The sequence below is a fragment of the Lemur catta genome, chromosome 7 (genome assembly GCF_020740605.2).
Source record: "Lemur catta isolate mLemCat1 chromosome 7, mLemCat1.pri, whole genome shotgun sequence".
In the NCBI taxonomy this organism is placed as follows: Eukaryota; Metazoa; Chordata; class Mammalia; order Primates; family Lemuridae; genus Lemur; species Lemur catta.
The window spans coordinates 25,214,033-25,286,121 of record NC_059134.1 but is presented as its reverse complement, the minus strand read 5'-3'; the positions used below and the strand labels follow the sequence as shown (position 1 = coordinate 25,286,121).

The 72,089-nt window shown below is 37.4% G+C and overlaps 1 protein-coding gene and 1 non-coding gene across 3 annotated transcripts; one reads left to right on the top strand and one right to left on the bottom strand.

Annotated features, from left to right (window-relative positions):
• Window positions 1-18,062: 18,062 nt before the first annotated feature.
• LOC123643129 lies at window positions 18,063-18,154 on the top strand. The gene has a single exon (XR_006736688.1). It is a non-coding gene; the product is annotated as a small nucleolar RNA SNORA28 (small nucleolar RNA).
• A 29,212-nt stretch (window positions 18,155-47,366) lies between these two features.
• On the bottom strand, window positions 47,367-65,129 carry NXPE1 (neurexophilin and PC-esterase domain family member 1). Of its 2 annotated transcripts, none has more exons than XM_045555398.1 (5): window positions 64,993-65,129; window positions 55,428-56,161; window positions 53,013-53,074; window positions 48,793-49,005; window positions 47,367-48,425 (listed from the first exon to the last, which is right to left on the bottom strand). In XM_045555398.1, the coding sequence occupies exons 1-5, from the start codon at window positions 65,011-65,013 to the stop codon at window positions 47,890-47,892; spliced, it is 1,566 nt and encodes a 521-aa protein (XP_045411354.1). In that variant the 5' UTR covers window positions 65,014-65,129; the 3' UTR covers window positions 47,367-47,889. The 2 variants fall into 2 exon arrangements, with proteins under 2 accessions (XP_045411354.1, XP_045411352.1); XM_045555396.1 differs by lacking the exon at window positions 64,993-65,129 and adding an exon at window positions 63,212-63,307.
• Between the last annotated feature and the right edge of the window lie 6,960 nt (window positions 65,130-72,089).

The following is a 72,089-nucleotide window of genomic DNA, read 5'->3' as shown; positions in this document are numbered from 1 at the left end:
ATGTGATAGCACATGTCCATATTTCTAGAGAATTAAATTAGGTATTATTTACTTGCCAGTGAGAAGTTAATTTATGATTAAGAATTCACTGTTTTACTTAAGTTGAATTTATTGAGCATTCTAATTTGTGTAGAGTATTGTTCTAAAAACTGGGGATCTAGCAAGGATTTAGACACATCCCTGCTCTCATAGAGTTTATGTTCTAGTGAGCAAGCTGGACACTACATAAGTAAAGAAGGAATTGTGATATTAAGTAAAAAGGTGCTCTGATAAAGACAAATGATTGTGGGGGCTGAGGAGGAGGAAGGGCTCCTTTTAAATAGACTGGTTAATGCAGGTTGCCTTGATTAGGTGACTTTTTAGTCCAGAAAGATAGGATGGAGGCTGTAGGAAGCACAGAGAACAGTGGCTTTGAGGTAGCAAAGAACTTAGTGTATGCTCGGAACTGTCAAAAAGTCAACTTGAATGGAGCATAGTGAACTTAAGGAGAAGGGGACACTGCCCTAGTAAATGTTTGCTTAATGAATGAAAGAATGAGTAAGTGTAAGGTTTTTACAGCTTTCATTCTGGCAAGTCCTTATTGCAGACTAAAAAAAAATAGTGACAAGTGAGGGTGGATATCACTGGGGATGATGGGCCACGTGGTCAACTCAGACCTCAGTTGGGTGCCCAAATTTTAGGTTCCATGTTTCCATGTCAAGAAATATTTCGTCAGTACATCAACAGTGGATTAATCCCTTGAGGAGGAACTTTTTCCAACCAAACACACAGGGGACTAATGTGTAATTCAGAATGCTGATCAATTTACATTGAGGTCTTTTTTTCTAATGACCAAACTACCATATTAATGGGTGCTGAATGGAACAGTCCTTTTTCCAGCATCCAGGCACTGGGAAACTGAGTTCGTAATCAGAAGCCCACTCAGTAAATTTAAAATAGGATCAAGAAGATCTTGAGGAATATTCTGAGTCAAGTTGAGGCTTGATGAAATATCCTTGCTCCACAATGAAGAATACTTTAATGTTACGAATTCTCTCATCATCATTTTAGGTTAGGACTGACTTTTATTATGTGTACTTTTAGGTTACTAGTTTGCTTTTTTTAGGCTTCTTTTCTAATTATCTTCTTTTGACAGTCTTTCATTTTTGTGTTGTATGTGCTTTTTGTTTTGTATGTCAGTTTTTTTCTGGTTATAAAATAACAGGTAAATATTGTAGAGAATAACTATGTTACACAGAAAACACTATTGTTAATATTTTGATGCCTGTTATTTTTTCTATGTATCTTTGTAATGTAGCAGGGTGCTCAGTGAGGAAGAACTTTAAAATGTAGTTCTCATGCCATAAATATTTAAAGTTGACAGCAGATTGTATCAGAGGTGATAGCAAATCATCTTGGAACAGGCCTTTAGTATGCTTTAGTAAGGTCATCAAAATGCCTCTTTAGTTATACATTTATAATACAAATGTCCTTGTATTTTTTACTAATGTAGATGATCAGAATGCAAATAAGTCAAATGGAGATTTTAAGTAATCTGTTTAATAATGTAAATGGTTCTTAGGGGAGGGTACATCTCAGTAGAGATTTATTTATTTAAAATTTTTTTATAAGAATTCAAGACATATCCAAATTGTTAAGAGACTAGTATGAACTTCATAGACCTTCACCCAGCATGCACCGTTCTCTCTCTATTTGTGTCACTTATATCTCCATCTATTCTATTGTACAGATTACTTTGTGACAATCCCCAAACATCATATCATTTTTTTCTGTAAATATTTCAGTATGTATCTTAAAAGATTAAGGATGCTAAAAAAGGAAATGAAAACATCCATGATAGGATTATTATGCTTGAAAAAATTAACAATGATTTCTTAGTATCATTGTATAGTAAATGTATACATATTCCTGTTCTATATTTCTCACATCTAATTTGTAGTTTTATCTGGTGAATCAGCCAGAATTAGGTTTGATTTTTACTGTGTTTTCCTGTCCATATTCAATTCTTTGAAGTGATTCACTAAGCATAACCCATATTCCAGCAAGGGGGAGAGTTGGGGAGACCCAGAGTTATTTTGATGTCAAATAGTTTTTTTTTTTTTTTCTGGTAATCTCCTTGGGGCTGGTGAAAAGTGGAAGATGGAAGAAAAGACTCATATCTGAGGAGATGCTTCAGAAGAATGTAAAGAAAAAGGTGGCCAAAGGAAGCTCCTTTGGCTGATGACCTGTAGGAGCTGAGCTGTGATGCCTAATGTAAATTTTAGGTTTTCTTTTTATGTGTTATTCGTGACTTTAATGAAATTTATTAAATGCCTCCTATCCAGCATCAGCATTACTTAGCAAAGCAAAGCTGAGAGATGTAGAGCACGTACAGCTGTAGTAATAAACTGGCCAGTGGTTTTCAGAAAGCAGCCATAGAACAGCAAGTCATCAATGTAAAGTGACAAGTGACAGCCAAGACATAAGCCCCTCATAGGAATCCTAAAACACTCAGGAGGGAATTGAATTTCCTATAGTAAAAGCAGAGCCTTAGTTTCTTTTAATTAGATATTAAGGAAGAAGGCGACCCCAGAAGGTTGGAGTTTAAGGGTTACTCATACAAATAAGTTTTCATAAAGCCAAAAGAATATAGCATTGTTAATTAATTATAGAATACAGTGTGAAACAGTTTTACTACATCTTATAAAGTGATAGCATTTGGGATATAATGTAGAACCCAATAGGAAAATAGCTGTTATGACTTAAGGAACACATAACCCTTCTATTTGAATGATTGACCACTTACTACTTTTTTATTGCTCTTAGGTTTACTCTTAGTGGTAGTACACTGCTACAAACAAAATTGCTAGGTCAAGGCCAACAGAGAATTAAGAAGCTCATGAGTACATACATTTAAGGGCTTATGAAGTTTGTTTTTTCCTCAGCTTTTATCAAATATTTTTTCTTTCCTAAAATTGGTCTTTGCATTTACTGAATTGATTGAATTATACTCCTTAGTTCATTCATGGAATATTATCATTGGTCAATGCAAAATCCTTCTTTTGTTTCATATTATATTATTACATTCCTCATCCTTACTTCTATTCCCAACTCCTCAATCCCTATCATATTTAATATATTTCTTCCATTCTACCTTTCTTATTCTTAATAAATGTGATATTGTATGTGTTTTAGCTTGATATAAATGGTATTGATATAAATATTTTATATCTTATTTTTTATACCATACTGTGTTTATGAGGCTATGCGTATCTCTAACTGGACATTTAACTTAGTAAATCTCACTTCTTTCAAGTATTTCTTTATATGAATATTCCCCATTTTACTTATTGGTGCCATAACCAATACCCACCATGAATATTTTTGTACACGTGTCCTTTGGGACCAGTGCAAGAGTTTCTCTGCAGGATATAGCTAGGAGTAGGATTTCCAGGTTGTTGGACATTCCTACACTTAATTTCTCTAAATACTAACAATATTTCTTCATAAAGGCTGTAACAGTTTGTGACCAGAAATACAATATTACCATTTCTCTAGATCTTTGTATTTAGAATTATGTGTATTAATAATTTTTCCCATTTTTATGTGTATAAAATAGTATTTTCTTGTTTAACTTGCACTTCTCTGAATACCAGCGAGTTTGAGGATGTCATCGTAAGTATTGCAATCTAGATTTCTTCTTCTGTAAATTGTTCATGTCCTTTGTCCATTTTTATGTGGACTGTCTGGCTTTTTCTTGATGATTCTCATTTCAGTTATCTACTCCCAATTTGTTGTCCATCTGTTGACTCTGTATGTGGTGAGTTTGTTTAAACATAGATCTTTAATGTTTGTCACTTTTCCCCAAGATTTGTTCTTTTTTTGGCTGCGTGGGGTGCAGGCAGCGGGGCTCGGAGCGCATCCTGGGCTCATCCCCATCCCACCTCGATGTCCCAGGATGCGCTCACAGGGCCCCACCACCGCCATCACCACCATCATGGATCCCTCCGCATTCAGCGCCTTCCGCCTCCTGACCGGGCCTGAGGTCTTCGTGGTGTCTGTGGCGAAGACACCACCCTCAGCTGCCAGGTCGTGGGCAACCCCGCGCCGCAGGTGAGCTGGAAGAAGGACCGGCCGCCGGTGGAGGCGGGCGCGCTTCTGCCTGTCCCAGGACTGCGACCCCTGCCGTCTCGCCGGGCGACGCTGGCAGAACGTGTGCCGTGCGCGACGCCATAGGCGGTGGAGCCGAGCCCGTGCGCGCAGAGCAGGCCCCACACGCCCCGCGGCTCCCGCGTCCCTCCGTGAGCCGGGGCTCCGGCCTCCTGCCTCGTCCCGCGGCCGCCCGGGCGGCCCCCAAGCCGGCCGTGAGCCCAGCGCCCCGCGGCGCCTGCGGGCGAGGCTCGTTCTCTTTGAGTGTTCCGGAAGAAGTAGTTCTCCACCTCAAGATCATGGATATTCTACATAAACTTTTATTAGCTTTTTATTTAAATGTTGCCTTTCATGTTTTGGTTTTTAATACATCTGGAGTCCACATCTGGAGATTATGTGAGGTAAGGATCCAGTTTGATTTTTTCCGTAGCGTGCGCCGGTTTCCCCTCGTCGTTTGCTCGGTGCTCGCTGGACGGTGATGTCGCCTCTGCCGTACCCAGGTTCTCATATACGGATGCGGCTCTTTCTGGGCTTTTACGTTCTATTCCCGTTAGTCTTTGGTCCTACGCCAGGGTTTTTCAAACAGTGGTTTTGTACTGTCTGTATTTTTTATAATGCCTTTTAGTTGGATGGTGATTGTCCTGGTTTTTCTATGTGCATTATCAATAATGAACACTTATCTCTTCTAATTGTTTTTGCCTGTTATTTCTGTTTCTTGCCTTATTATATTAGCCAGCGTGTCATATAGTATGTTGAACAGTAGCTGTAGTGGTGGCATTTTTATCTTATCAACCTTACAAAAAATACATCAAAAGTTTCTCCATTAATTATGATGTTTGCTATAGGGCATTAATAAATAGCCTTAAAGAAGTTAAGAAAGTTCTATTCTATTCCTAGTTTTTTTTTTTAAATCATAATCAAATGTTGAACTTTATCAAATACCTTTCTTCTATCTATTGAGGTGATCGTGTATTTTCTTCTTTAATCCATTCCTGTACTGAAATACGTTAATAGATTTTCTGATATTAAATTATCTTTGCATTTCTAGAGTAAACTCTAATAAGTATTATTAGGGTTATTTTTTCAAATACCCGGTTGGATTCTGTTAGCTGATATTTAGGGATTTTCGTTCTACATTTACTAGTTAGTGAAATTGCCGTATAATTTTCTTTTCTATACTGTGCTCATCTCATTGTTTTTAAGATTTGTACCAACCTGAGAAATGAATTGGGCAGTTTTCACAATTTTGCTAACTTTGGGTAAATTTATATAACATAGAAATGATCTGCTGTAGTTCAGTGGGACTCCCCCGTAAGACCACCTGGGCAAACACTTTCTTTAAAATAGGTTTTTATATTACTGTTTTAATTTTTTAAATCATCATTGGCCTATTTAAGTATTCTGTTTTATATTGTGGTAATTTTGTTGTTAATATATTTTCCCATTCTATTCATTGTTGGTTTTCAGAAATATTTGGATATAATTTTTTGTAGTAGTTCTTTACTTTTAAAATGTTTATTTTAGCTATAAATTGTTCCTTTTATTTATATTTTGTTTACTTGCATTTTATTATTCTTTCGTTGAACTGTTCTTTCCTGAGGTTGTATGTAATAGTCTTTTTAAAGAAGCCGCTTCTGGTAGTATTAACTTTTTTTTCAATACCATTTAATTATTTTTTATTGGGTTCTACCCTTTATTATTGTCTTCCTTTTTGTTTCTTTGGTTGTACTCTCTTGCTTATGTCTTCAGTTGTGCTTATTTTCAACTTTTCCTATATTTTAATAAATACACTGAGAGTCACAAATTTCCTTAACAAATTTGTCCTAAAGAGTATACACATAGAACACTGTTCCCAACAGCTCTAGGATAAACTTTTTTTTCAGTCACACAATAAAGAGTTAATTATTAGAGGACTGGAATCATTCAGAGAATGTTATGAAAACAATGCAATTAAGCTGTGAATTAGTAACTGGAAAAATTTTAAATAGTTTCAAATAATCTAGGTCACAGAAAAATTCAGATAAAAGTTAGAAAATAGGCTGGACGCAGTGGCTCGCGCCTGTAATCCTAGCATGCTGGGAGGCCGAGGCAGGAGGATTGCTTGAACTCAGGAGTTTGAGACCAGCCTGAGCAAGAGCAAGACCCTGTCTCTACTAAAAATGGAAAAAATTAGCTGAGTGTGGTGGTGCATGCCTGTAGTCCCAGCTACTTGGGAGGCTGAGGCAGGAGGATTGCTTGAGCCCAGGAGTTTGAGGTTGCTGTGAGCTAGGCTGATGCCATGGTACTCTGGCCAGGGCAACAGAGCAAGATTCTGTCTCCCAAAAAAAAAAAAAAAAAAATAGAAAACATTTGAAACTGAAGGATCATAGAAACACTGCAGATGAAAACTTTTATGGTGCAGTTAACCAATACTTGGAGGGAAAATTATAGCTGTACATCATCATATTAGGACAGACTAAAGGTGAGTAGAACAATAAAGTTATGAGAAAAAATGAAATAGAAAATGAATATTCAGTAGAGAATATTGAGTATAGATAGTATCAAGTTAAAAGGAATAATAAAACTCACAAACTTTTGGCAAGATGGTTCAAGAAAAAAAGACGTATAAACAGTATCAGGAGTGAAAAGACTCAAGATGCTACAAACAGGGAAAAGATAAGAAAATAATGTGAACAATGTATAACATGGGAATGTACATTGGTGCAGCCATTTTATGAAACAGTTGGCATTATCTTAATAGATAAACATTTATATACTCATCTGCTGAGCACTTCTACTTCTAGGTTCAGGAGAAAATTATATGCTAGGAGAAATGCACAAAAAGTTCGTAGAAGTATTACATCTTAAAGCAAAATCCTGAAAGCAATCCAGGTGCCCATGCCCATGGACAGGAGAATGGATAAATAAAGCATATTCTCAAGTTAATTTTACATGGCTATCAAAATGATTGAACTACATCCAAATGTAAAAATTCTGCTACATAAAATTGAGTGAAATCATTATTAGGTTGGTGCAAAAGTAATTGCAGTCTTAGCGTTAAAATTTGCTATTTGATATTGGAATACATTCTTAAATGTGGTTATGTTATACATCATTTTAATGTGCATTTCTTGCTTTATGTTTCTTTGCTAATGACTTATTACTTGCTGTTTATTTTAGACTATGGAAATGATGTTAAATAAAAAGCAAATTTGAGTGATTTCCTTATTCAAGTTCAAAATGGGCCATAAAACAGCAGAGACAACTTGGAGCATCAACAATGCATTTGGCACAGGAACTGCTAAGGAACGTACAGTGCAGTGGTGGTTCAAGAAGTTTTGCAAAGGAGATGAGAGCCTTGAAGATGAGGAGTGCAGTGGCCAGCCATCGGAAGTTGACAGTGACCAATTGAGAGCAATCATCGAAGCTGATCCTCTTATAACTACACGAGAAGTTGCAGAAGAGAGCTCAACATCAACCATTCATTTGGCATTTGGAGCAAATTGAAAAGGTGAGAAAGCTCTGTAAGTGGGTGCATCATGAGCTGACTGAAAATCAGAAAAATTGTCGATTTGAAGTGTTGTCTTCTCTTCTCATATGCAACAACAAACCATTTCTCGATCAGATTGTGACATGCGATGAAAAGTGGGCTTTATACGACAACCTGCGACAACCAGCTCAGTGGTTGGACTGAGAAGAAGCTCCAAAGCACTTCCCAAAGCCAAACGTGCAGCAAAAAAAGGTCATGGTTACAATTTGGTGGTCTGCTGCCAGTCTGATCCACTACAGCTTTCTGAATTCTGGCAAAACCATTACATCTGAGAAGTATGCTCAGCAAATCGATGAGATGCATTGAGAATTGCAACACCTGCAGCCGGCATTGGTGAATAGAAAGGGCCCAGTTCTTCTCCACGACAACGCCCAAACGCATATTGCACAACTGAGTGCACAACCAACACTTCCAAAGTTGAATGAATTGGGCAATGAAGTTTTGCCTCATCTGTCGTATTCACCTGACCTCTTGCCAACCGACTACTACTTCTTCAAGCATCTCAACAACTTTTTGCAGGGGAAACACGTCCACAACTAGCAGGATGCAGAAAATGCTTTCTAAGAGTTTGTCAAATCCTGAAGCATGGATTTTTATGTTATAGGAATAAACAAATTTGTTTCTTGTTGGCAAAAATGTGTTGATTGTAATGGTTCCTATTTTGATTAATAAAGATGTGTGGGAGCCTAGTTACAATGATTTAAAATTCATGGTATGAAACTGCAATTACTTTTGCACAGACCTAAATAAGTTCCAAAAGGTTAAATGTACTTAATTCTCAAAGTTAGAGAAACTTAAATTAAGCAATATACTCTTAAGGAGTACGTGTGTGTATATGTGTGTGTGTATGTGTGTGTGTGTGTGTGTGTAAAGATATGTACCAGAAATGATTACAAGATTCAGGAAATATTCCAGTGAGGGAGGTGGAGAGATGGCATGGAGGAACATCACATAGTTGTATAAAAATGTCAGTTTTCTAGTTTCTATGTTGGTTCACAGTATTTATCTTATTATTAAAAAATAAAAGATGGCTTGTATAAGCCAATGATCAGAGTGTTATGAAGCAAGGATTTTGAGCTCAAACATTAAAATATCAAATAATTTAGCATATTAACATACTAAGGGAGAAAAGTCGTATGATCGTCTTAATAGATGCAGAATATCACTTGTTAGAAGTCAACATCCATTCATAATTAAAGGAAAAAAAAACAATCAGACTAGGAATACAAGACAATTTACTTAAACCTGGCAAAGGGTATTTACAGACAACACTACTACCGACATCAAACATCATTCTAAATGGTGAAAGTTCAAAGCATTTCCGAGACTGGGAACTTGTCAAGGATGCTAACTACCAATTCTATTGATCATCGTGCTGGATCTTGCCAACATAGTAAGTCAATAAAAATAAATAAAAGATGTTAAGATTGTGAGGCAAGTAATAAAACTCATTACCCATAGATTATTTAATTATCTATATGGAAAACCCAAAAGAATGTATGAAATATTTTTTAGAAATAAGAATTTAGCAAGTTAATTGGATATAAAACCCACTATGGTATCCAACTTCTGATGGTTCAACTTACAATTTTTCAATTTTACAGTGGATTTATTGGAGTATTAAATGTATTTCTGACATAATATTTTAAAGTTACAATGGGTTTATCGGAACATAACCCCATCATAATTTGAGGAGCATCTGTATACAAAAGTCAGTTAAAAATGAAAATTTAAAAACATACCATTTACAATAGCATAGAAAAATAAGAAATACATAGGAATAAATTTAACAAAAGCTGCACACGTGGGCACACATGCACAGAGAATAATGGAAATGATTGATAAATTTAATTGCATTAAAATGAAGAATTTCTTTTCTCTGAATCTATGAAGAAGGCACAAGGCTGGGTGTGATGTGCACTTTTAGTCCCAGCTACTGGGGAAACTGAGACAGGAGGATTGCTTGTGCTGAGTTTGAGGTTGTAGTGAGCTATGATCCTGTGATTATGCCACTGCCCTACAGTCTGTCAGCCTGCGTGACAGAGCAAGACCCCCATCTCTTAAAAGAAAAGCCACAAACTACGTGAAGATAATTGTAAATCATATAGTTGACAAAAACTGATACCCAGCATACATAAAGAATGCCTACCAAAAAACAAACAAAAAAAAGAAACCTAGAAACCTAATAGACAAATGGAGACAATGTGAAAACAGGTATTTCATAAAAGAGGAAACTTGAATGTCCAACAAATATTAATAGGAAAAAAATGTTCACCTCACTATTAGGAAATTCATGTTTAATAGTAAGAAACTTAAATCCCCACCAAATTGGCAATTATAGAATCTGATAACACCTGGCGCTAAGTGTGTGACCATCTCAAGCACTTACTGGTGAGAATGTAAATTGGTTCAGCCATTAGGTCATTGAATATGAGATGTCTGATTTCAAATCAAAAGTTTAGTTCATTATATCTCAAACAAGAAGCAGTACAATTAATCAAAGTATGTCCCTAAACTATTGACACGGTTTTGCCATCTTAACAGTAGCTGGTTTATGCCATCAGCAAAGAAGCCTGAGGAGCGAATGGCCATGAAATCGCGAAAGGCATTTTCCACAGCTTGTTGAGAATGGAATATTTTTCCTTGCAAGATGTGGTCCACAGCCTGGAAGAAGTGGTAGTCAGTTGGTGCAAGGTCTGGTGAATACAGTGGATGACAGAGAGTTTCCAAGTCCAGCCTCTGTAGTTTGAGCAGCGTTGTTTGTGTGACATGTGGTCTTGCAAGAGGATTGGCCTGTCTCTACTGACCAATCTTGGCTGCTTAATTGCAAGTATTCTCATCATTTCGTTCGATTGGTATAGCTGCAGTAGACATCAGCTGTAAATGATTGACCAAGTTTCCCTTTTTTTTTTTTGAGACAGAGTCTCACTTTGTTGCCTGGGCTAGAGTGAGTGCTATGGCGTCAGCCTAGCTCACAGCAACCTCAAACTCCTGGGCTTAAGCGATCCTACTGCCTCAGCCTCCTGAGTAGCTGAGACTACAGGCATGCGCCACCATGTCCGGCTAATTTTTTCTATACATATTTTTAGTTGTCCAGATAATTTATTTCTATTTTTAGTAGAGATGGGGTCTCGCTAAGGCTGGTCTCGAACTCCTGACCTCAAACAATCCATCCGCCTCGGCCTCCCAGAGGGCTAGGATTACAGGTGTGAGCCACCGCGCCCGGCCAAAGTTTCTTGAAGCTATAGTGGATAACGCCAGTGCTGGACCACCAGACACCATTAGCTTTTTCTGATGAATGTTCGGTTTTGGACTGTGTTTCAGCACTTCATCTTTATCCAACTGTTCTGCCGAATGCTTGTGATTGTCAAGAACAATCCATTTTTCATCACACGTAACAATATGGTGTAGAAATGGTTCACTTTTATGTTGTGACAGCAAAGAAAGGCAAGCTTCAATATGATTTCTGATGCTTGTTTAATTCATGTGGTACCCATCTATCCAGCTTCTTTACCTTGACAGTTTGTTTCAAATGGTCCAATATTGTCAGAATAGTAACGTCAAACCTTGCTGCTAATTCACGCATAGGTTGAGATGGATTCACTTCCACTGCAGCTTTCAGCTCATCATTATTCACCTTGGTTTCAGGTCACCCACATGGCTCAAGGTTAAAATCACCAAATTTATCAAACCATTGACGTACTGTGTGTTTATCAGCCATGTCCTTCCCAAACACTTTGTTGATATTTCGAGCTGTCTGCCCTGCATTGGTTCCATGACGAACCTCATATTTGAAAATAACACAAATTTTTGACTTATCCATGGTTTCACAAAAATTGCTCTAAAAAAATTTGAAAGATAATCACAAACCAAAGCGTGCGTTTGAAAGAATGAGTTTACTTTCACAATAAAAGCAAATAAAAAAACAAGAAGTGTGAAAGTGAAACGTCAGAGATCTCAACTGTCAAACTTAGTACTTAAGGAGATCGGACATTCCATACTTAATAACCTAATACTTCAGAGATTAATTTGACATTAGTTAGTAAATTTAAATGTGTGCCTATCCTGAGATCCAGTGGTTTTACTTCTAGGTATTTAACCTAGAGAAAGTCTTGCATGTATGTGCAAGAAGACCAGTGCAAATATATTCATAGTACCCATAAAATGAGAATAACCTGAGTATTTAACATCAGTAGAATTCATAATTAATTGCAGTGTGTTTAGATGACACTGCAGTGAAAACATCTGTAGCTACATGCAGCAACATGGATGAATTTTATAGACAATTGTTGAGCAAAATAAGGCTACTAAAGAATACATATAATATGATTTGGTTTAAACTAAAAGAACAGACAAAACTAAGCAGTGTATTTTTAGGAATGTATACATAAATGGAACAACCGTGAATAAGGAATCAAAGTCAGGATAGGGGCTTACCTTTGTGAGGGAGGGAGAGTATGTGATTGCAACAGGAATAGGAAGTTTCTAAGGTTTTGGCACTATCTTCCTCACACTAAATATGTTTGCCCACATGTTTGCTTTTTCTTCTTCTTACGTATACATATGTTTTATTTTCATAGATATGTATTACATATTTTACAATAAAAATACCATTATGTAGTTCTGGCTACTTGGGAGGCTGAGGTGGGAGGATTGCTTGAGCCCAGGAATTTGAGACCAATCTGGGCAATATAATGAGACCCCCATCTCCAAAAAAAAAAAAAAAAAAAAGAAATTTAAAGATTTAAATGTGATAATGTATGAAGATCTTAACAACTGTATGGTGTATAGAAAACACTCAATAAATGTTTATTATTATTCATTGTCTTATTAATTACATCAAAATAGTTTTCTTTAATAATAGTTGTAGCTATATCCCACAAATTTTTCAAATACTGCTTTTATTTAGCTTGAAGTCTTTTAAAAATTTCCCTCAATTTCTCTCTTGGTTTTTTTCTTTAAAACAAGTGTTATTTAGTAGACCATTTTAGTTTTCAGGCATATAGGATTGTTCAGTCTCTTTCTTTTTTTTAATAATAGTGCTGCATTAGACTTAGAAAATATAGTCTGTATGAAGGTAATTTTTATGACAGTTATTGAATAAATTTATTTGTAGCTTGATATAAGAAAATGTACTTAGATGAATAAAAATACCTGCAGTGAAAATAATTTTGGTGTTGCAATTCTGAAACTCTCTGCTTCATTTTTCCTTTCTGTATTATAGTCTTGATCTTAATATCTCTGTTTTTGACAACTTAAGGCTTCTTAGTGCTGTAATTTTAATGATATTACAAAATAGACTATGATTTTGTATTTATATGTATTGTTTGGCATTAATTTAGATTACCATTAACAGTGTATAAGAGTGCCCATTTCCTTGTCCCTGGGTGAGCAGTATTGTCTAACACTCAAAAATAATTTTTGGCAATTTGAAAGTGGATATATATATATATATATATATATATATATATATACACATTTTTTCTGTTATATTTATTCCTTTACTTGTAAATAAAGTTTAACTTTTTTATACACATATTGTCCAATTTTCATTCTATGTGAATTGTTCATGCCCTTTACTAATTGTCTATTGTCAAAGCAATGTTTTTATTTTTTTTAAATTAATTTGTAAAACCTGTTTATATATTTAGGGCGGTATCATCAGCTGTTGCAATTATTTTCTACCCAATTTGGTATTTGCTTTTTTATTTCAACTTACTCTTTTTACTTTTCTTCTTTTCTTTCTCTTCTTCAGGAGCAAATATTCCCAGTCTTTTCTTCTTATTTCATGTAGAGCAGTTTAGTCTTCTTTTATTGCAGGGAGAAGATGATCATTTGGCAGCGATGATGTAGCCCAGATTGCAGAATGGAGTTGGAGGTTGAAGTATATGAGCTCTGATCCTTGCCAGTTCCGTAAGTCAATAAATAGCACATCTGTTCAGACAGGTTCTGGATAGTAGATAACTCTGAAATATAATCTTCCTTGTAATACAATAGTGACCTCAAATTTAAGCATGTCAAGAATCTATAACCTTCTGACTCCTTGCAAAATTTTGTCTCAGGTGACTTCAATATACTGTGCATACTTTATCAAGTAATCCCAGGGAAAACATCTATCTATAGTGAAAGCATAGCATCGACATTTGTCAAAGGTCAGAGCTTCAGAAATTTAGTTTAATAATAAATCTATAAACTGCTAGTATTTTTATATTGTGATGGTAAAAAAATGTTGCAGTTTTTCTTTTTTACATGTTTTAGTTCCTACCAAGAGTTTCTAAGCACATTGTTTTTCTACTAAAATCCAATCTGTTCCACCTTTTTGACTGAGAAAAGCTAAATCTTTTCTTTTTTGGGGAAAAAAGGTCTTTTTTAAGGAGATCTATTCTAATCCTAAAAACATGTAGGAAAAAGGCGTAGGAAATATGTAAGCCTGCACAGGCTTCCCCACATTCCCAAAACTACTTAAGATGATCCCAAAATAGGACAGATCCTAAATAGGCTCTGGAAATGGGAGGAAGGCCATCCGCATGCCTCATTACCAGAGATCATCTATGTACTGTAGAGCAGGAGGAGCCATGGTGAAAGAAGACATTAGAATTAGCCTGCAATACTGCTTCCTGAAGACCCATCAGACTCCCAGGAAATTATGGGAGAACCCCACTGATATCCTCTCATTTAGAGGGATGAGAGCTAATGGTGGTGGGTGGGTGGGAGTAGGCTGTGGGACAGAAAGTGAGCTCTCCGTGCAGTGAATCAACAGCATCTGAAGCAGTGGGCTGAGAGGCTACATCAAGGTGTCGTCTGTGGGCAATGGGGCTTCTCACTGACTCCACTGGGCTGTTGCGTGGGACAGTGGTCAGTGGCCTTAGAAAGGAGAAAGAGCCCCGTAATAATCACCGCAGAACAATTATTTAACAAACGCTTATCTAGCCTTTATTATATCCCAGGTGTTATTTTCAATTAGTGGTTCTTGACTGGAGGTGGTTTTGTTCTCCCCCTGCTAGGGGGCTTTTGGAAACGTCTTGAGACATTTTGGTTGGTTCAAGTGGGAGGGGGCTGCTACTCGCATCTAGTGGGTTAGAGACCAAGGATTCTGCTAAACATTCTAAAATGCAGAGGATAGACACCACAACAGAGAATTATCAGTCCCCAAATACGCTGTTTAGATTGTAAAACCTTGTTTTATGTATTTAACAAGTATTAATGCATTTAGTTCTCATAGCAACCCCATGAAAGGTGCTCATTTTTCAAGTGAGGAAATTGAGGCAGATAGGTAACTTGCCCAGTGGCATACAGCTAATGGAGGGGCCAGATCAAAGGGAAAGGTGCATGCTAGACAAATGCAGGCTTTACAGAGAGGAGCTGTGGCATTAATACAAGCCTAAGTAAAATTTAAAGTAAAATGATTTATAGGGAGGATACTTTTTTAATAGAAAAGTATAATTCACAATGAAAATATTTTAGGTACAAAACTTTGGACACTAAATAATATAACCTTGAAATAGGTAAAACAAAAACTTTTAGACATATAAGGAATAATTTAAATATAGTAGTAATTTTTTAAAAACCTTAAATGTCTTCAATTTTGGGTTTTAAAAAAAGAAAAAAAAATTCAGCCTTATTGAAGTATAATTAACTTACAAGAAAGTTCACAAATGTAAAGTATATAATTTCTTAAATTTTCATACATGTTTATACCTGTGAAATAATGCCACAGTCAAGATAATGAGCATGCCTAGCACTCCAGAAGTTTTCTTGTGCTTGTTAATAATCCTTCTGTCCACCCACTCCCTGCCTTTCCTCTAGTTCCTAGTCAACCACTGATCTGCTTTTCTGTCACTATGGATGAATTTGCATCTTCTGGTGTTTTATGTAAATAAAATCATACTATATGTACTCTTTGTTTTGTATGTCTTCTTTCACGCAGAATATTTATTTTGTGATGTCCATGTTGTTGCAAGTAACAACAATTCCTTCCTTTTTGTTGCTCATTTCATTGTATGGCTATATCACAATTTATTTATCCATTCACCTTTTGATGGACATTTGGGTTGTTTCCAGTTTTTGGCTATTACAAAGAAAGATACTATGAACATTCATAAACAAGTCTTTGCATGGACATATGCTCTTGTTTCTCTTGAGAAAATACCTAGGAATGGAATGGTTGGGTCATATGGTGAGTATATGTTTGACATTTTAAGAAATAGCTGAATCATTATTATTCCATTTTACCTTCTCACCAGCTATGTGAACAAGTTCCAGTTGCTCCATATCCTCACCAACATTTAGTATAGTTAGTCATTAGAATTTTAGACATTTTTATAGGTGTATAGTGGTATCTCATTGTAGTTTTAATTTGCATTTTCCTAATGTGAAAGACTAATGGTGTTGAGTATCTTTTCATGTATTTATTTGTCATCTGTATGTGTTCTTTGGTGAAATTTCTGTTCAGATATTTTGCCCATTTAGAAACAGAACCAATAGAGTGTGTGTGTGTGTGTGTGTACACAGAGAGAGTGAGGTACATATTTTAAGGAATTGGCTCACGTTATTGTGGGGGCTAGAAAGTCTAAGATCTGTAGGGCAGGCTGGGGTCCCAGGGAAGAGCTGATGCAGTCTAAAGTCCAAAGGCAGTCTGGAGGCAGAATTCCTTCTTCCTTGTGGGACCTCATTTTTTTTCTCTTAAGGCCTTCCTCTTCCTTCACCTGACTGTATAAGGCCCAACTACATTCTGGAGAGTAATCTGCTTTACTCAAAGTCTACTGTCTTAAATGTTAATTACATTTAAAATACTTTTATAGCAATATCTGGACTGGTGTTTGGCCAAAAACAAGAGTACTATGGCCTAGCCAAGTTGGCACTTAAAATTAACCATCACGAGTTGTTTGTTCTCTGAGTTTTGAGAGTTCTTTTTATATTTTGGATTCAAGTCCTTTATCAGATATGTGGTTGGCAAGTATTTCCTCCTAGTCTGGCTTGTATTTTCATTCTATTAACAGTGTTTTTCTAAGAGAATTTCTTTTTCTTTTTTTTTTTAATTTTTTTTTTTTTTTTTTTTTTTTTTTTTGAGACAGAGTGTCACTTTGTTGCCCGGGCTAGAGTGAGTGCCGTGGCATCAGCCTAGCTCACAGCAACCTCAGACTCCTGGGCTTAAGCGATCCTACTGCCTCAGCCTCCCTAGTAGCTGGGACTACAGGCATGAGCCACCATGCCCGGCTAATTTTTTTTGTATATATATTTTTAGTTGGCCAGATAATTTCTTTCTATTTTTAGTAGAGACGGGGTCTCACTCTTGCTCAGGCTGGTCTCGAACTCCTGACCTCGAGCGATCCACCCGCCTCGGCCTCCCAGAGCTAGGATTACAGGCGTGAGCCACCGCGCCCGGCTTTTTTTTAATTTTTAAAAAAATTTCAGCCCACGTGTTTTAGGTTAAGCAGCTGTGGGGGTGGTCCCATTTAGAGAATTTCTTAATTTTGATTAAGTCCACTTCATCAACTTTTTCTTAGTAAAAAATTTTGTCATATCTAAGAAATCTTTGCCTAGACAAAGGCATAAAGATTTTATCCTTTGTTTTCCTCTAGAAGCTTATAGGTTTAGGATTTACTCCAAGGTCTATAATTCATTTTTAGTTAATTTTTTGTGATGGTGTGAGGTATGAATTGAAGTTCACTTGTTGCATATGGATATTCAATTGTTCCAGCACCATTTGTTGTAAAACAGTAGTATTTTTTTACAGACTAAGTATGAAAACACATATAATGGTATAAATAGCAGAATTAATAGTATGTCCTCATTTAGAGGCTACAGATTCTTTAAATGTTTAGGGAGCATTTGCAAAAATTGATCTTATTAGTCATATATAAACTATTCATTTGGGTCATAGAACAATAAAACTGGAAATTAATAATAAAGTACAACCAACAAAAAGCACAGAAAACACCATGTCCTCATCTTATTTCTGATATGGTCAAGAAAGCCCTTTCAGTCAGGACTCCAGAGAAGCTGCCGCTGTTGTTCAATTCCCATTGGTTGGTCTTGAGCCCTGCCTTATCTCTTTCAAATATGTTGTCAGTAATTAATGCCAGCCTTGGTAAACAATTTAGATGATGTGATGATCAGCCTATAGAAAAACTTAGTTAAGTCACCAGGGCATGATGCCTTTCAGGAAAATTGTATTTCCTAGGGACTGAAGAGACTAAAAGCAAAAAACAAACACACACTCCTCCAGCCCCCTGCCCCCCACATTAGAAGTAGTGTATACTCTCTTTTATAGGTTTGCCCAAATTAGGGATCACTCCCACTTTTTGGTCTTAGACTTACTTTGGTTCTTTTAATCCTCCATTATTTGGAAATTTTAGGACACGAAGAGAAATCAAAGGGTTTAGTACTTTTGATTTCCAATAAAAGGCGATGCTGAGCTTGCCATAGCAAAACAGTCTAACCTATTCCAGTGTTCTCTCTTGTTGTGAGACAAGCTGTTACATAGACTTAAACAGTGTAAAAAAAATGCAGTGCTAAGTAACATTTGGTTTCCAGCCCCATGGCTACTTCTAGCACATGCAGAGTCTCTGAAGATTACGAAAAGGCACCTCTTCCTGTGGGCTGAAGCAGCCTCATGCTAGTATGCACAGGCTCGGAAGACAGAACACACACCGAACACAAACTGCAAAGTTTTATGTCGTGGCTTTATCTAGGCCTCTCTTACTCTTTTAATTTCCCTAAACCTTCTAAAGAGTGGTGGGGGTATGTTGTAGTTTGTTTAGGCTGCTATAACAATATGTTGTAGACTGAGTGTCTTATAAATAACAGAAACTTATTTCTCACAGTTCTGGAGGCTCAGAAGTCCAAGATCAAAGTGCCGGCAGATTTGCTATCTGGTGAGGACCCACTTTGTAGTTCATAGATGACACCTTCTTGCTGTGTCCTTATGTGGTGGAAGGGTGAGCTAGCTCTGTGTTCTCTTTTATAAGGGCACTAATCCCAGTCCTGGAGGCTCTGCCTAATGGCAGACAACTGTTTCAAATGGAGCAGGGAAGGCCTTTTCTTGTCTTCTCATGGCAGTCACATGGGTCCATGATGTCATTCTATCATAACTGGCTTTCCTTGTTTGGGAAATGAGGGACAAGTTTTTTTTTTTAACCCCTCCTGCTACCCCCTCACCCTCTGAATCTCCACTGTCCATCATTCCGTACTTTGCTTCCATGTGTACATACTATTTAGCTCTTACGAGTGAGAACATGCTTTGTCTTTGTGTGTCTGGGTTGTTTCGCTTAAGAAAATGGCCTCCAGTTCCACCCATGTTGTTGCAAAAGACATGATTTCATTCTTTTTTATAGCTATATATTTTCTTTGTCCAGTCCTCCATTGGATACTTAGGATGGATACTTAGGTTGATTCCATATCTTTGCTATTATGAATAGTGCCATGATAAACATATGAGTGCAGGTACCTTTTTTTAATATATTGATTTCTTTTCCTTTGAGTAGATACCCAGAAGTGGGATTGCTGGATCATATGGTAGTTCTATTTTTAGTTCTTTAAGAAATCCCTACTGTTTTCCGTTGAGGTTACATTAATTTGCATTCCCACCAACAGTGTGTGAGAATTCCCTTTTCTCTGCATCCTTGCCAATGCAACTTTTGTTTTGCATTTTTTAAAATCTCTTTTCAGCTGGGCATGGTGGCTCATGCACAGCACTTAGGGAGGCCAAGGTGGGAGGATTGCTTGAGGCCCAGGAGTTCAAGACCAGCCTGGGCAACATAGTGAGATCCTGTCTCTTAAAAAAAAAATTTGCTGGGCGTGGTGGTGTGCACCTATAGTCCCAGCTACGCAGGAGGCTGAAGGAGGAGGATCACTTGAGCCCAGGAGTACAAGGCTACAGTGAGCTTTGATTGCACCCCTGCACTCCAGCCTGGGTGACAGAGTGAGACCTTGTCTCTAAAAAAAGTCTAATAAAATGTATTAAATTAAATGTATTTTCTAATGTATTTCCTAATAAAATATCAGTATTGTCTTCAAAGAGGTTTTTGAGTAAGTGATTTTTAAAGTGTTATTTTTTTCATCTTCAAGTATAGACTATCTGGGAAAGAGGCAGATAGGCATTGCTATAAGTGAAGAATAAGAAATAATCATAATCTGCTATTTTCATCTCTTTCTCTAAGAAAAGGAATATTAGGTGATGATGAGGGTGTCAGGATTTTTCTGAGCATTTCCCGAAATACTACTTTCCCCAAGTCAGTCTTGGGACAGTGATTAAATCAGATTAGATTATATCAAGCACATATAGTTTTCTTGCTTCTTTGCTGAGCAATTTTAGTTTTTGATTTTCTCAACATTTCCTTCTTTAGAATAGGGTATGTTGACTAAAGGGAAGAAAAATCAGGCTTTTAAGGAATTAAAGTTAGTTTTAATCAGAAGTCTTACCGAGGACTCCAGACTGAGGCCTGCAGCCTGGGAGCAGCCCTTTGGAGAGGTTCCATCACACTGCTCTGGCAGTGTTTCAGCCACTGCTTGTGTGTACATGTGGTGGAGGTTCAGCACATGAACAGTCACATCAGAGTCTGGGTGCAGGAGAACGTCTGGTTATAGAGTACGGAGGCATAATCACTAACACCATCAGATGTCACTTTATGTGTAGGAAAAGGCAGGGGCTAGGGTCGTCTATCTTTGAAGAGATACAGTGACTCAAGCTAGAGACATGGGGGCCCATGTGTCCTATCCTGTTTTGTCTTCAAAGTGTCTTTCCAGAAAGCTGCAGGTTGTCACACAGTCGGGGACTTTGTGAAATTATGTTGGGCAAGTACAGATGAGCAAACATGAGTTCTTACATTTGTTACTTTGTTTCACAGTTTTTTGCCTCATCTTTGCAACATCAAAGAATGTTTTTGTAAAAACAAGCAGTGTGTTAAAGGTGAATTCAATAATCTATATCTAGAGAAATAGAAAAACTATATATAGCTTTAAAATGGCAAATTTCGTTACTTCTAATCCACAAGGTTTCAAAAAATTGAAGTTTAACTAAGGAACTCCATTATAATGGATAAAGGGTTATGATACATTGTTAATTTAAAAACAAATTAAAAAACAGAAAAAAGTATGATCCCAATTTTCAAGAGTTATATGTACAGAGGTTATAAAACTGAATAGAAAATTCTGTTACAGACTGTTTTGGTTTACAAAGCTGTTTTGTATTTAGGGTACATTGAATTGTTTAATTGGAAGAAACTTTTAGAAATTGTTTATCTTAATAAAAAGCAGTTTTAAAATTATGTCTCAAATTTTTGGAAAATTTGATGACTAGGATTGAGGAAATTGCCATTTTGAAACTCTAAAGCCAGATTACCTGGGTTCAAATCCTAGTTTTGCTACTAATTAATTCTGTGACCTTGGGCCAGTGAGTAGCTTTTCTGTGGCTCAGTTTCTTCATCTGTAAAATGGGAATAATTCTAGTAATTAGAAGATAAAATTGATAGAATATGCTGATGGGCTTATATGTGTGTTTGAGAGAGAGTGTTGGGATGGGAGGGAAGGTGGGGAGGGAGAAAGGGGAGTGAGGGGGAAAGAGAGAGAGAGAGAGAGAGAGAAAGAGAAAGAGAAATACACATTCAAGGTTTCAGTAAATGAAGGTGTCCTTTATGGAACAGAGAAAAATATAGGAGGACAAAGAGGTCGTGGAGGGAAAATCAGTTTGCTTTTTTGTAGTTAAGTTTCAGTTGCCTGTTAGCCATTCAGGGAGAGATGTAGATTAGGTAGTGGACATACAAGTTTGGCTTTTAGAAGAAAGGTCAGGGCTGGAGATAGATTTGGGAGTCATCCATATATGCATGGCATTTCAAATCACGAGACTGGATGTGATCACCAAAGGAATGATTGTGGTTAGAGAAAAAAATCCAAAGACTGAGCCCCAGGGCACTCTGACATTTAGATGTCAGAGAGAGAGAGAGAGAGAGAGACTGACTAGCAAAGGAAATGGAAAAGGATCAGCCTAATAATATAGGAAGAAACCGGGGGAGTCTGGTGTTTAGAAACCAGTTTATTGTGATTAATTGAATTAAACACTGTTTACACTGTCAAGTATATCAAGGAAGACTTAACAGCTGTCACTCCATTTAGCCAGTCAGCAGATTGGTAACTTTGGTGAGAGCAGTTTTGGTGAAGGGGTGTAGACAAAAGCCTGATTGGAATGATTTCAAGAGAGAATAGAAGGAAGGAAATAGGAGCAGCAAATATAGACATTAAAAAAAATGTTTTGCAATAAAGTTGAAAAATGATATGTAATGTCTTTGAAATAATAGGTGACATTCACTGAGTACTTACTATATGACAAACACTGTTGAAACTGCCCTTTGTAAAATTATTAATAATAAAGGGCCACAAGATGGGAAATGTGTGTGTGTGGGAAAACACAAACACACACACACACACACACACACACACAACCAGCCATTGTTCACTAGCTTGCTTTCCTATGATTCCTTACTACTCAGGAGTCATATAGCTCGGTGGCCCCCAACCTTTTTGGCACTAGGGACTGGTTTCGTGGAAGACAGTTTTTCCATGGACAGGGGTAGAAGGGGCGGTGGAGCTTTGTGGCCCAGTCCCTAACAGGCTTTGGACCAGTACTGTGGGGTTGGGGGTTGGGGACCGCAGATAGAGCTGACGGTCATAAAGACTCAACTTTCTTCATTGCTCCCATAGATAACATCACCCTTGTGAAACCTAAGGTTAGTTTTTGAGATATCTTCCGGGCTCTGTATTCTGGTGGAACAGCTGACCCACCCAGACAAGTGGCCCATACCAAGGAATTAACTCACCTGCTCTTATGACTCCTACCTAAGAACCGACTCAGAAAAGAAGAAAATTTCTACACCCCTGTGGTTCTGCTATGAACCCAGCCAATTAGCAGGCCCAATTGCCTAGCCCTTTGCCTGCCAAACTATCTTTAAAAACCCTTTCTTGCAAATTCTCAGGAAGACAGATATGAGAACTTCTTCTATCTCCTTGCATTGCGCCTGCGATATTAAACTTTTCTCTGCTGTAACCTGTTGTCTGAGTGTATTGGCTTCCTCTTGAGCAGTGGGCAATGCACCTGGTAAGGCTGTAACTCAGGTACTTGTATTAACTTTTTAAATGAGGAATAAGGAATACAGGAAGTCTTGCTTTGCATAATTGTATAGGACCGTGCAAACTAAAAGTATGCAAAGCAATCTTAATAGGTAAAATTACGATTGTCCTGGGAAATTTAAAAATTTTTATGAAATTTATAAAATTTTATTAATTTGGAAGTGAAAAAATAGCAATACTAATATTTATTTATAGTGCACTGTAAGACATTAGAAACATTGAAAATTAAAGTTAAATTTTATTTTAAAAAACTTAAGAGTAGTTTGAACAGTGTTTGCCCTCTCATCATATAACTTACATATGAAGCAAGCATCATTTCTGTTTGTCATACTCCTTTCTGTGTTTGGATGAGCTTCCAACGTTTTAGCCTTTCTTCTCTCAATCTTGTGAAGTATCTCTGGGAGTTCATTACTGTGAACTTTTTTGCTGGTGTCATTTCCCCTGGGACCTTTTTGTCACAACCAGTTTTCTTGTTTATGTCCCTTAGGTTCACCTCCATGAAGTCTCTCAGGTGTCATATCTGGAGCTTTCAAACAGTGGCAATGTCAACATTCCCATGGTCAGCTCTTTATTCTTTAACTCCATTTAGCATCACTTTTTGTTTCTTTGCTGCAGTTTCATCTTGGCTGGCCAATTCCCTCTTTTGATTATCTCGTTTTATAAAATGTCATGTAGATTTATCATTGGGAGACAAGGAAGCAACACAGCTGCACACTTTGCTGTCTCTGCCTGAACTGAATGACACACAGTGGCCAGTCACTGGCAGACTTGGAAAAAGTGATGTGATTGGTCCCTGACCACAATGCCTATCTGTTATTTATGTAGCGGTTTGTGTACTGAGGAGCTAGTAGTGAAATTTGTACTTCATGTAATTATTCATATTTAATATACATGGTAACTGAAATTTGAACTATGTTGTTGAGGGACTGGTGCACTTTAACTAAATTATGGTAACTAAAATTCCTGTGCAAATCAGAACTGTGCAAAACGAGGACTTCTAGTTATAGCTTTAAAGTAAAATATTTGTTAGTAAAAAGATGTACATATTTTTAAAAAACCTGATCTGATTGTACATATATCTCTCTATAATGCTACAAATAGGATAGTGTCACTCAAATAAGCTCTTCAGAAGACCCAGTGGGCACCCATCAAAGCACTTCTTCCTTTTCTTTCTACCTTTATTTATCTTTCCACCAATATTTCCTTTCTTCTTCCAGTTGTAAAATTAAGGCTCCTATGATTTAAATGGAGAAAAAAAACATAAGAGTGTATTTATGGAAGTAGGGGCTGTGGTGGGGAGAAGGACCTGGTTGTGCAAGGGGGAATTTTGTATAACCAATAAAAGCAAGCTAATGCCATTAAGTTATGCTATTAAGTTAAACTTAGCCTACCTTATGACCCTACCATTCCATTTCTGGGTATTTACAAAGACTTGTACATGAATGTTTGTAGTAGCTTTATTTGTAATAGCCTCAAACTAGAAAAAACCCAAATGTCCATCAGCAGGTGAATGGATAAATAAATTGTGGTATATTTATACAGTGGAATGCTATTAACCAATAAAAAGGAATGGACATATATGTGGAATCTAAAAAAGTTGAACTCATAGAAGCAGATAGTATAATGGTGGATGCTAAGGAGGGAGGAAGGAGTGGGAATGGGGAGATGTTAGTTAAAAGGTACAGAGTTTCAATTAGGTTGAGTAAGTTTTGGAGAGCTATTATACAGCATGGTGACTGTTTTAGTCCAATTTGCATTGCTATAAAGGAAATACCTGAGGCTGGGTAATTTATAAAGAAAAAAGGTTGATTTGGCTCACTGTTCTGCTTACTGTATAAGAAGCATGGTGCCAGCATCTACTTCTGGTGAGGGCTTTAGGGAGCTTCCAGTCAAGGCAGAAGGCAAAGGGGGAGTAGGACTTGGTGAGAGAAGGAGCAAGAGAGAGGAAGAGGTGCCTATGCCTTTTAAACAACCAGCTCTCAGGTGAACCAATAGAGGGAGAACTCACTCATTACCCAGGGGAGGGCACCAAGCCATTCGTGAGGGATCCACTCTCATGACCCAAACACCTCCCACTAGGCCCCACCTCCAGCGCTTGGGATCAGATTTCAACATGCGATTTGGAGGGGCCAAATAACCAATTTATATCAGTGATTATAGTTAATACTAATGTATACTTGAAAATTGCTAAGAAAATAGATATTAAATTTTCTCACCACAAAAAATGTATGTGAGGTGATGGATATTTTAATTAGCTTGATTTAATCATTTCATAATGTATACATTTAAAAAATTTTTTTTGCACTTGTCTCCCCATAGCAATGTATACATATTTTGAAACATCATGTGTCCACTGTAAATATATACAATTTTTATCTGTCAATTATACCTTAGTAAAGCTGGGGAAAAAAGAAAGATTCCCCCCTCCCCTCACAAAGAAAGAAAGAGTATTTAATAGTAAATCTGAAATAATGGAGTTCTGTGAGAGGAAAAATATATGAATAGTATAATAAATGTATTATCTGAAGAAAACAAAAGGAATGGACTACTGATATGCGCAGCAACATTGGAGAATCTTAAAATAACCACACTGAGTGAATGAAGCCAGAACAAGAGTAGATACTGTGTGATTATATTTATATAAAATTCTGGAAAATGAAAACTAAAAAAAATTTGGCCACCCTTATAATCTACTGGTACATAAAAGGAAAAGAACCTTTTCCTTTTGCTTAGAGCATGGTAAGTTGGTTTGGCTAACAAGGATAAAGTTCTTGATGATTGAAGTATAGCTTTGCTTTTGGTGATGGGCGTGATCTTAGCAAAGAATAATACTTGGTAAAATAGCCTTCAGTGCTGCGTGGGAACTTTTACAGTGCACAGGTGTCTATGGTATTGAGTTCCTGCCACATCTGCTGGTCTGTTGTTTGACACCCAGTTCCCCTCCATTCCCAAGTAGGAGGTCGTGGCAGCACTGCTTGTCATATGTAGTTCATCCTAGATTCACCTGGCAATTAGAGTGGACATTTGTGTTTGATAATTACTTTTGTCCAAAGGAATACTAATACTTCTCATATCTGTATAACAGATAGACAGTTACAATTTGCAGCCGGATGCACTATCTTCCTTGATGTTTACATTTCAAAGAGATGCCTCCCAAGTCCTGAGAAAGGTATTCTTTGGTTGTAAAGCTGGCGGCAAGAGGTTTATTTAGCTTTTGGAAAGATTTACACACATCTGAAAGGGACAGAGAAGGAATTACAATCACAAGTTTCTAAGGGAAAATGCTCTAAGAAAAGGGAGAGGGGTCTCTTTCCCTTTTTACACCAGGGAAATTTTTTTTTTTAAGATTTGGATTTACCCTTATGGTATTTATGATCAGAAACTCCTTGAATGCGGTCCAAAGCATATTTCTGTTCATTTGATCTTCACTGGAGACTGGAGAAAGGTCTCCATATATAATTACTTTGATTTTGAAAAGTAAACTTTCTCCTTCAGACCACTAATTAACTTACTCTAATCATTGTTCTCCAAGCCATTTCTTGGTCTGCACACTATCTCAACAAATGAAGATGTTTTCAGGTATGTTTAACCAACCTTGCTTTGGAGAAAGCCCTTCCAATTAAATTCTCTTTTATTCTGGCAATGACAATGAATATTAAACCCTAGATATTGTGCTTTCAAACACACATTTTGGCTTGTGATTATCTTTCAAAATTTTTTTTTTAGAGCAATTTTTGTGAAAACATGGATGAGTCAAAAATTCATGTTATCTTCAATTATCAGTTCCTTTGTGGAACCAATGCAATGCAGACAGCTCAAAATATCAATGAATTGTTTGGGGAAGGATGTGGCTAATTAAATGCACAGTACATCAGTGGTTTGAGAGGTTCTGTTCTCGTGATTTTCATCTTGAAAATGAGCCATGTGGGCGACTTGAGACCAAGGTGGATAATGAAGAACTGAAAGCTATAGTGGAAGCGAATCCATCTCAATTTACTACCTGTGAATTAGCGGCAAGATTTGACATTACTATTCCAATATTGGACCATTTGAAACAAATCAGCAATGTAAAGAAGCTAGATAGATGGGTTCCACATCAAGTAAACGAGCGTCAGAAGAGAAATCGTCTTGAAGCTTGCCTTTCTTTGCTGTCATGACATAAAGGCAAAAAATTTCTACACTGTATTGTTACATGTTATGAAAAATGGATTCTTTTTGACAATCACAAGTGTTCACCACAGAGGTTGGATAAAGATGAAGTGCTGAAACACAGTCCAAAACTGAATATTCATGAAAAAAAGTGAATGGTGTCTGGTTGTCCAACGTTGGCATTATCCACTACATCTTCATGAAACTTAGTCAGTCGATTACAGCGGAGGTGTACTGCAACCAGCTGGACAAAGTGATGAGGATGCAGCTGAGATTGGTTGCTAGAGACAGGCCAATCCTCTTGTAAGACAATGCTCTACCATATGTCGCACAAACAACGCTGCTCCAACTACAGAAGCGGGACTTGGAAACTCTCTTGTCAACCACTGTGTACCAGACCTTGCACCAACTGACTACCACTTACTTCTTCCAGGTTTTGGATCACTTCTTGTAAGGAAAATTATTCAGTTCTCAACAAGCTGTGGAAAATGCCTTTCGTGATTTCATGGCCACTTGTTCTCCAGGCTTCTTCGCTGCTAGTCTAAACAAGTGCTGTTAAGTTGGCAAAACTGTGTCAATAGTTTAGGCACATACTTTGATTAATTGTACAGCTTCTTGTTTAAGATATAATAAACTACATTTCATAAACATCATAGAATATACTTACATATACCTAGATGGTATAGCTATTACACAGCTAGGCTGTATGGATCATATATATATATATCTGATTTTATATATATTTATCTCTTGACATTTGTGTATTTTTAAACTAGTTATTGTATTGAATTCCAGTGAATTTTCATTTGATTTACTGAGATTTTCCATATAGAGAAGCATCATTTGAAAAGACAGATTAATTTGTCCCCATTTAAAAAAATTTATCAATTAAAAAATTCCTCTGCCATGTATTACATGGGCTAGAACTTCCAGAAAAATACTAAATAATAATCAGCACACTGCTCTTGGTCCTGAATTTAATGAGAATGGGCCCTAGTATTTCATCATTAACCATAATGTTAGCTATCAATATGCAATAACTATTCTCTAATAGATTAAGGAGGTTTTCTTCTGTTTTCAGGAGGCTTTTGTATTTATTTTAATTATTTTAATCTTTGTATTTATTAAAATAATTATTTTTAATCTTGTGAGGTATTGATGTGACTAATTAATTGGTGTATTTAGTATGCTACTGGATTAGCATATTATTTATGTTAATAGTGAGATTAGTTTGTGATTTCCTTTTTTGTGCTCTATTTGCTGGACTTTGGTATTAGAGTGTTACTGGTTTGGGAAAATGAATTGGGAATTGTGCCATCTTTTTCTGTGCTCTGGAGCATTATAAATTGTATGTTTGATAGAACTCACTTGTAAAATTGTCTGGACATGGTACAGCTTTTGAAGTTATTGCTTAGGCACAAATTTCAATTTCTCTATAGTTACTGGTATCCAAATGAACTAAACTACCTTGTCAAGTCATTTCTGAAAGTTTATGTGTTTTTTTAAAAATTATGCATTTCATCCTTATTTTCAGAATTTTTAGCTTAGAGTAGTGCATTTGAATTTCTTATACCATTGTAAAATACTTCTCTATCTGTGAATAAAGCCTAATTCACACTTTTAATGATTTGAATGTGTTTTCTGTTGTTTAAGTCTGCAAATAGTGTGTCCATTTCATTGATGTTTTCAAAGACATTAGCTCTAGGATTTATCAAATCTATTTTTATTTTCTAATAAGTTCTGCTTTTGTATTATTAGTAATCATTTCTCCTCAGCTCTTAGGCTTCTCTTTCTTTTTTGCCATTTTTCAAATTTGTTTTTGTTTTTGTTTTTTATTTTTAACAATATATTTAATGGTATGGAATTTCTTCTGAATATATTTGTCCTCATCATATCCATATCAGTTTTGATTTGAAGGTTTTGCTATTTTTATAGGTTCAATGGCTTGTAACTGCATTTTGTAAGGTCTTGTGAAATAATTTACAAACAAGGAAATGCCCGGATCTTAATTGTACAGTTTGGTGAGTTTTTTTATTGAAGTGAAATTTACATAGAGTGAAATGCACTATGTTAATTGTACAATTTGATGCATTTTGACAAATATCAAATGTATACTTCTGTGTAACCAATACACCACCCAAAGCACAGAAATTTTCTACTTCCCCGAATGTTCCTTCATGCTGCCTCTGGTCAGTCCTCACTCCCCATGGACAACCTGTGCTATGACTTCTGTCACCACAGGTTCATTTTGTTGATTCTTGCACTTCATATAAATGAAATCATGCAGTGTATGCTCTTTTGTGTCTGGCTTCTTTCCCTCAGAATAATGTTTTTTAGGTTAATCCGTATTGTTGCTTGCATCAGCAGTTCGTTTTTTTTTTAATTGCCGAGTAGCGTTCCATTGTATAGGATACCACAGGATAGGATATATATAAAATAGGATACCATAATTTATTATCCTATTTCCTTTGGATGGACTTTTGAGTTGTTTCCAGTTTTTGGCTATTATGCTTAAAGCTGATGTAGGAATTCATACAAAAATCTTTTTGTGGACATATTTTCATTTCTTTTTGGGTAAATATTTAGTGGAATTGCTGTATTAAGAGGTAGATGTATGATTAATTTTATAAGAAACTGCCAAACTATTTTTCTAGTGATTATACCATTATATGCTTGATCCAGAAATGTATGAGACTTCCAGTTGTTCCTTACTCTCGCTAACAACTAGTATTGTCAGTCTTTTTAATTTTAGCCATTTTATAACGTTGCATATCATGTGTTTTTAATTTGTATAATATTTTCATGATGGCTAATGATATTGAATATCTTTTTGTGTGCTTATTGGCCATCCATATAACTCTTTTGGGGTGAAGTGTTAGTTCAATCCTTTTGTTCATTTTAAAAATTGGGTTGCTTGGGGATTTTTTTGGTTGTTCTTGTCATTTGAGTTTTAGGAGTTCTTTACATATTCTGGATGTAAATCCTTTGTCAAATTTATGTATTGTAAATATTTCTTCTAGTCTGTAGTTTATCTTTCTTTTTTTATGGTGTCTTTTGAAGAATAGATGATTTTAAATTTAATGCAGTTTATTTTTATCTTTGTTTTCTTTTATATTTATTATTTTTTGTGTTCTATTTAAGAAATCTTCACCTACTTGAATGTTGCAAATATATTCTATGTTTTTTTCTAGCAGCTTTACAGTTTTAGCTTTTTGTTTTATCCTATCATTTATCCCAAATTAATTTTTGTGTTTGATATGAAGTAGAGGTCAGGGTTCCTTATTTTTCCCCCGTTTGGATAGCTAGTTCCAACAACATTTTTAGAAAAGAGTATGCATTTTCTATTGAATTATCTTGGTACCTTTGTTGAAAATCAGTTGAGTGACTTTGTGAGTCTATTTCTGGACTTTCTATTCTGTTTCTTTTTTCTTTCTTTCTTTATTATTATTATTATTATTTTTTGGAGATAGAGTCTTGCTTTGTTGCCCCAGCTAGAGTGCAGTGGCATCATCCTAGCTCACTGCAACCTCAAACTCCTGGGCTCAAGCGATCCTCCTGTCTCAGCCTCCCAAGTAGCTGGAACTATAGGTGTGCACTACCACACCTGGCTAATTTTTTGTATTTTTGGTAGAGACATGTCTTGCTTTTGCTCAGGCTGGTCTCAAACTCCTGAGCTCAAGTAATCCTCCTGCCTTGGCCTCCCAGAGTGTTAGGATTATAGGCGTGAGCCACCACGCCTGGCCTCTATTCTGTTTCTATAATTGCAATTTTGATATTCTCTTTTACTCAGGAATTATTTAGGAATATGCTGACGTCTTTAACAAAAACTCTAACTTATGACCCAGAAAACCATTATTTTAGGGCCTTATCAGTACTGACGCTGAATAGTTATTCATGTGAGTAGGAATGTCTATCCTTTAAAGCAATGATTCTTCAACCTAGGTGTATACATGGGGAGCTTTAAAAAATACAGATTTTGGGACCTCAGGCCTAATTTTCAGTATAAAAACTGGAAAATTTCTGTTTTTAAAAGCTCTCCAGGTGATTTTGAGACATCCAGTCATGTGGGAACCATTTGCCTAGCCTGAGAACGAAACTCGTGGCCGTTATCTTTTTAAATATCTCTCTCCACCCCTTCCAAAAAGGCTCATTCTGGACTTTTTCATTAATATACTTTAGTTGCTAACCTTATATTTCATGTTTTCATCCTCTTCACACTATATTCTGGGTAATTTCTTCAGATCTGTATTCCATTTCACTACTTCTGTCTTCACCTTTGTCTAATCTACTGTCTAACCCATCCATAGAGTTTTCAATTTTAATGACTATATTTTTATATTTGGAAGTATTGTTTAGTACTTTTACAAATCTATGTGGTTTTTCTTAGTATTTTCTTTCTTATGTATTTGATTCTACTTTGTAATTGTAAATGCCTATGGTCTTTAATGATAATTCTCATCTGAATTTCTTAGCGGTCTAATTCCACAATATCTTCCTGTTCTTGCTAATAGTAGATGGTTTTCTTGTATTCTTGTGTAATTCTAGATTGTGATCTTATGATTGGTGAGACATCATCTATGAGAATCCTATGTGGTTTGGTTTGAGTGTGTGAATTCAGAAAGAGTTTGCATTTGTTTCTTTTAAGTGTCCCTGGGGGAATTATTATCCCCAGCTTGTTTGCTTATTTATTTACTTAGCTAATTATTGGATTGGGGTTTCCTGAACTGGACAGGTAGTATAGATTAGAATTTCAGATATATATAAAGGCTTACTAACTCTCAAGGAGAGATTTTTTTCTCTTCTTTGTCAGAGTCTTGGCCAAAACTGAGAAGCATCTCTGTCAGTGGGTATATTTTTTCCAGTCTACCCTTTGAGAGTAGCTCTTTGAAAGTTCAGGCTTATGCAGGGATTTCAGGCCCCAAACCTTGTGTCCTATTTGAGTTAAAGCAAGAAAGCCAGCGAGGCTGGACAGTAATGAATGAGCGGGAATAGTGGCAGGATAAGAAGTCAGAGATAGTAAGAGCTAAGAGCATGTGGGGCCTTGGGGATCATAATAAGGTTTTTTGCTCTTACTTTGAGTGAAATGGAAAGCCATTGAAAGGTTTTGAGTAAAGATGCAATAATATGATCTGATTTATATTTTAAGTGGAGTAGTCTGGTTGCAGCTGGAAAATGGACTGTAAGAGCCAAGAGTGGAAGCAGGGAGATGAAGTTTTATGCTATTGCAATATTAGGGGTGAGAGATGATGATGACATGAACTTGGGTGGTTATGGTGGAGGTGGTTGGAAGCAGTAGGATTCTGGATATAGTTTGAGGTAAAGAAAATAAGATTTGATGATGGAATGAATATAGGGTGTATGTGAGGGACTGCAAGGTTTTTAAGCCTGAGCAACTGGCAAGAAATGTATTGCTAGTTGAGATGAGGAAAACTGTGGAAGGGAGCATATTTATGGAGGAGAATCAAGGATTTGATTTTGGACATTTAGATGATCTTAAGCTTGAGATGTCTATCGAGCCATACAAGTGGAGATGTTTATTGGTGTTTGAATATATGAGTCTGGGAGAGTTCAGAGGAAATGTCTGCATGTGCATATAAATTTGGGAAGTGTCAGGTTATACATGTTATAAAATTACATGGGATTTCATAAAATTTCCCATGTATTTAAAAAAAGGTATTTGTTATAAATCATCTAGAATTTCTAGATATTTTCTAGCAAATGTGTTTTTATATTATATTTTCTACCATATTAAGAGAAATAGAAGTATATTCTTTATTAAAAACTTGTGATAAAGTATACATAACATGAAATTTACCATCTTAACCATTTTTAAGGTTACAGTCAATAGTAAGTACATTTGCATTGTTGTGTAACCAATCTTCAGAACTTTTTCATATTGCAAAACAGAAATTGTATGCCCATTAAACAAAAACTCCCTAGTCCACCCTCCCTGTGAACCCCAACCACCATTTTTCTGTTTGTATGAGTCTGACTATTCTAGAGACCTCATACTAGTGAAATCATACAGTATTTTTCTTTTTGTGACTGGCTAATTTTACTTAGCATAATGTCCTCACGTTTTGCTCATGTTGTATACCATGTAACAGAATTTTGTTTTCTTTTAAGGCTGAATAATATTCCATTTTATATACCACGTTTTGTTTTTGTTTATCCATTCATTCATCAATGGATATTTGAGTGCTTCCACCTCTTGGCTACTGTGAATAATGCTGCTGTGAGTGTGGGTGTGTAAATATCTCTTGAAACTTTGCTTCAATTCCTTTGAATATATATACTCAGAAGCAGTATTGCTGAGTCATCTGATAATTCTATTTTTAATTTTTTGAGGAACCACCATACTGTTTTCCATAATGTCTGTACCATTTTATATTCCCGCGAATAGTACACGAGTTCTAATTTCTCTACATTCTTGCCAACACTTGTTATTTTCTGTTTTTGTTTGTTTGATTTTTTTGTTTGATAGCAGCCATCCTAATGGATATGAGGTGATATCTCATTGAGGTTTTAATTTATATTTCCTTAATGATTAGTAATTTTGAACATCTTTTCATATGCTTGTTGGCCATTTGTATATGTCCTCTGGAGAAATGTCTGTTCAAGTCCTTTGCCCATTTTTAATTTTTGCTGTTACTGTTGAGTTGTGGGGGTTCTTTATATATTCTGGATATTAACTCCTTATCACATATATAATTTGGAAATATTTTCTCCTATTTTGTAGGTTGCCTTTTCACTCTGTTGATTGTTGTCCCTTGATACACAGTTTCTAATTTTGATATAGTCCAGTTTATCTATTTTAACTTTTGTTACCTGTGCTTGGAGTGTCATATTCAAGAAATAATTGCAAAATCCAATGTTATAAAGCTTTCCTTTGTTTTCTTCTAAGAGTTTTATAGATTCAGGTCCTGTATTTAGATCTTTGATTTATTTTGAGTTAATTTTTTAATATAGTGTAAGATAAGGGTCCAACATCATTCTTTCACATATAGATACCTGATTTTCTCTTTTCTCAATGCCATTTGTTGAAAAGACTGTTCTTTCACCATTCAATTGTATTGGCACTCTTGATGAAAATCATCTGATCATATGAGTGTTAGAAGTTATTCATTTCTTTCTTCTTTCTTTCTTTCTTTCTTTCTTTCTTTCTTTCTTTCTTTCTTTCTTTCTTTCTTTCTTTCTTTCTTTCTTTCTCTTTCTTTCCTTCCCTTCCTTCTTTTCTTTTCTTTTCTTTTCTTTTTTTCCTTTTCTTTACATTTCTTTTCTTTTTTGAGACAGAGTCTCTCTCTGTTGCCCAGGTGGGAGTAAAGTGGCATAATCATAGCTCACTGCAGCCTCCGACTCCTACACTCAAGCAGTTCTCCCACCTCAGCCTCCTGAGTAATTAGGACCACCATGCTTCGCTAATTTTTTGTAGAGACAGGATCTCACCGTGTTGCCCAGGCTGGTCTTGAACTCCTGGCCTCAAGTGATCCTCCCGCCGTGGCCTCCCAAAGCACCGAGACTATAGGCTTGAGCCACCCCGCCCAGCCCTAGAAGTATTAATATACTCTTAACCCCTGCATCTTGCTGACTCTCCATCAATCATTGTATTTTGCCTACTAAATATCCTTTGAGTTTGTCTACTTCTCTTTATTTCTGCCACTGCCACCATGGCTCATATTATCATCCTATCATCCAGGCTATAGGAATAGGCTGAAAACTCATCTCTTTACATATTCTCTTTTGTTAAAAAACAAACAAACACAGCTTTATTGTGACATAATTCATACACCATAAAATCCACCCATTTCAAGTATATGATTCAATGGTTTTAAGTATATTTACAGACTTGTGCAACCATCACTGCCATCTAATTTTTATCATACCCCAAATCATATACTCTTGACTTACTCCAATCTGTTATCCAATTTGCAGCTTGATTGATCTTTCAAAAATAGGCGAATCTGATTATGTTCCCCTCCCCACTTCCCTACACCACAGCAGCCTTCACTGGTCTATTACCTCCTTACAGTAGACTGAAAAGCTTTGACATAGCCTCTGTCTGCCCCCTGCCTACCTCTCCAGCTCCATTTCATATCACTCTCCCCCTCCTATGGCACTGTGACATAGCCATGGATCTCCACATGGTCCTCTTTTTTTCTGCCTCCACCCTATCTCTACCATGTGCCCAACATTTATATACCAACTCAAATACTGTTTTCTCAAGGAAGCCTTCCATGAACTCCCCTTCCCCCTACCACACACCCACAGAGTCTGTCTGTCAGCCTCAGATACCACCTCTCGAATACAAGCTCCCTAAGACTAGGTGCTGGCACACCACTGTGTCCCCAGTGCCTAGCATGATGTCTGGCACTTTGCAGACATTTCATTTATTCAACTAATATTATTGGGTACCCACTCTTTGGTCGAGTGCCCTTCTAAGTGCTAGGGAATAAGATTATGAATGTCTCTTCCTTCATGGAGCTTATGTTGAAAAAGGGAGACAGATAAGTAAGTAAATCGTTGTCAGTGTTGGAGGGGTCTCTTAGATAAGATGGTCTGCATAGGTCTTCCCAAGAGATGGATAAAGTGAGGGAAAGATCCATGCCAAGATCTGGGGAAGAGCATTGCAGCTGGCAGTAGTGCAGCTAGTGCCAACACCCTGACATTAGAATGAGCTCGGCCTGTTCAAGGAGAGCAAGAAAGCCATGACTACAGTAGTGAGCAGGATGGCATTTGAGAGAAGAGATGCATAGAGAGATTACGCTGGGCCTTATAAGCATGGTAAGGCATTTAGATTTTATTGTCCATTTGATGGGAAGCCATTGAAAAAGTTTGTTGCATGACCTAATTCTATTTTCATTTTTAAAGGTTCCTTCCCTCCCCTCCCCTCCCCTCCCCTCCGCTTCTTTCCTTTTCTTTCCCAGACAGGGTCTTGCCCTGTTGCCCAGGCTAGAGTGCAGCGGCATCATTATAGTTCACTACAGTCTCAAACTCCTGGGCTCAAACCATCCTTCTGCCTCAGTCTCCTGAGTAGCTGGGACTATAGGTGCGTGCCACGATGCCCAGCTAATTTTTCTATGTTTAGTAGAGATGGGGTCTCGCTCTTGCTCAGGCTGATCTCAAACTCTTTAGCTCAAGCAATGCCTCCTGCTTCCCAGAGTGCTAGGATTATAGGCGTGAGCCACCGTGCCGGCCATGCTTTTCTTTTTATAAATAACATAAATTGATATGTGCAATAAATTTATGTAAAATACTTTATCTTTTCTTTATTTGGCAGTACTTATTACATCCCTAACATAAACGTGACCAAAATATTTGTTTACCTTGCCCAAATTTCATCCCCTCACTACTGTATTTTTGTGTATTTATCTTTGTGTTTACCCCTATTTCCTTAAAAAGTATTTTCTTTTTTTTTTTTTTTTTAAGATATGGTGTTGCTCCCTTGCTCAGTCTTGATTGCTGTGGTGCAATCATAGCTCACTGCAGCCCTGAACTCCTGGGCTCAAGCCATCCTCCTGCCTCAGCCTCCCAAGTAGCTGGGACCACAGGCAGGTGCCACTACACCTGGGTAATTTTTAAAAAATATTTTGTAGAGATGGGGTCTTGCTGTGTTGCCCAGGCTGATCTTGAACTCCTAGCCTCAAGTGATCCTCCTGCCTTGGCCTCTCAAAGTGCTGGGACTACAGGCATGAGCCACCACAAAAAAAAATTTTAATAAACTATATGTGTAAATATCCTATTAATGGTTAAAATATATTAAATAGTATCTTTTAATACCAGGCTAAAAATGATAAGAAAATATCTCCACCTGTTTTTCCTCCAACTTTTTAAATTTACATTTCTGCATTGTCACAGTTTATAATATCTACATTCTGTTTTCTAATTCTAATCGCCATAGTTTTGTTTTATTTTGTTTTTTGGTTAGTGCTATAGTTAAGTGGATTCAGTATCATCATTCTGTTTGTAAGAGTTTTTACCATTTGTCTCTTGTTTAGCTGAAGCTGGTCTTTTACATTTTTAAAAATGTTCTTATGGGAACTATATCCCTTGAGTTTGTTGTAATAGTTAGATTTAAAAAGAAGTTGAATCTATAAATAACCTGGGATTTATTTGATATGTGGTATGAGGTGAGACTACAGATTAACTTGTAACCTCCAGTAATGCACAGTGTCTAGTGAGATAATTTTCCGGATTACTTCTTTAACCTTCAGAAAGATGAAACTGTCCAAGAGACAAATGAAGAATTAATATATGCTTTCCTTTGAGGAAACGGAGACTTCAAAAAGAAAAACATGTGTTCCATGAGTTAGGGAGCACAGAGGAGAAAATAGTTTAAATAATTAACTACAGGGTGTAGGCGGGAGGAAAAAGAACATTGGGGCTAAGTGGAGTTTGATACATTGAAAGAAAGTGGCAGAAACAAAGAACAGTGCCTGGGACATAAAACGCATTCCATCTGTTTTTGTTTACTGGATTTGTGACTGAATTCAAAGTTTCTGGGAGGTGTAATGAGAGGGAAAGTATAAGAAATAAGATGAAGAGGCTGTAGTTAGAAAGTAGGTGTGAGATGTCAGTCTTTCTGATGTGGTGCAATTCGAGAGGCCCTCAAGGTGGCTTGTCAAACACACACGATGCCAAGGTCACTGGTACTTCAAAAGAAAAATCTCCAGGAGGCTCGAGTTTTGAATGGGTTGGGATGTAGGGTCTAAATTCTTCCAGGATAATAGGAGGGTTTTGGGGGAAAGATGAAGGTTTAGCCAGGTGCCTGATTATTCAGTGAATATGGGGAAACAGCTCTATGAGGTTGGTCCTATCTTATATTCATTTCATAGATCAGGCAATTAAGCAGGAAGATGTTAAGTAATTTGCCTGTGGCTGCACAATTAATAGCTGCCAGAGTCAAAATCCAGACAGTCTGCAGCTGAAGCCCGTGGTCTAACCATTCTGCAGCCCAATTGTGTGTGTGGTGGGGGAGGTGGGGGGGGACTGTGCTTTATTTGAACAGAATTCTAGGGCTGGTGCAGAGTCCCAGGAGCAGACAAAAAAAAAAAAAAAAAAAAAAAAACTAGAGTATTTCTTATGTTGGGATATCCAAGCAAGGGTAGGGCATTCAGGAGCCTACTCTAGAGCAATTTAAAATTTAGTAGGAGTCACAAGTTAAAGTGGGTTTAACTCTATCCATCTCATTTACTTTAGTCTCTCAGGTTACAAAGTTAGGGGTAAACTGAGGGAATATTAAATCTTTCCCAATTAAATCCTCCCCACCCACAGTACATCACCAGGGAACTGAGTGCTATGCTCTTGGGCTGACCTGGGTTAGATGGAATTCTGAGAGAGATTTTATTGAATAAGTGGAAAAAGCAAACCTTTTTGGAATCCAGACAGTTGTAAAAATGATCTGTGCAGTGAGCCCTAACAGAAGTGCCAGCGATAATTTACACATCCTCTTATTTGAAAATAAGAGCGCACACAGGGGAGGAATTTTACACTAAGTCACATGAAAAGATAATCCCATTTGTATAATACATCTGCTCCTTCTGGAACATTTTCCCCCTTTCCCCCTGGATTGCTTCCCCTGTACATCCTCTTTTGCCTCCCTAAACTCTACTCATTCTTCTAGTCTTGGGTTAGATATCACTTCCTCTGAGATGCTTTCCCTGAACTCTCAACTCCAGGGCAGGTGACTCCTGTGGATCCCCCCTGCCACCGATGCCTGGCACCCTTGTGTAGCATGTGTCATGCAGTGATATTCTCTCTAGACCACCCATGAATGAGGACAGGGACCACACCTGTCTTTTCAGCTCCGTGTCCCCATCTGAAAGGCCTGCCATGTGAAAGTTGTTGAGTAACTAAGTGAATGAATGAATCTCAGACCGGAGCCTATTTTTCCTCACAGCTGCTTCAATGTCTTCTCCACTGGAATATTTCCAGTTCTCAGTATGTATCATTAGCATAATCAAAAAGGAGGGAAATTGAAAACAAGGTGATTAGTGGCTGCATGTAAATGTTTTAGAAGACCCAGGTTTCCTGATTCTTAGATTATTTGTCCCTTCCCTGTATTATAATGTCAGCTCTGTGACCCTCCTCCCTTACCCAGAAGTCAGGAGGTGTAAAAAAGTTTTCAGTGATTATTCTTCACTGTAAACATGGAAGTTTGGTCCCTTGCTCATAGATGATCATGGTACTTCTCTGTTTTATCTTGATTCTTCCTCTTCTCAGTTTATAGAAGATTTATTAACTTATCGATTAATTCTTAAAATATGCTTCATCCCTTTTTATGTCCGCTATCACTTATGTTCTGTTTCATATCATGTTCTGGATATATAGAGATGCAGTATCATTCATTTGGCAAATATTTATTATTAATACTTGCTCCTATGTGCCTGGCCCTGTGCTAGGGACTAGGGATGAATAAGATGGTCCCAGGGATGGAGCTGGGGTCACAGCTGTGCATCTCCTGGAGGATGCTTTCTCCACTCTGGAGGGATGGAGGAGAATAGAGAAACCAAAGGTTGGGGGGCAGGAAGTAGGGGGAGAAGGAGAGGCCAAGGTGGCACCCAAGACCATTTAGGGGCTTTTGAAAACTGTGCCCTGACAGAGGCCCCAGTTGAACTTCTGGTGGGTCTGCTCCTGCAGCTTTTTCTCTGCTAGTCCTCCTTGTTGCTGTAGCCACACAAGTGCAGAAGGAGGCACAGACTATGGATACAGAGGACCCTTGAGAATATTGGGAACAGGGTCACCAAAATATGTAGGTGCCTGAATGCCTTGGGCCCCCTGTGAGGTTGGCGTAGGCTCTGCGGTACGCAGTGACGGAACCCAGGTGTTCCTGCACTCTGGTTATAAGCCTTTGGGTTGAATGTGGCCCTCTGCTATTTGGTGTTCATCTTCACGCCAGCATGCCTTCCCTTACCAAGTGCTGCCGTCAACACGATTGAGGCTTTGAGACCAGGGGCAGGGGCAGGAATCACTGCGCTCAGCAACCATCTGCCTTGCCTCTCCGAGATCTGCTGAGAGGTACAGAAAACTTTGGGACTAGGTCAGCACGTTGAGCCCTGCAGCAGTGCAGCTCTAGGTTTTATACTCTTAGGCCGTAAAATGTACCTAGGTAGCCAAAGAACCACATGGAATGTTTCAGTAAAGAAAAACCCTATCTTTAAAGAAGATACTGCCAGCTACCAGCCTCAGATGGAGACTGGAAAAATAAACCTTGACAAAGAAGGAATATTTTTATTGTATGTAGGGTGCCTTGTTTTTGTGAATGGGTTTTTTTTTTCTGGTTTTTGAAGATCTTGTGGGTATATTTTGAAATTAAAATCATGATTGTTGGAAATGGAATGGAGGGAATTGAGGAATGGGGAGACCATCACCTTTCTCTGAGTTATCTATTGCTCTGTGTTGATGCCTGAGAATGTCAAAAGTCTTGACTTATCTAGGGGAGGACTGTGAATTAAGGGAAATGTTTTTGGGAACAAAATAAAGGAAACTTATAAATCAGTGTTTGCAAATTTACTTTACCTCAGCTTTTCTCAAATATAAGTTAATTTTCATTTATATTGGATATAAGGTGAGATAACTAGAAATTAATTTCTTGGGTTACTATGCAATTTTAAACATTTACACATTAATGTTCTAAACAATTATTTCTCTAGTTAATTTCATATAGTGTGACAGCCTTTGCAATCTGTTTAGCATACTAATAATCTATGAACTTTGATTTCTTCTGTGTTTAATTCAAAGCATTAAATGAGATGATATGTGAAAAATGTTTACCTAATTTTAGCACATGGTTATATTCAATAATTCCCCCCCACCGTGCGCACACACAGCAGTTCAATTAGCAGCTTGCTGCGACACCTGCAAATTTAACACAAATAACTGGAAGGAGAATCCTAGTGTTCACTGAAGAGGGAAATAAAGGAGAAGGAAGAGGTTGAGGGGAAGGGTGAAAAAATGAATTTAAGTTTTAGTCATAATGAGGTTGAGGTCCTTGTACAAATATCAAAATAGAGATTTCTTACAGATAGAATGTGAGGTTAGAACTCAGGAGAGAGATCTGGAAAGAAGATGTTCAATTTGGAAATCATCCATGTATATATAGGTGGCAGCTAAAGATGAGCAGACGTTAATATTTGCTCACACACAAAGGGAACCCCTGTACACTGTTGGTGGGAAAGTAAATTGACACAGCCACTGGAAAACAGTATGGCAGTTCCTCAAAAAATTAACAATAAAACTGGGCGTGGTGGCTCATGCCTGTAATCCTGGTACTTTGGGTGGTTGAGGCAGGAGGATCACTTGAGCCCAGGAGTTCAAGACCACCCTGAGCAACATAGCGAGGCCCCGTCTTTACAAAAAATAGAAAAATGAGCCAGGTGTGGTGATGCATGCCTGTAGTCCTGGCTCCTTGAGAGGCTGAGGCAGGAGGATCGCTTGAGCATAGGAGTTTGAGGTCAAAGTGAGCTATGATGACATCACTGCATTCTAGCCCTGGCAACAGACTGAGACTGTATCTCAAAAAAAAAAAAAAAAAAAACCCCCAAAAAACAAAAAACAAAAATTAAACATAGAACTGCCATATGACTCAAAAATCCCTCTGCAAATATATACCCCAAAGGAAATGAAATGAGCACCACATGGATGTATCTGTGCTCTCATGTTCATTGCAGCATTATTCACAGTAGCCAAGATACGGAAACAACCTAAGTGTCTATCAATGGATGAATGGATAAAGTAATTGTAGTATATATGTATAATGGAATATCATTCAGCCTTAAAAAAGGAGATACTACTATTTGCAACAACATGGATGAACCTGGAGGACATTATGCATTATGAAATAAGGCATACACAGAAAGAAGAGTACTGCATGATCTCACTTATATATGGAATTAAAAAAGTTGGATACATAGAAACAGAGAGTAGAATGGTGGTTACCAGGGATTGGGAGGGGGAGAAAATGGGAAGATGCAGTTCAAAGGGCACAAACTTGCAGATATGTAGGATGAGTAAGTCTCGAGATCTAATGTACAGTGTGAGGGCAATAGTTAATGTTGTATGAAAATTTGCTAAGAAAGTAGATTTTAGGTATTCTTACCACAAAAAAAGGTAACTGAAGTGATGAGTATGTTAATTTGCTTGACTGTAGTAATTTTACTATGTATATGTATATCAAAAGATCACATTATATACCTTAAATATTTGCAATAAAAATAAATTTAAAATAACTACATAAAATTTCTTTCTTTCTTTTTTTTTTTTTTTTATGACAGAGTCTCGCTTTGTTGCCTGGGCTAGAGTGAGTGCTGTGGCATCAGCCTAGCTCACAGCAACCTCAAACTCCTGGGCTTAAGCGATCCTACTGCCTCAGCCTCCCAAGTAGCTGGGACTACAGGCATGTGTCACCATGCCCAGCTAATTTTTTCTATATAGATTTTTAGCTGTCCAAATCATTTCTTTCTATTTTTGGTAGAGACAGGGTCTCACTCTTGCTCAGGCTGGTCTCGAATTCCTGACCTCAAGCGATCCACCTGTCTCGGCCTCCCAGAGTGCTAGGATTACAGGCGTGAGCCACCGCGCCCGGCCTAACTACATAAAATTTCTAAAGAAAAATTTCTCACACAAAATACAAATACGTGTTCAAATACATCACAGTCTTTCATGCCTCTGCACCACTCTAGTGCTGTTCCTTCTAACTGGAATGCCCTCCTGCCACCTGTCAAACTTCTACTCACCCTTCAAAACCCAGTTTAAATTTCATTTCTTCTGTGAAGCTTTCCTTGACTCCCCCAGGAAGAACAATGTTTCCATAATATTTTTGTATTTGCTCTATAATAGAAACAAAAACATGTGTTTAAAAATATCTGTCATCTCTGATAGACTATGTGTGAGCAATCCTGAGGAAAGAGACTAAGTTTTGTTTTTTATTCTTTCCCAAGGAGGACTTTTATTAAAACATTTCTGGATCAAAGCTTTACAATCTCTTTAGAAAGCTTCAGAATCTACAACTAGGAATAAGTGCTAATGGGATAGGAATGAAAGACAGGACAGCATATGATGCTGAAATGGACTTTATAATCAATCATTGATTGTTATCATTGGGCTCATTGAATTAACCCTTTTGCCAAGTTAGGAAAAAAAAGCTTTTCTGTAAAGTATCCTTAGAAAAGTATGTATCATTTGAAAAATAGTTATCAAAATTTAATATTTGTCATATAAAAGGCTCATAAAATGTGCGTGGCTGTGCTTCTCAAGATTGTTAGGTCATCCTGTCACCTATCTGCAACCTTATGCTTAGACATTCTAGTTTTGTCCTTGGTCATGTTATGCCTAAATATTCTGGTTTTGTTCTTGGGGTTCTTGCTGACAATTTTGGTCTTATAAGAGAAGGAGATCTGGAAACCTTGTCCCTGTTTGCATCTTAATGAGATGCATATTCATATATTCATAAATGAGTGGTGATTTTCTAATTCTGTCATTTCTTCTGCATTCATTAGCTATAATTCTTCTGCAAAGAAGAACTTTCCCTCATCTTTAGGGCTATTGGTTTCCTCTTTAATTGGAAAGAGGATAAATGTTCATATTTTTCTCTTTATTTGCCCATTGTTGAAGTAAGGATTTAGCCAACTCCGCTAATGACTCATGAGAGTTTTTGTGCTTGCATGCCTCTTTTTTTTTAGTATTATTATGAGCTCTTGGATTTAATATATTATGTATTTCAATAAACTACAGTCATTTAGTCTTATTGATGCTGCAGTTGTTCCATCTATGGCCAATGAAGAAATCCCTTTGGGTTACCTACTGTGTTCAGTGATATGACTGCATTTGTCTCTGATAATTTACTTTCTGGCATAACAAGATGTCCAGATTCATGATATGTATTTTTTCTGCCCCAGTCTTGGAATCAGCCTTTCCTCCAAGGATGCCCATTTTCTTTTAGTGAGGGAAGGGTTTTTAGAGACCACAGTCTGGGTGCTAGGAGTGATTATTGTTAATGGGTTACTATTGCTTCTAGCCCTTTTCAGTAGACAGAACTAGGAAATATATATAGTTGGAAAAAGAAGGAATAATGAATTTGTACAGATATTTCCAAATCAATTTAATAATGTTTTTTAAAAACTTTTTAAATTTTTTAATTGCATCTCTTTTTTATACTAAAAATCTCATTTCCTAATGTCATTAATATAAACATTTGCTTTATCCAATAAAATGTAAAGAAGACTTGCAAAATATTAATGCCAATCAATATTAATTTTAATAAAAAGGACTGTTGTGTGAAGCTTGACATTTTTTTTTCAGTTCTATTTATCCTTAGAATGTATTCTATTATAGAAATACAGTTAAAATGTTGTTTTTAAATCCATTAAACCCACAGAGAGAAAAAAATTGTTTTATGTCATCATTTTGATTTGCAGTTAGGTTTATTTTAGTTTTCAGAAATTACTTTTTTTCTTTTTGATTTAATTTTTTGTGTATGTAAATCATATATGTGGTTCTAAAATCGAAACTATGGAACAGTTATATTAAGAGAAGTCTCATTTCTATCCCTCAATTCTCCATGCTTTTGTGAATGACTTTTTATTCATATTTTGATTTATCTTTCAGTGGATTTTTTTGTTGCTGTTGCTAGTATCAGCAAATATATATATATATATATATGAATAGTCTTTTATTCTGTGTATTGCAAATGTGTTTTCATAGCTTTTGGGTTTTTTTTTCCCACTCCTTTAATGGTAACTTTTGATAAGCAGTTCCTATTTTTAGTGTACTGAAACTAACCTGTGTTTCCCGTTATGATTAGTGCTTTTGGAACTCGGTCTAAGAAACCATGTTCTACGATGAAGTCATGTAGATATTTTTCTATATTATGTTCAACAGTCTAAGAATTGTTTGTTACTGTGCTATTCGAATTATGGTCTGAGGACCTGTTTTTTGCTGGTCCATGATAAGTATCGAAATTGAGAATAAATGTTTAGAAACTTTTATGGGAATGTGCCATTAACATGATATGCAGGTGTGTGACTGGTGGATTCATCTCATTGATAGTTTGGGTGTTGTCAGCCTCAACTGGTGAGTTGCAGGTGGCATAAGCTGCATACCAGTTGTATGCAGTAGTACCATCCATGGATCTTTGAAAGTTTAGCACATTAACTTCCATGTGAGTTGTATTTAACTCACGCTAGTTTTGAGCCTGGGGCCTTGTGAAGCATATGTAACTCACATGTCTCTTCACCCTGGAGCTGCAAGAACTATTTTTCAAGTTGCCTATATCACATGCACAGAAAATAAATAATAATAACAAATTTTTCATTAAATTGGAAAGGATCATTCTGTTTTTGAAGTTTTTATTCTATTTTTATTATAAGACACTGTGGTCCCAAGGAATAAAATGTTTTTTTCTAGTGTGGCAGTCTGTGTGCTAAATATTAAAAATAAATTGACTCTTTACTGCAGATAGTGTAAGATGTACTCTTTATGAAGTTTCTGGCTGGGCGCTGTGGCTCATGCCTGTAATCCTAGCACTCTGGGAGTTTGAGGTGGGAGGATCACTTGAGGTCAAGAGTTCAGGACCAGCCTGAGCAAGAGAGAGACCCCCATCTCTACCAAAAATAGAAAAATTAGTCAGGCGTGATGGTGTGCGCCTATAATCCCAGCTACTGATGAGACTGAGGCAGGAGGATCCCTTGGGCCCAGGAGTTTGAGGTTGCTGTGAGTTAGGCTGACGCCACAGCACTCTAGCCCAGGTGACAGAGCAAGACTCTTCTCAAAAAAAAAAAAAAAGCTTCATGGCTTTGCTTTGCTTTTCACATTTAGGTCTATGATCTCCCTGAGCTTTATTTTATTTTATTTTTTGTGAATAATATAATGTAGGGATCCAATTTTAATTTTTCCACATGGATGTCCTATTTTTTCAGATTATGTATTGGAAAGACCGTTTTTTTCTCACTGTCTACAGTGCTTGCTTTGCCTTGAAGCAACTGTCCATATGTGCAAGACCTTTTTCTCTTCTCTTTATGCTGTTTCATTGGTCTTTGGTTTCTCTTTGCATCAGTGCCACATTGTCATAATTCTATAGCTTTAAAATAAATCTTGATTTTTGAAAAAGTATATTCTTCAACCTTTTTCTTTTTCAGAAGTGTCTTATTTTGGCCCTTTGCATTTTCTTAGAAATTTTAGAATCATGTTGCCAAATAACACACACACACACACACACACACACACACACACACACACACACACACACAAATAAAAAGATTAAATAGTCCTACAGACTCAGCACAATTCCAATCAAAATCTGACCAGATTGTGTATGTGTGTGTGTGTGTGTGTGTATCTATAGAGATGTTATACATATTTTGTTATATTTGTTCCTAACCATTGGGTTACTTGGGTATTTGCTTTTCATAATTCACTGAGCTATATTTTAAAGTTTTGTGCACATTTCTAAACATATTGTATGTATAGAAAAATATTTGCAATAGTAAATATTTAAGAAATACATTTATAATAGATCAAAAACTAGCAAATTTCTAGGATTAAATATAATGAAAGATGTGCATGATCTAGATGCAGAGATACCATGCCATTTTAATTGTATTGTCTACTTATCTATTTCTGTTGTGAGGAAAGCTATTGATTTTTGTATGTTGAGCTTATGTTAGGCCACCTTCTAAATTTATATTTAGCTTCTTAGTTTTTTTCTAGGAGAATGATCAAATAACCAGGAACAGTTCCTTCTGTTCCATTCTGACAAGTACTGCCAGTTCCTTGCTGAATAGAAGCAATGATATACATTCATGTTTGGCTTCTGACATTATTTGGAAATGTCTGTTATGTTGCATTCAGTAAGTGATGTTTGTTGTAGTTTTCTGGCATAAAAATTTTCTCAAGTTATGGGAATTTTCTTCCATTTCCAGTTTGTTACGAGTTTTCCCTTCAACCTCCAATGAAATTTTTTGCTTTTCTTTTTTTTTTTTTGAGATAGGGTCTCACCCTGTCACCGTGGCTAGAGTGCAGCGGCATCATCCTAGCTCACTGCAACCTCAAACTTTTAGTCTCAAGTGATCCTCCTGTCTCAAACTCCTGAGTAGCAAGGACTATAGGTACACACCACCATGCCTGGCTAATTTTTCTATTTTTTGTAGAGACGAGATCTCAGTCTTGCTTAGGCTGGTCTTAAACTCCTGGGCTCAAGTGATCCTCCTGCTTCAGCCTCCCAAAGTGCTAAGATTACAGGTGTGAGCCACTGTGCCCGGCCCCTACTACATTTTTTGTTTTAAATCAGACATAGGAAAACTATGGCCTAGAGGCCAAATATAGTCTATCAAGTTTAGGGCCCATGATCTAAAAGTGGATTTTGCATTTTTAAAAAGTTGAAGGAAAATCAAAAGAAGAATATTTCCTGACATATAAAACTTATGAAATTCAAATATCAGTTTATTTCATAAATAAGTTGTATTGAAACATAACCATACTCATTTGTTTACATGTTGTCTATGGATGCTTTTGTACTATAATGACAGAATTGAGCAGTTGCAAAAGACCATATGGCCTGCAAAGCCTAAAATATTTACTGTCTAGTCTTTTATAGAAAAAGTTAGGTGACCCCTGTTTTAGAACACAATGATAATATATTTACTTTCTTTTACCCTACTAAGGTATCAGGTAGGATGCTTTCTGCCACAAGCAACAGAAATCGTGACCCAAACTTGCCTAAAACATAAAAATATTCATTATCACACATAGACAACTTCCAGACATGGTATGATCATTCTTTCTGTCTGATTCTCTTGGCTTTGCATCCCATATTAGTTGTCATTGTCTTTAAGTGTCCTCGCTGCCAATACAGACTCTTTTAAATTTGATTCTCTTAGTTTCTAAAAATGAATAAAACTTACTTGAAAATGCATGTGGGATCATTTGCAGAGATCCATTCCTAGTGATTTTTGTATAGTATTCATGCTTTAGCAAATGTAGTTTAAGAACATATTAATTTGATTTCCAATCACATGATCAGGTGGGTGGATAGTATTGGAGTCATATGCAATAGTCATGTCCCAGGCATCAATGACACCCACGTTGAGATCTTTGAAAATATCCCTCATGGTAAGATATTGAATGTAACCATGGAAGTCTCCAAGCCTTTCTGTGTCTAAGTGCATCTCCCTGATGTTTTCTGTCTTAATGATCACTTTTGTAGCTGGGCTTCTTAGGAACAGTCGTTCAATAGCCCTTCGGACACTGAGGGCCCTACGAAGGAAGATGTCAATGGGGAAGGGTCTGAAGTGCTGGCCAAAGGTGATGACAATGGCTGTGTTTTTGTCACCTGGTAGCCGGTCAATTTCCCGAGGCATATAATTTTCATCTATCAGAGAGTAGAGCTGAGCAGTGACAAAAGGATAGCTGTGTTTTTTCCATTGAATCTGAGTGTGTCTTTCTGCATCCAGAAGCACATGTTTCTTAAATATTCCGGTTTCATGGAGATCAAACAATTTTAGTGCTGGTAAAAAATAAATAGATCTTTTAACTAGAAGGTAATGATTAATATTTTTAAAAAAGAATATCCTGTCATTTAAAATACTCACCCACCTAGATTACCGACCTAGATTATTTCTGACTGGGACATGCCTACCCTTTAGGGTAGATTACCTATTCATATGTGGAATGTCAATCAAAATGTTAAATTTTGGTTGGAAGTTTTAAAGAGGAACAACATTTCTTAGGAAACAGGGCCTAAAATATATTTTAAATTAAAAAGCTCAAATTCAGAAAGGTAAGTGAAGTAAAAAACAGCTCAAAGGAGAGAATAGAAACCTCATTAAAAGTATCAGCCTGAGTTTCTAAAATAATATAAAATAACTACATACTTTTTACAACTTTGGGTAAGTAGTAGATCCACTGACGCAGTGTAGAGTCTCCCAGGAGGTAAATGAGTTTTCCTTTTAAACAGTCATTTATCTTAACTGTGTCTAACTGAATCTGGTTGCAAAATGTTGTTATCCACCTTCCTTGTAATGTATAGCCGCCAGGGACAGGAGTCTTCATTCCAACTTGGCATTTCGCTGTCATGTTTTCACTCTCTGGTAACAGAGATACTTGTGGTAAGTGGTTTTATTGGCACAAGTTAAACATCCAGCTTCCTTCTTGGTCCTGCCCTTTCTTGATCACTTTCTCCCTTCCTCTAAATCTCATTGCTATTAATACTTCTATCCCTTCCTAGTACTTTTCTGTGATCGTCATCTTTGTTTTAGGCACTTCTACTTATTCCTTTGAGAGATTTTAAGTTGTCTTGCCTCCTTGCTATTCATTTTCTCCCACGTTGGGTCATTAGCTAAGTCTTGATGTTTCGTCCTTTCTTTGCCATCCCTACTGATTCTATGCTGACTTGGTTGCTGTCATTCTAACCTGAATGATATTAGTGATCTGCTACTTGGTGTCCTTGTATCAAATCACTTACCTTTGTTCCATTAATGAAGGAATAATCTTAATTTTTCCGGGTTTAAAAAAATGGCCTAAAATATAATAATATGTGCATATTTAAAAAAAACTTCAAACAGTATAAAATACCTAGCTTGACTTAATATTTTTATTTTTTAAGTATGACTTTGCTAAAAGCAACGTGCAGTGTCTAATACAGACCAATCTTCTGAGATGTTCCAGCAAGTTCCACCAGCATTACAGGCTCTGTTGGTACATGGTCTGCCTTCCCAGGTACCACAGTAGCCGTGCCCCAAATGTTTTGCCATGGCATTGCAAAGGTCATCAGATTTCCCCCGTCATGTATCCTTGCCACTTTCTATGCCACTACCCCATCATTGAGCCAAATGCCTCCTGTTTAGGTTTCGTTACAACAGCACTTCTATACTGATACCACATTCTGTACTGGATAGGAAACAAGTTTGTATGCTATAAGAAAGGCCAAAATAATAATGAATTAATAACAGAAATGTATTTCTCCCTTGTGTAATAGACCTAGAGTGAACAGGTCAGGGCTAATATGATATTGCCTGGTGTCAGGGACTCTTACTCCTCCTATCTTATTGTTCTGCCATTCTTTTTATTGTTATTATTTTTTTAGAGACAGGGTCTCCCTCTGTTGCCCAGGCTAGAGTGCAGTGGCACAATCATAGCTCACTGCAGCCTCCAACTCTTGGGTTCAAGGAATCCTCCTGTCTCAGCCTCTCAAGTAGCTGGGACTACACGTATGCACCACCATGCTTGGCTAATTTTTGTATTTTTTGTAGAGAAAGGGTCTTGCTATGTTGCCAGTCTGGTCTCAAACTCCTGGCCTCAAGCAATACTCCCATCTTGGCCTCCCAAAGTGCTGGGATTACAGGGATAAGCCATGTGCCTGGCCTGTGCTGCCATTCTTAACATGTGGCTTCAATCTCACTGTCTAACCTGGGTCTTGCCTTTCTCACATTATATCTATCATTCAGTTAGTAGGAAGGGGAAGATGAAAGGGAAGGGCCAGTTGTGTTGCTTTTAAAGGCATGACCTAGAAGTTTCCCATATCCCTTCTATTCACACTCCTGGAAAAAATTTAGTCATGGCCACAACTAGCTATAAGGAAAGGTGGCCAGGAGTCCAGCTAAAATAAGGGTTTCTATTACTAAAAGGGAGGAGGGAATGGATATTGGGGGATCACCAGCAGTCTCTGCTTTACTCTACTTGCATAGTTCCTTAAAGGCCTTTACAGCCTCTGGTTGCCTGTGTCCACAGGATTGTGCATCATTGCATGGTTTTACTGTATTTGTAACTTGTGGAAAAAGTGGCAAAAAGGTGCTGATGGCAGAATTGGAAAATGCACCTGGAATAGCTCTTAAATCCTAGTGATTTAGCTTACTAAAGGGAATTTTCATAGTCTTATAATGATGTTGTAATTTCAATGAGTCGTGGTTGAGCTTCTGTGAGGCTTGACAGCATTGTATCCTGGATGGTTAAATATCATGACTCTGGAAACTTGAGATCCATGGTTATTAAATATTCTACCACCTAATAATGTACTGGCATACCTTGGTGAGAAGATAGCCTTTGAGCTTATTATTGTAAACCATATCTTGTGTAATCTTTAATGTGCCAGGGTATTCATTTTGCCAGGTTTCAAACTTAGTTCTTTGAAGGACTATTTCCAACATACAACAAATTCTATTATGATTACTCTTACATGCTTATTTTACTTAATAATTTTAGAATAGGCTTGAGTATTTTGAACATTATGCAGGTAATACTGTTAGGATTCCATTAATTTTTGATTACTTTAGAGATTGTGGTGGGCAGACTAATGGACCCTCAAAGATATCCACATCCTAATTCTTCAAACCTGTGAATATGTTGCCTTCCTTGGCAAGAGGGACTTTCCGGATGTGCCTAAGGGTACAGACTTTGAGATGGGGGAGATTATCATGGATTATCTGGGTGGAACCAATCTAATCGCAGTAGTCCTCAAAGGTGGAAGAGGGAGCCAGAGGAGTGGGTCAAAGATGTGGTGTGAGAGCTTGACTCACTGTAGTGGCTGTGAAGATGGAGGAAGAGGGCCACCAGGGATGCTGGAAGCCTATAGAAACTGTGAAAGGCAAAGTAACCGGGTCTCCCCGAGAGCCTCCTAAAATGTTTTAGCTCTTTGAACCAGATGTTGGACTTCTGAACTACAGAACTGTAAGATTATGCAGTTTTGTTGTTTGAAGCTACTTTATTACAGCAGCAATAAGAAAATGATACAGAGACAACTGATATTCGTTCTCATATGAAGTCATCCCATCCAGAAACAGTGTTTTTTCTTGTATTTATATACATTTTATCTTATATCTCTTAGTAACATTTTAAGTTGCCTTTCGACTTTAAAAAGTTAAATTGTGATTTAGCTTTTTGAAGCACAAAGTGGATCTTGTCATTCTATTCCTCAGTTGATTTCGGTGGCTTTCAAAAGCTTCCCGACTAGACATGGAAATCCTCAGCATGGCACTTGGGAACCTCCATGATCTAGTGTCTTCCTCTTTCTAGACTCGTCCTTCGCTCCATCCCACCATATGCTTGCCCCCTTGGCCTACTGAATAAGTCCATGATGATTTTGCTCATGATTAGAATTATCAGATAAAAAGAGTTATCAGGTAAAAAAAATACAGGACACCATATTAAATTTGAATTACTTCTAATAAGGAATAATTTTTTAGTGTAAGTATGTTTCCTGAAATATTTTCCCTTATCTCATTGTATACAAAAAAGGCAAATTTAACTGATTGTCTGTATTATTATTTCCTTAAGTCTGGCAACACTACCCATGATCTTTATGGGATTTCTCTTTCTCATTCTCTGACTACAGATATCCCTCAGGGCACAGTGAAATACCAACTTTAACATAAGCTCTTTGCCTTTTTACTCTCTTCATGGAGTTGGAAGGTTGAATGTCTTTCCGATTGCGAGCTTACTGAGCATCTGTTTTTCTCCATTTGCCCATAATGCCTCACATCTGTTAGACCCTCAACAAATGTTTGCTGAATAAATGAATAAATAGTGGCAATAAATCATTATAAGTTGGAGTAGATCACATAATGCATGTTATTGGTAAACTAAGATAGACTTTATAGGAAGATATTTTAAAGCTAAGGTAGTATAAAGACTTTTTCATAAGTAATGTAGCTTTAGGTTTATCAATAAAACATTTAATAAGATGGAAACCACATAAAATTGGTAAGTGTATCAAATAAAGGTTGGGAGGTTATGCCAACAGAGAATTGGGAAACCAAAACCAAAATGTTCCCACTCTGAAGCTATGGGTATCCATCAAAGACGTTCACATAGTGCCTCAGACCCTAGGGAGGTGAACTCCCAGGTTTAAATATGAATGTAGGATACTCCTACATATTTCTCCTCTTGACAAATCAAGATGAAATCTGTTATAAAGAGAGTTTGAAACAATTTCCTTGAGTGAATTTCTCTCTTTAAAGTCCAGCATGATTGACACCATAGACACCTGCTAGGAATTGTGTTCCAGGAAAACCACAGTTGCTAGGGTTAATGCTGATAAGATTTCCTCTGCACAAGACACGTACCAAGCAGCACCTACGACAGGGCAGAGCAGACTTACTGTTACATCGGGAGACATCAATGTGTTTTTGGTCTTTCATCATTTCAACTCCCACTTTGGACCTTCAAAAAATAGGACAACAAATTAGCCTACTGTCTGTCCACGTAACACAGGTAACATGAATCACCTGCTTGTCAGTAAAGGATAATTTTTAATTTTATATAACTGAAAGTTATTATTTTTACAAATTTTAGATACATATTGAGCATTTTAAATGAATTAGGGTTTTGGAAGATTTTCTACCCTGCTGAGAGCACCTGAAATCAGCAGCTCTCCTCATCTGCCACATGCAATCAATATGTCCTGAAATTTTAGATTAAAAATGTTTTATAATTTGCAAGTCCTCTTCTGTCTTTCTGCTTCCACATCACTTATTCAAGTTTGTAGAATATTTTTCTTGGATTACTGTGAGTCTCTAATTGGCCAGCCTGTCTCAGTTTCATCCCACCTGAATTCTTCAACACAACTTCCAGAGTGTCCTTTCTAATTGCAACTGCAAGTGCATTACTGTTTAAAACATTTAATCATCTCCCAGTCACTTATCTCAGGAGTCCAGGCTCCTTAGTGTGACACGTAGACCTCTTATCACAGGGCCTCTGCTTCCCTCTTTATCCACATTTCCTGCTATGGTTACCTTCAGTTTTTCTCACAAACTTGCTTTCTGAAGATTGTACACTTTGTGAAGGAAGGGAATGCATTTACCTGGCCCACTGCTGTATCCTTAATATCTACCAAAGTGCCTGGTAGAAAGTAATGTTCAGTGTGATGTATGAATAAATGTATACTGCATTGCTTTCCTCCAACTGATGAAAACCACCCGACTCTTCCTGCTTGAAAGCTCTCACCCTCCTTTTGACTCATTCTTTGTCTCGAACCTATGTGTGTGTGTATGTAAGTGGAGGGAGGCAGAAAGGGGTTACAGGGAGAATGGGGACCCAGGTGCCAGGCACAACAGCTGTAAGTGGTACCTGATTCTCTACTGTGGATGTCTCTTCAGGTCCAATCCCCAGAAGGGAAAGAATCAGCATGTTTTCATCCTTATTGGGATTTAGGCTAAGTGTGATTGGTGGATAGGAAGAGATTTGGTAAGCCGTACCATCAGAGGTGAAAGGAAAAGAACAGAAACCCAACTGTGCTTTTACTTACTCAGAAAGGACTCACGGATTATAGATTAAGAGCCCAAACTTGGATAACGAGGTGAGATTCTGGAATGCCTGTTGTTTTTCCATGTTTGCTGTCCACTCTTATGTCCTCTTAGCATATTATTTGAAAGCTTAAGGAAAAAAAACCTCTAAGTTTGACTTTGAAAACTGTTAAGAAAGGAATTGTTGAGGACCTAGCATTCTACTCTATCATCAAGCTTAGGGAAAATAAATCCTTAGGGGGGAAAATATGGATATTGGAAGAAGGAAATGGACTGAACCCCCTGAGGCTTACGGAAAGTTATCAAATGAGCAAAAGACTCTGAAACTGATAGGTGCCTTAGGGCTTGGCGCACAGTTCCGGGATTTGTGGTGGCAAATCTCCAGAGTGGCCTCTGAAGAGACCATGATGGTTCATTCTAATCAATGAAGTGTTTTCCAGCTCAGTGGAGAACAGAGAAACCAGGAAGTGAGCATCTGCTTGAGAGTAGGGGAGAAAAACATGGTGTTTATGCAGCTGCAATTGATAGAAGAAACATGCTTACACGCTGGTTTGTGGAGGCCTGTTCAACTAGGGGCTTCCATGAATCACGAGGTTACAACTTGGGGAGCAGAAGGACTCCTCCACTCTGAGGAATATCTGATCATGAGATCAACTGGAGATGACCAGTGGGCATTGGCTTTTTAGAAAGATTTACTCAGGCTGCAGTCTGGAGGATAGATTAAAGGGGAGGTGACTGCTGGGAGGGAGACCAGTTGGGAAGCTGTTATAGGCTATCCAGATGAGAGGATGGTGGTCTGCACTTGGACAGCGGCACTGGGCATGGGGAGAAATGGATGAATGCAAAGGATATATAAGAGGGAGAATCAACAGACTATGATACGGCAGGTGAGGGAGCGTGGATGTTATCATACACTTGTCAAGGAATCTTTTCTCAGTGGAACATCTGTGAACACACAGCAGAATAGTTGTCCACAGAACATATTTTATAAAAACTGTAGGTCTATAGTAGAAGGCGTGACTGAGTCTGACAATACCAGTCACCCTGGGGAAGAGCAGGCATATGTACTACAGAGTTCCACCTTGTGCAGCCCTCTTTTATTGAACATTTCAGTGAAAATGCAAACCTTGGCATAGAGTCATGAACAGGAGGTCCCATGAAGACACCACATCTGAGTAGAGGAGGCATCTGAGAGGGTCATTCTCAGTATTGAGATGAGCAATGTAGCTCTACCTGGGGGCACCTCTCTGTGTATTGAAAAATATACTTACCTGTGGAAAAGGCCTTTTTCCTGGACAGTAAGATAAGAAATTTCTCGATTCCTGGTGGTCATGTGGGTCAGGGCCTCACAGGGCAAGTGTTGAGGCTTCACACAGTAGAAGGCTTCTTGGTCTCTATCGTCCAGGTATTTACAGAGCTCAGCACTTGAATTTAAGGTCAGGCCACATTCAGTGAAGACATGGGAGGTCACATTAACAAATTTACCTTTGAAAATAACTTTATCATAGCCTTGGTTCCTTGCCCTCCAGAGAGCCGACACCCCTTCGCTGGGGTGGATGAGCAGGACAGACAGGGAGACTTGGCCCTCCCAGAACAGAGTGAAGCTGACAAGGTAGGTGCCGTTGTTGAAGTCGGTCACCCTTCCTGAAGCTCCTGCCTTCAGGGCTGGGGAGGACATCCTGGCCCTCAGGAAATCCCCGCCATATTGCTTCCTGCGTCCTAAGTGGTCCCTGGCTTCCAGTAGGACGTCTAGCTGGTCTCCCCTGCAGTAGGTGTGTCGAGGGTTGAGGATGGTGGCTGTGCTGTGTGCGGCGCTGGTGGTGGTGTTCACGTGGGCGAAAGGTCTGGGCGGGATCTGCTGGTCTAGTTTCTCCATGATTGCCTTTATTCGCAGCTCAGTCTCTGTTGGTGACTTTAATGGGCTTACTGGTGTTGTGGGGATCGAGGGCTTCGTGGAGGTGTTCCAGTGATAGAGGGAGATGGATAAGTTCAGCGTAGACCAAAGCTGAAATGACAAGAAATGTGACATACTATGAAATGAACCTATTTCTAGTAATTTTTACTTATTTTGAGTTTGAATATTTATTTATATATTATTATCAATATTATTTAAACTCTCTGACAATTTTGAATAAAATGTAAACATTTGCATTTTTACCTGAATATTTCAGAAAATGCCTGAAGAGTTGTAGATAAATATGTTATATCCAAAATGTATAGCTCAGAGAATGCTTATGAGTAACAAATTGGTACCATTGCATTTACTCTTCCTTTTCATATACACTTCCAATAACTTTCATATACACATCCAATAACTAATTTCTGTTACATCTACCCCTATATATCTTTTTCCTATGTCTAATAGTCCTTTCTTCCCCACTGTCTCATAGTTCAAGCCACCAACGTTTATGTCCTGGTTGTAGCAGTCACCTCAAGGATGAAAGCTGTCCTCAGACTTCATGAAGACAGTGCTGCTTTCTCTCCATTTACTTTCCTCCCCTGTAGCTAAATCAGTCCTTCTAAAGCAAAACCATATTTGTGTCCCTATTTACATCCTTTCCATGGCTTCTCGTAACTCTTGGGGTGAAGTCTGTCCTTAATGTGGCATTACGCTGTGGCCTATTTTTAACTCTCTAGCTCTTGCCACTCTCTCCTTTGCACTTGATGTTTTGATAAGACTGTTTTATTTTTAGGAGCTGACCTTCCCTTCTTTCAGCTCTTGCTCTTCACTAATGCTTTCTTTTCTTTCTGGGCTGCTAGCCACCTCCACATTTCCTGCAAACCACCTAGACATTCTAAACTTCTGTTTTAAAAATTGCTACAGCCTTAGAGGTCATGTATACTTTTAGCACTACACAGTGTTTTATAGGAATTCAAATTCGGGGATTTCCAAACCTTGCTGATAGTCAGAAGCACCTGCCAAGCTTTTCTAGAAACATGGATTCTCAGGCTGTGGTCCAGATCACCTGAGTCATTATCACTATGTTGTCCAGGAGTATATGTTTTCCCAAAGCCTCACAGGCAATCCTGTGATCAGCTAGGGTTGAGAACAAGGATTATACACCAGTGATTGCCAACACTCTCACACTTTTAAACACATGTCACACTTTTTAAAAATGCATGGCGGGGCTGCACTGCATCCCAGCATCATCTATAAAACCCTAGTGATTGGTAACAAAGTGGCAGAGTAAACCAAAAGAGACAAGAAATAAGGAAGTGAGATATCATTTAAAATAAAGATGAACAGAACCCAGGTTGAATCTTTGAAAAAACTTTGGCAAAGCCAAAAGACAAATCTTTGGCAAAGCCAACCAAGAAATAGAGAGAGATGCAAATAAATAACATCCAAAATAAGAACCTTTTTATATATCTCTGGAAAATACTAAAAAACCTTAAATTTGTACAATAGGAAATATTTAATAGTATCACACATATATTTCTTTTCTTTTTTTATTTTTAAATTTCAGAATATTATGGGGGTACAAACATTTTGGTTACATATATTGCCTTTGCACCACACAAGCCAGAGCTGCAAGTGTGCCCATCCCCCAGACAGTGCACTTCGCACCCATTAGTTGTGAATTTACCCATCCCCTCCACCTCTCTCCCACCTGCCTGGCACCCGGTGAATATTACTTCCATGTGTGCACGTAAGTGTTGATCAGTTAGTACCGATTTGATGGTGAGTACATGTGGTGCTTGTTTTTCCATTCTTGTGACACTTCACTTAGAAGAATGGACTGTAATTCCACCCAAGATAACACAAGAGGTGCTAGTTCACCATTATTTTTTGTGGCTGAGTAGTACTCCATGGTATACATATACCACATTTTATTAATCCATGTATTAGTCTCATGTATTGATGGGCAGTTGGGTTGTTTCTACGTCTTTGCAATTGTGAATTGTGCTGCTATAAACATTTGAGTGCAAATGTCTTTATTAGAGATTGACTTTTTTTCCTTTGGGTAGATGCCCAGTAGTGGGATTGCTGGATCAAATGGTAGTTCTATTTTCAGTTCTTTGAGATATCTCCACATTACTTTCCATAAAAGTTGTACTAATTTGCAGTCCCACCAGCAGTGTATGAGTATTCCTATCTCTCTGCATCCATGCCAACATTTGTTGTTTTGGGACTTTTTGATAAAAGCTTCTCAATGGAGTTAAGTGATATCTCATTGTGGTTTTGATTTGCATTTCCCTGATGATTAGAGATGTTGAGCAATTTTTTATATGTTTGTTGGCCATTATTCTGTCTTCTTTTGAAAAGTTTCTGTTCATGTCCTTTCCCACTTTTTAATGGAATTGTTTGATTTTTTCTTGTTGATTTTCCTAAGTTCTATATAGATTCTAGTTATCAGCCCTTTATTGGATGTGTAGCTTGCAAATATTTTCTCCCATTCTGTAGGTTGACTATTCACTCAATTGATAGTTTCCTTGGCTGTGCAGAAGCTTTTTAATTTGATCAGGTCCCATTTATTTATTTTTGCTGGTGTTATGATTGCTTTTGGGGTCTTCTTTATAAATTCTTTGCCTAGGCCAATGTCTATAAAAGTTTTCCTGACATTTTCTTCTAGAATTCTTATGGTTTCATGTCTTAGGTTTAAGTCTGTTATCCATCATGAGTTGATTTTTGTGAGAGGTGAGAGGTGCGGATCTAGTTTCATTCTTCTGCATGTGGCTATCCAATTTTCCCAGCACCATTTATTGAACAGGGATTCTTTTCCCCAGTGTATATTTTTGTCTGCTTTGTCAAAGATCAGATGACAATATGAGGATGGTTTTATATCTGTGTTCTCAGTCCTGTTCCAATGGTCTATGTCTCTGTTCTTGCGCCAGTACCATGCTGTTTTGGTTGCTCTATAGACTTGTAGTATAGCTTGAAGTCTGGTAAATCGATGACTCCCAATTTGTTTTTTTTTGCTTAAGATTGCTTTGGCTATATGGAGTCTTCTCTGTTTCCATATGAAGTGTATAATTATTTTTTCTAGATCTGTGAAAAATGATATTGGTATTTTCATAGGGATTGCATTGAATCTGTAGATCACTTTAGGTAGCATAGACATTTTATTTTTGAGCTCTGTCTTCTGAGAGGGCCTAGAAGCAAAGATATTCTAGTAGTAACAAACAAAGCCAGTGTCCATATCTTGGTTTCTAATACCATTTTCCAATAAAAGAAACCAGGGCCCTTTGGGCAGATGGCTGACTCTAGGGCTAGGGCAAGGAATATATAAGATGAGCCTAAAGCATCTTGTGTCAGAAAGTAAGGAAAGCTCAAAAGAAGCAAACAAACAAAGGAACACAGGAGGCAACTGAAAGAGCTCTCAATGGCCAAAGCTGGAACAATTTGAACAACAAAATAATGTACTATTGGATTCTAACCCAAAGTACGTAATAAATATCCATGAATCCACACTGATGTAAATAAATGTTTGAATAAACAAATATGTGGGGAATAACAGACAAATATTCTGTACAGAAAAATTCCAAATAATGTATGTGAATGCTCCTCACTCAATGAGGTAGAACAGAACTGCCCAATCTTTAAGTGTGGAATTGACCTAGTGACCTATTTCTAAAGAGTACTGTATAGAATGGGTTGGGGAGGAGGAAGAATAAGCTTACAGTGGAGAAACCTGACAAACACTAGCTTGGCCAGGTGATCAAGGTCAGCATCATCAGTGATAAGTCATGTTGATGGCATCATCCTTGATATAATGTGATGAGTGGAAGACCACTTTACATCTGTGGTCTTCTTCCCCAAACCCATAAAATATATTTAACCATGAGAAAAACAACAAACTAAACTAGAAGGACATTCAACAAAATACCTGACCATTATTCCTTAAAACTGTCAAGGTCATCAAAAACAAAGAAAGTCTGAGAGAAGCCTAAAGAGAAGTGACACATGTACTATGGTACCCTGGATGGGATCATGGACAAAGGACAATAGGTGAAAATAAAGGAAATCTGAATAAAATAGAGACTTCATATAATAATGTTAAAAATAAGGGAAATTGGGTGCAGGGTATAGAGGAACTCTCTGTAATATTCTTGCAATTTTTCTGTAAATTTGAAACTATTCTAAAATAAAAAGTTTATTAAATCTTAAGAAAATTAGAGATTGGACAATAATATACCAGGTTAAAAAAAAAAAGAAAAGAAAAGAAAAAAAGGGGAAAGGAAGTTGGAAGCATAATCTTGGTATTTGATAAAGTAACATTCACACCAAAAAGTATTAAGTGACAAAGCAGGACACCTATGTACTAAAGGATAATTAATTCACAATTAATATTTATGCACCCAATATAGCAATACAAGCATAAAGCAGAAACTATAAGAGATTCAAGGAGACATAGAGAAATTCATTTTAATGATAGGTGCATTTAATACATGAGCTATCTAAGGAATACTATATGGACAAAAAATTAGTAAGTTTATAAAATAACTAATAGCAATAAAGAAAGATCTTGTAGACATATAATGAACTCTGAATTCTAGTAATAGAGAATACATCTTCTTTTCAAGAACATGTGAAACTTTACAAATATTGTCTATATCTTTGGTCACAAAGAAGACCTCAACAAATGCTAATTAATAGAAATTAATAATAAAAATAACATCTTTGATTATAATGGAGTATTTAGTAGAAATTTATTCAACCCCCCCAAATACCATTCCACCCTGAAATTAAAAAGTTTTAAAACAACTCCTGAGTCAAAGAAAAATACAAAATGAAATTATAGTGTATTGTGAACATAACCATAATGAACACATGTTATATTAGAATCTATGAGATATAGCTACAATAAATATCAGGTAAAAATTTACAGCATTAACTACCTATGTAAATAAGGAGAAAAAAATAAATGAGTTAAACACTTAGATAAAAAGTTAGAAAAAGGAAAACAGAGTAAGTCGAAAGAAAGCAGAAAGGAGGAATTGATATGAAGGTAAAAGCAAAAGTAATGCATTAAAATACAGAAAAATAGTAGAACAAACAAAAAGCCAAGTTTTTTAAAGAAAAAAATCAAAATAAACAAGCCCACCAGTGAATCTAATCAAAGCAAAAGGGAGAAAACACAAATATACAAAATTAGAAATCTTATGAGGAAAATATGAAAACAGAAAATTTAAAAAGTCATGAAATGATTTTTTTACAATTTCAGGCAAATACATATGAGAATCTAGATAAAATAACTAATTCAGAAAACACAACCTATCAAAATTTACCTGAGTAGCATAAAGAAATAGTGAAAGAATAATAGCACACTCCTGCTGAAAAACACAAAGCCAGATTGGTGGAATTCTACTAAACTTTAAAGATCAGTCAATCCTAATGTTACTTAAGCAACTTCAATGTACTACAAACAGCAAATAAACAAAAAACTTCCAAATTGATTTTATGAAGTAAATATAATGTATTTTCCAAAACCTGATAAAGATTGTACCAGAGAAAACAATATAAATTATAGATTTATGAATATTGAGGCAGAATCTTAAAATGTTAGCAAACACAATCCAAGTGAACATTAGAAAAAAATAATATTTCATGACCCAGAAAGTTTTGTACCAGGAATACAAATTTGGTTCAGTTTTTAATATGATTTATCATATTAGTACAGCTAATGAGAAAAATTATATGATTATCTCCATGTAGGCAGAAAAGGACTTTGACAATATTAGCACAGATTCATGTTAAAAACAGTCAACAAAAAAAAGTATGGATCTTCTTTTCACATAAAATATTAATATATACTTTAGATGAGAGAAAGCAATTAGAGACACTGGACTTGAATAGGAAGTTAAAACAATCTTTATTTCCAGATGCAATGGTTATTTATCTGGAAAACTCTAACAGTGTAAAAATTACTATAAACTATAAAAGAATTTAGTAAGATAGTAGGTAATAAAATTAATGTATAAAAATCAATAGCCTTTGTATATACAGACAAAAACCAGAGAGAATAAATGGAAGAGACAATCCGATATGTAGTAGCAAAATGATAATAAAATACGTATAAATTGAACATGAGTGTCCAAGAATTATATGAGAAAAATTCACAAAATACTACTGAAGAAAGCAAAATTGAGCAAATGGAAAGGAAACCATGTTCTTGGATAAAAAATCTTAACATCATAAAGAAGCTATTTAGTCTTCCAAAGTTAATTTGTATACATTTAATGAAATCACAATAAAAATATCCCCAATATTTTCTGGACCAGACAGGTCAATTAGAAAGTTCACTTGAAAGCATAAATGAGAATGAATAGTTAGAAAATGTTTGGGGAATTAAAAAAACAAGGTGGTGGGTATGGGTAAGATTAGCTCTACTAGATATTAAAACTTACTTGTAGAATCTCTATAATTAAAATAGCGTGGTATTGGCACATGAATAAAAAGACAGTGGAACAGAATTGAATCAGAAATAGACCTTATTATACATACAAATTTAGTATGCTATAGAGGCAGCAGTCAAAATCAGTGGGGATATTGGATGGAATTTTTAATAAGAGGATTAGGATAACTGGACAGATATAGGGAAAAAGTTAAATTAGATTGTCATACTATTCAACAGCACAATTCCAAGTGGATCAGATATTTATAGACAATGGAACTCTACTAGTAAAAAAATGGGTGAATTCCTATGTAACTTTAGAGTGGGAAAAACTTTTCTAACAATGACTTGACATCCATAAACAATAAGAGAAAGTGGATTACTAAAAAAATAACTTTTGCATGGCGCAAGAAATCATAGACAAAAGGAGCAAATGACAAACTGGATTTACATGGTCAGGTAACATATGCACCTGGATTTAGTGACAAGGAAGTTGGTAGCTTTAACAAGGGCTGTTTTGGGAGTATGAGGGAGGTGGAATACTGATGGGAATGGATACAGGATGAGTGGGAAATGAGGGAGAGGAGATCGTGGTGTCCACAGTCCCTCTGAGAAGCTGGACAGAGAAGGGAGAAGACAGCAGGGTTGGAGAGGGGGAGGAGGGGCTGATGGACTGGGCCTGGCTTGACGCAGGTCACACTGGAGAAAACTGTTCCTACCTTTGTGGAGTTTTGAGAAATTATGATTATCCAGGTAACTACTAAAAAAGATAGCAACATCAGCAGTATTTTCTGAAGCATCTTATTTGAAAACATGATGAGTGTCCTAGGAGAGATGACACAAGAGAGGAATTCTGTGAGAAGTGAATCCCTCTGTACTCACTGTTTTATTTTTAATCTGTAATTTGCCACCAAGATTTTTTTCCTCCTTTGTGAGCAATTCTCTTCTTTCCCTTCCCCCACCAACAACCCATACTCCCAACCCCTTTGACTCCTGTCCAAGTTCTAGCTGGGATTGTTGCTTCCTCCTTCCAGGAACCTGAAATGGAAGCCCGATGCCCCCATAGGTTCTCTCACTGCACTCTGCATTTTCTCAGTTATGACAGATCACAATTACAATGAGAAGCAGAACAATTAATCTACCAGCATGTCTTTTGGGGAAAGACTTGGGGTAGCTGATGGGGCCACAAGAATACTCTCGTGTTATGAAACATAATTGGTAAAATGGCCTTAAAGAAAGTGGGTCCTGTTAACTGGGCAGGGAGGTGGGATGAGAGGCTTTTGTTTTGCTGAGCACCAAGTATGAAATTTGGAAGTAGAAACTCCTTCCAGATTGAATTACTCTGCGTAACAAAGAAGAGATGATCCAACAAGGCTAGGTACTGCATGAGGAAAGGGAAAGAAAAGGAGATAGAAAGAGGTGTTGGGGGTTGGAGGGAGAGAGAGAGAGAGAGAGAGAGAGAGAGAGAGAGAGAGAGAGAGAGAGAGAGAGAAGCTCCTCCCCACCATGGTCATGTTATTATGTTAATAATATGGTGTTGGAGAACACAAATAAGATTATATACTTTGCCTTATTTTGGGGTACAAAACATAATGCCTCTCCTCTCTGTCCTTTACCAAATCCTCAGTGAAATCTAGATTGCGTGAAAAGCTCTTGTTTAAGTGGATTCATTTGGCAGAATCCAAAAATTTTCTGTATTTTTAATCTGGTTGGTGCAGAGCAAAAAGATACTTCACTTGCAGAGTAGAAGCTAGAGAACAAAGGGTAAATTTAGAGCTGTTTAACCTTTCGAGAGTCCAAGATGAAATTATTTTAAACAAGATGTAGTACACAGTTGCAACTCATATTAAATCACTACCTTCTGATTGAACTTTGACTTCCCAGTTACTGAAGCATGGTGTGAGGGAACTTGGGGAGGTGTTGAGTTCTGGGTCAAGACTGGTACTGGGACAAAATGAATGAATGCAGGGGAGAGGACAAGGGGGCAGCTCTACTCTGTGCCACACACCATATTGCAATAGTTTGTTTACTTTCTGAAGGCCGAAAGACTGTCAATTACTGAAGAATTGGAATAATGTCTATGTCACATTACACACCAGGGCCTAGCACTATGTCCCACAAGCACAATATTTGTTGAATACTTTCAAAACAGAATCCTGATTTCAGAACAACTTCAACTTCTATCCACTGAAATTTCATATTTTCTAAGTGTACAAAATAGCACGTTCAATAGGGCAAAAAGTCAGAGTCAAGGGGCCTCTCTGACTACCTCTCCCCTGACTGACCCTGTTTTTCTGACTTGAAAGTGAATTTTGTGAAGTCTGAGTTACAATGTCTGATCTGATTCATTTTTCCTTACCTAATGTAGTAGCGTGTATAGATAAGTTTCAGCAACACTGAAAAGAAAATGATGATTATCATTGCACTTTTATGAATCTTAGACTATCAACCTCCTTTTCATAGATCTTTAAGCTTATTCTGTAAAATATTGAGTACTTACCAAATATGCGTCAGGTACCATAGAATGTACTGGAAATAAAGAGAAGCAACAAAATGAATTAAATGAACATTTGGGAAGATGAGAATACAGCAGTAGAAATACCAAATTCTTCCATGCTCCTGGGTCTGCCCGCACTGTTCCACCTGACTGTCTTCACCTCTGTGCTCACTGCGCCAGAACCTCCCTCCCCCAATCTCCAACAGGCTTCCTGGTTAATTTGGAAAATTCCTATCCATTATTTGAGTTTGAGCTTGAATACCAAATGTTCTTTCCTCAGTAGTTTAATTAGTAATTTATTCATTTGTGCTCCCCCAGTCTATTATGCATACCTCTGTTACGGTACATGCTGCTCTGGGTTGTATCTCCTTGTGTGCCCATTCCTTCTTTAGGTGGATGGGCATTCAGGAGGGGAGGCCCTCAGAGATCCCCCTACTCGAGAGAAGAATCACTGCAGGCTGAACTCTCCCACCTTGGACTGCTGGTGTGTGTATCACAAGATCCTGGTCCTGACAGCCAGGCAGTTCTATTGCTCATATCCCTGGTTTCACATTTCCATTGTTCCAGTACCAACTTTGGCCAGACCTGACTCCTTCGAGAGTGGCCAGAGTGCTTCTTTTAAGAAGGAATTTTACTGATGGCAGGGTCTGGGAAGTGTATTAATCCCGTCTTCCATAACGTTATCCTTTTTGCATCTATTTTCTACTTGAACCCTGAATCAAGGTCACATTTGTCTAAACCACACATAACTGCAAATCAGAATTCTTTCTGGGATCTTACGGCCAGTCTCATTTATTCCAAAATCAATGTCTCACCTGCAGTGTACTCCTTAGCTTGAGCTCTTCAAATCCAAATGTCTTCAGGATGTCTCCACGTGGAAATCCTCACCAGTAGAGGTGAGCTTATACCAGTTTGTGAGACCCTGTTGTACACATCTCTTCCCAGCTTCTCGTTTAGTGACATCATCGTGGTAGCTTGAAATAGGCCATGATGTGTGTATGTACTTCAGGCAATCAGCCTGAAGGCTGTAAACAGGTCCCCGGGAGAGCAGGTTTATCAGCATACCCCTGCTCATAGGAATCTCAAAGTTGACTTGTCCTGTTGGAATGTTTTCTCTTCCTCAGAATGTCCTCTGCTTCTTTTCTCTGCCTGTCTTTGTGAGTGGTATCCCCAGTCAGAAACCTGGCCACTGTCTTGTACCATTTGTCTCCTTATGCTCGTATCTGGCCATCCTCAGATGCGATTGAGTCAGTGTGCACAGACTGCTAGTTGTCCTTTTCGTCGTCACTAGTGATAGAAACTTGTAGCCGGGCACGCAGCAGCCCAGTCACAGGATATTTCCCGGCCTCTGCTGTGTTTGGATGTGGCCGTGAGACTGACGTCTCTGAAATGGATGTAAGCAGAGGTGACAGTGCCATGTCTCCTCCAGACTCTCTTTCCTCTTCCTACCCTCTGCAACTAGCTATGGCTGCAGCCTAGCTTAGACCATGGAGATGATGGCAACATCCCAGAACAGGGGGTCCTTAAAACTTCTTTGTAACATGGGCCCCTTTGACAGTCTGATGACCTCTTTTCCAAATACATAAATAAAATATATAAAATTGTAACAAAACCAAGTTATTCTGAGGCACAGTTATCAACATTTTAAATAATCTGATTTGTTACATAGTCAATAGCAATTCTTTATTAACACACTAAATAACAAATGTAGGCAGCCAGGTTTTATGTTCACAATAATTTCAAAGCGATGATGAGTGATATTTCAAGATTCTTTAGTAACTGTATTATAATATAAAAATATCTGTGATTTCAAACTGTTGACCAAGCCACAGGTGTTGCTTAAATACTACAGAATTTGTTGTAATTATTCGTAATTGAAGAGATTGCTAAACTTCATATTTATCTATTTATTTATGGAGACAGTCTCCTGCTGTCATCCCGGCTAGAGTGCACTGGTGTCATCATAGCTCACAGCAACCTCAAACTCCTGGGCTCAAGTGATCCTCCTCCCTCAGCCTCCCAAGTAGCTGGGACTACAGGCACACACCACCGTGCCTGGCTAATTTTTCTACTGTTAGTAGAGACGGGGTCTCGCTCTTGCTCAGGTTGGTCTCAAACTCCTGAGATCAAGTGCTCCTCCTGCCTTGGCCTCTCAGAGTGCTAGGATCACAGGTGTGAGCCACCAAGCCCAGCCCTGAACTTCATCTAGAGGCTAGTGAAAATAGATATGTAATTTTTTTTTCCATTCAGGTTCATAGACCTCCTAAATTCTATCCATGGACTTATTTGGGGGCCCATCAACCCCAGATTAAGACCATTGGCAGAGGATGGCAGAGCTTCCATGATGCTTGGCTTCCTGGATGACCATAGGGGGTGGAACCTAACTGGATAGTTACATGAAAGAGAAATAAACTGCCATGTTGTTTTCTTGTTTAAGTCATTGCATTTGGGGAATCTTTTTTTTTTTTTTTCCATAGCAGTTCAGCCTATCTATATCTACTTTTTAAGTATCTCCTCCATTTGTGCTCCTTTTTCTATCATCACTATTGCTGCCTACTACAGGGTTTGCTGGGGCGTTACTTTGAAATGGCTTTAGCTTTTAAAAAATGTTTATTGTAGCACAATTTACATGTAATAAGAGTACATGCATTTTAAGTTCATTTAAATGAGTGAATGTTTTATGAATGCTGACAAATGTAGACACCTGTGTACCCACCACAATCAATATGTAGACTATTACTGTTACCCCAAAAAGTGCCCATGTGCCATTTCCTAGTCAATTGTATCCCTCTCCCCTGGAACCAACACCCCTCGATACTCACTGTGCATCTGGCCCTAGATAATCACAAATGTGCTTTTTGGTGCTATGGAGCAGATTTGTTTTTATAGAGTTTCATATAAATGGAATCATATAGAAGGTACACTTTCGTGTCTAGCTTCTTTGACTCAGTCTAATAGTTTTTGAAGATCCATTTATGTTGTTGCATTTATCAGTAGTTCGTTCCTTTTCATTGAGTTGTAGTCCATAATATTTTATCCATTCATCATCTGATGAGCAATTTGGCTTTTTTCAAAATAGGTGCTATTGTGAATAGAGTTGCTACAAATATTCATGTACAGTTCTCTATATGGACAAAGCCTTTTATTTGTTTTTGGTAAATACCCAAGAGTGGAATGACTGGGTCATATGTTTAACTTTTGATGAGTCTACAAAAAGTCTACTGGAATTTATTGCTCTTAATCTGTAGATGAATTTGAGGAGAATTGCTCTAGTAACGATATTGTCTTCCAATTCATGAACATAGTTTATATTTCTCGGTTTGAACCTATAGAGACTTGTTTTATCAGGTGGGCCTTGAAAGACTTGGGCTTTTTACCAAACTCCTCTACTTTGCTGGAACTCAAACTACAAACTCTGTTTCCGTCTGCAGTGGACAACAGGTGACATCCCTGCTGAGTTATTTCAGGCTTCCAGTTGTTCTCTGCTGGGCTCTGTGTTATCTGCCTTGTGCACACACAGTTCAGGGGTCAGTCGAGGATTTGAGAGTAGACTTTGGGGCTCTTTCCGCTAAGGCTTTCTCCTTTCTGTAGTTTCCCTGCTCAGTCTCCAGTCACTCTGACTGCCTTGAACTCCATCATATGACACTTCCAGTCCACAAGTCTGCAGTTTTCTGCTTGAATTTAAGTTGTGCGCACAATATACATCAAGGTTTATTGTCAGGGAAAAGTCCTTAAAGCATGGCCCTCGCCCAGCATGATTCCCTTCTTTTAAGGCTCAAATCCCCTCCAGTTTCTGTCAGTTTTTGGCCTTTTCCTTATGCTTTCAAATAATTTTTTTAAATATACTTTTTCCAGAGTTTAATACTGTTGTCTGTGAAATGTTAATCTCATTTAGGCCAGGCCGCCATCTTTTGCAACTGAAACCTCCTAGTCCATTCGCACTTCATGTTACCATTGATATGTCTATGTAATTTTATCTTACAAATTGGTTTTTATTTGTCCCACCTGTTCTCTGTTCAGTTTTCTCTCTTTGTGACTCTTTTTTTTTTTTTTTTTTTTTTTGAGATGGAGTCTTACTCTGTCGCCCTGGGTAGAGTGTGGTGGCGTCATCATAGCTCACTGTAACCTCAAACTCCTGGGCTCCAGTGATCCTCCTGCCCCTCAGCCTCCCAAGTAGCTGGGACTACAGGTGTCCACCACCACGCCTGGCTAATTTTTCTATTTTTAGTAGAGATAGAGTCTTGCTCTTGCTCAGGCTGGTCTTGAATTCCTGAGCTCAAGCAATCCTCCTGCCTTGGCCTCCCAGAGTGCTAGGTTTATAGGCATGAGCCATCCCGCCCAGCCTCTCCTTTTGTTTTAATCAATTTTTTTTATTATTCTATTTTCATTCGCAGTTATCTTGTCAGTTATACAAAATACTTTAGTAACTTCTACTATATTTTAGAAATTCCAATATGCATCTTTGACTTAATGAAGTCTAATATAATATAAATTGGCACTTTTACTAATTTCTAGGAAATGAAGGACCTTAGAAAACTATACTCCATTTACATTTAACTCCTTCATATTTTCTTGCTATTATTGTCAGGTATTTTAATTTTAGAAATATTTATTTATTTTATTTTATGTTTTTAGAGATGGGGTCTCGCTATGTTTCCCAGGTTGGACTTGAACTCCTGGGCTCAAATGATGCTCCCACTTCAGCCTCCTGAGTAGCGGGGATTCAGCTGGGTGTGCACCACAGTGCCCTGCTTAATTCTAGAAATATTTAAAACACCACAATATATTATTATTGTTATTTTATATAATCCTTATTCATTTAGGTTTGTGCACTTAGTTTCCTTCTTTTTCATTCTTCCTTGCATTTCTGTACTGTCATTTGGGAGACCTTTTTTTTTTTTTTTTTTTTTTTTTTTGAGACAGAGTTTTGCTTTGTCACCTGGGCTAGAGTGAGTGCCGTGGCGTCAGCCTAGCTCACAGCAACCTCAAACTCCTGGGCGTAAGCGATCCTACTGCCTCAGCCTCCCGAGCAGCTGGGACTATAGGCATGTGCCACCATGCCCAGTTAATTTTTTCTATATAGATTTTTAGCTGTCCAAATCATTTCTTTCTATTTTTGGTAGAGACGGGGTCTCACTCTTGCTCAGGCTGGTCTCGAACTCCTGACCTCGAGCAATCCACCCGCCTCGGCCTCCCAGAGTGCTAGGATTACAGGCGTGAGCCACTGCGCCTGGCCCTGGGAGACTTTTTCTTTAGCTTAAAGAACTATCTTTAATGTTCTGTAAGTATAAATCTGCTAGTGACAAATTCTTAAAATTACAATTTTTAAATCTTATTTTCCTTTCATTTTGAGGGTTATTTTGCAGAGTGACAAGTGCTTTTGTTTGGTTGTTTGTTCTGGTGGGGAGGGCATCAGCACTTTGAATATGCTACTTCATTTTCCTTTTATTTCCCTGATTACTCTTTGTTCCTCTCTTAGTCTGTCTCTGGGCTCTAGGTCTCTCAAGCTCTCATTACCTTGGTCACTCTCTGATGCTTCCAAAAGATTAAAAATAAAATTATCCATTTTTTCTAGTTGTTCTCAAAAGGAGATTACAAGCTGGTCTATTATTTTTTGAAACACACACACACATATATATATAATATATACACACACATATACATATATATCTACATTTGGAAACATAAATTATATACTATAATATATGCAGTACACACATATGTATATATGTACATTAATTCTGTATTTAGTATTTTAATTTCATTTTCCAAATAAATGTTTGTGGCTGATATATAGAAATGCAAGTGCCTTATTTTTAGAGTGCTTTTATATCAGCACACATTCAGAACAAAGATGATTAGAAGTGACCGCATTAGGCACCTTTGTCTTGTTTGCATTGTTAGTTTCAACATTTCACCATTTGATTAAATATATGATGTTTGGTGTATGATATTTGCTTTTTTAGTGCCTTCTGTTAATACTAGATAGAGGGAGTTCTCTTGTGTGCTAAGTGTTTTATCATTAATGGAAGTTGAATTATTGTCAAAGGGTTTTTCAGATTTATTGAAGTAGTTATTATAACTTTTCCAACTTTTGTCTTTAAATGTGATAAATTCAATTAATATATTTTCCAAAGCTAAACCATCCTGCCATTACTGGCGTAAATCCAACTAGGTCATATAAATCACACTTTTATACATAACTCTGTGACACTGTTGGCAAGAGCACAAATTAATATAATCATTTTTGAAAGCAGTATGACAATGTTTTTGTTTGTTTTGTTTTGTTTTAAATTGTGTCTAATTATGTTCTAAGTCCAAGCAATCCAATATGGATATATCACCAGGGACTTTTCAGTCAGGTCCTTAAAGAATCACATACAAAATTTTATTGCAGTTGATTGTGTATCTGTGTGTGTAGTTGTAGGGAATTAAATAGACTTTCCTGTGTATTTCTGTGAGAAGGTTAAGAAAAATGTAGTGGAGGTGTACCATGGGACACCATGCAGCAGTTAGAAGCAACTCACTAGATTTATGTACAACACAGAGGGCTCCTAAAAACAGTACAAAGTGAAGAAAGTAATAAGTGTTACAAATACATTCTTTATGTAAATTTAAAATATACACATAAGGTACATTACAAGGATATACACATATACACAGTTCTATGTACACATACTTTCAAAGATACAAATAAAAAAACTTCGGGTTTTTCTGGCTTTGTTTATGACACATCCTGCTGCCCACCTGGGACTGCTTGCCCCTGCACCAGTCCAAACGCGTCCAATTCAGAGCCCATCTCTGCGGAAAACTTTCTAGAACAACTCTAGACCACATTGATCTCTCCCACTTTCTGAATTCCTGTGGCATATTTATACATTTCCTACCCAGTCAATGTCATCCATGAAATAAGGCAAAGAAATATTGTGAAATATTGTGAAATACCTGCAAGCAGGTATTTTTGACACCCTTCTCCCTCTCTCCAACTAGATGTTAGGTTGAGTGACTGTATCTGTGTCTGCTCCCCATGGAGCACTGGGGACTTTTGCTGGTTGGTTACCAGGAGAATATTTTATCTTCTTGCCATGTCACAGTCAAAA

Bases quoted from the DNA above. Each gene is read 5' to 3' on its own strand.
- NXPE1 (XM_045555396.1), bottom strand. From the start codon at position 63,307: ATGTTTTCAAATAAGATGCTTCAGAAAATACTGCTGATGTTGCTATCT. The intron at 56,162-63,211 runs GTAGGAACAGTT...TTGTCATTTCAG, and splicing joins TTTCTCAAAACTCCACAAAG to CTTTGGTCTACGCTGAACTT. The intron at 53,075-55,427 runs GTAAGTATATTT...TATTTTTTGAAG, and splicing joins GAAAAAGGCCTTTTCCACAG to GTCCAAAGTGGGAGTTGAAA.